Below are 72,089 nucleotides of genomic sequence, written 5' to 3'. Positions count from 1 at the left end.
TGGTATTCTCGGAGTGATAATCTAAAGTGTGGTCTTTGGTGAATTTGGTAGAGGTCGGAGGAACAGGCTAATCGTGTAGACGATAAGCAAGTGGGGGACAATGCTATCGTATAGGAGGGATGCTTATCGTTTAGATAAAGCTACACGATCGTGTAGGTTTTAATAGGTGATAATCTAGTAATAGGTAAACGATTGTTTAGAAAACACGGCACACTAGGCGATCGTTTAGTGAAGCTAAGAGATCATTTAGAGAAAGGTGTGCGATCGTTTAAACGCGGGTGTGCGATCGTTTAAGCGATGAAGCTCTATCGTATAGGCTCTCAGCTAAGCGATCAAGATATTTTCACACCTATTGCGATTTTTTTCACAACTGTTGCAAAATGAAACAAATTTCCATTTTATTCTTGGGTTACAATAACCGAATATGGATTCTCCCACTATCGCACGATTGAGGAAATATTTCAGGCCAATTATCACATAATTAACCAATTTAATAAATAAATAAATATAATCATATTATATTCTTGCCCTATAGTTTGATATCATATATCTACTATAGGAATTTCTCCTCTTCTTGATATAGATCATATTTATATCTAATTTCCTCCAAATAATGTATCTCATACATTTAGTCAATTATATCATATATAATCGAACTCCCTCTGGTCAATTTGAACATTTCAAACTGACCCATAAACTGATTCTCGACTTTATCCAAACTACCTAGGGGACCTTATGAAATTGTGGCTCGAAGCTCCAACGGTACTTGAATAGCTAACTAAACTCTTTAGCCACGAGATCCACCATCCGTGAACTGCCAGACATTCCATTAAATACCAACAGTTGAACTCTTCTTACCATAGATATATTTCTGTGTCCATCGGATATAACCAATCATGAGTACGATGTCCTTTCACAGATGCTCATAAGTACAGTTGGGCCAATTTATCGTGTTGACCCTGTAGTTACATCTCACTCCTTAAGTACCACTGATTCCTCTAATGAACAATACAACATAGTCCAACTATGTGTGAACGCCTTAAGTGAGCTATCTGTCTACTTGTCCCTGCCTTGGGGAAGGAGTGAATTCCATCTTGTATAGTTGAGTTTCCAACTCCCAAATCAGACAAATCCCCAACATGGTAGGTTTAAATCGACGACCTAGCCACTCACACCCATACAAATAAAAGGACCACCCTCAATGGCAGGAGTTTCCAACTCACTCAGGATTGAGGTCATGATACCTATGGTCATCCTAGTGAAATGAAGTCTCTGTCATGAACGGTGTTATATAATGAGACGTTAACACTTTGTGGTCAGGTCTTATACAAACTCTTTGTATAGGATGCCCCCACTCGCATGTCCCCTACACGAATGATCAGGATCAGACCATTTGTGATAAGTCACAACACTTATGACCATTCCACAAAATGGGCCGCATCCGTAGCATTACCAGGATAAGGTTTCCCTCCTATATCCATATACTACAGACAATTTTTGTTCTCACTTAAGACATGATCCACTTGTATGTCACCACATACATGCTTAAGTTACATACAGATAACAAGAGATTTTATGTTTATTGGTTTATGGTAAACAAAATAAAACATACAACAAAGCAAAAAATAGATGTGAAATAAATATCATATATTATACAACACAAGCCTTCGTACAAACTATTTACAAATTACAGGACATGAGACTTTAGACATCAACCCCAACAATATAGATCATGCAATTTGTCTTGTCTTGAGATGAAGGGGCTTCCTCTTCTCAACCGAGGTTCATTTTTTTTACAGCCAGAAAAGAGGAATATTTGGAGTTTTTTTTTATTCTACTTCTGAATTTTCTGTTTGATACTTTGTTAAATCTGTTTGTGTTTTTTATTTGTCGCTACTTGGTGTATGGTTTGGTTTATTCTAGAAGTTCTTGATGCTTAAGCTTGTTTCGTGTTGTTACCAGTGATGTTATACTTTTTGTCAAGCCTTTATTTCAGACATTCTGTATTTGGTTCTGCTTATGGATTTGTTGTTTGATACTTTGTTAAATTTTTTTGTGTGTTCGAGTTGGTGCTGCTTGGTTTACGGTTTGGTTTGTTCTAGAAGTTCTTGATGTTTGGGTTTGTTTTGTGTTGTTACCAGGGATGTTATTCTTTTTGTCAAGCCTTTATTTCAGACATCTTTATTTTGTTGACGAATGGTTATTTTCTTTTGGTCTGCCTATAAAAAAATATAATTCAAAGGGGCAGTTTGTTGGAGCTTTGTTTAGTGGGCTTTATATTTTTCTAATTCAATGATTTCTGCAGATGTCTCAAATAAAATCTTTGTTTGTGACAACAAAGTATTTTCCTGTAGAATATTTTCCTTATTTGGAAATATCTTACTGTAATTTTTTGTCCAAAACTTTCCTTTATTAAAGTGTGGTCTTCCTATTCTAAATGGGGATTTGTTTCCTTTCTTTATTGAAGTGTATTCCATATTGTGTAGCTGAGTTCTCAGCTCCCAAATCAGACGAATCCCCAAAATGGTAGGTTTGAATCGGCGACCTGACCACTCGCCCCATACAAATCAAAGGACCGCCCTCAATGGCAGGAGTTCCCAACTCACTTAGGATTGAAGTCATGTTACCTATGATCATCCTAGTGAAGTGAAGTCTCTGTCATGAACGAGACGTTAACATCTCGTGGTCAGATCTTATGTAAACTCTTTGTATAGGATGCCCCCGCTCCCATGTCACCAACACGAATGATTAGGATCAGACCATCTGTGACAAGTCACAACACTTGTGATCATTCCACAAAGCGGGCCGCGTCCATAGCATTACCAAGATAAGGTCTCCTTCCTATATCCATATAATACATACCATTTTGGTTATCACTCAAGACATGATCCACTTGCATGTGACCACATACAGGCTTGAGTCACATACAGATAACTAGGGATTTTATGTTTATTGGTCTGTGGTAAAGCAAATAAAACAAGTAACTGAGCAAAAATACAATATGTGAAGTAAATATCATATATTAACAACACAAGCGTTCGTACAAACTATTTACAAACTACAGGACACGAGACTTTATAGCATCAACCCCAACACCTCCAAGATGTGAGACTCCCTCCATGTGTACTTAGGCTCCCTTTAAGTGAGATTAGTGTTAGACACTTCGACTTTCGATAGTGTGTGAGACTCCTCTCACTGAGATATCTTCCCCTTAGTCAACGAACTCCCTTCACTGATGAATCTTAGAAACCCCCTAAGATGGAGAACTCTTTCTCCGAAGCTGAGTTTTAGGCTCCTTCTAAGACTGAGAATCCCTTCTCATATCTTGGAGGTGTTGGGGTTGATGTTATAAAGTCTCGTGTCTTGTAGTTTGTAAACAGTTTGTACAAACGCTTGTGTTGTTAATTTATGATATTTACTTCACATCTTGTATTTTTGCTCAGTTACTTATTTTATTTTCTTTACCACAAACCAATAAACATAAAATCCCTGGTTATCTGTATGTGACTCAAGCCTGTATGTGGTCACATGCAAGTGGATCATGTCTTGAGTGATAACTAAAATGGTCTATATTATATGGATATAGGAAGGAGACCTTATCCTGGTAACGCTATGGATGCGGCTCGCTTTGTGGAATGATCACAAGTGTTGTGACTTGTCACAGATGGTCTGATCCTAATCATTCGTGTTGGGGACATGGGAGCGGAGGCGTCCTATACAAAGAGTTTACATAAAACTTGACCACGAGATGTTAACGTCTCGTTCATGGCAGAGACTTCACTTCACTAGGATGACCATAGATAACATGACCTCAATCCTAAGTGAGTTGGGAACTCCTGCCATTGAGGGTGGTCCTTTGATTTGTATGGGGCGAGTGGTCAGGTCGCCAATTCAAACCTATCATTTTGGGGATTCGTCTGATTTGGGAGCTGAGAACTCAGCTACACAATATGGAATCTGTCTCTTATACACATCTAGATGTGTATAAGAGACAGTGATAAACTAGAGTGAGTTGGGAACTCCTGCCATTGAGGGCGGTCCTTTGATTTGTATGGGTGCGAGTGGCCAGGCCGCCAACTCAAACCTACCATTTTGGGGATTCGTCTGATTTGGGAGCTGAGAACTCAGCTACACAATATGGAATACACTCCTTCCCCGAGGCAGGGGTAAATAGATAGATAGCTCCCTTAAGGGCTAATTCCGGGGCTTGAACGATATGGTGCCACACACCTTCTCTTAGCCTGAGAGGTGTTCATACATAGTTGGACTATGTTGTATTGTTCATTAGAGAAATCAGTGGTACTTAAGGAGTGAGATGTAACTAGAGGGGCAAAACAGAAATTTGGCCCAGCTGTACTTACGAGCATTTATGCAAGGTCATCGTACTCATGATTGGTTATATCCGATGGACAAAATATATCTGTGGTAATAAGAGTTCAGTTGTTAGTCTTTAGTGGAATGTCTAACAGTTAACGGATGGTGGATCTCGTGGCTCAAGAGTTTAGTCAGCTATAGCTACAGGTCCATTAGGTCCCCTGGATAGCTTGGATAAAGTCGAGAATCAGTGTTTGGGTTAATTTGAAATGTTCAAATTAACAAGAGGAAGTTCGATTATATATGATATAATTGGAATGGTTAATTATATATGACATAATTGGCTAAATGTATGAGATACATTATTTTGGAGGAAATTAGATATAAATTTGATTTATATCAAGATAGTAGATATGTGATATCAAACTATAGGATAAAAATATAATATGATTATATTTGTTAATTAATTAGTTGGTTAATTATATGATAATTAATCCAAAAGTCACGTTCGGGCGGGGATTAGTGGGGTTGAGTCAGTTATAGTAACCGATGAATTAAAATAAAATAAAAAATTAATCCCCGTCGATCGCCCAAAGAATTTTTTGAAGTACACGTTGGAAAATTGTAAACGATCGCTTACATAAAACGAGAGACTATACGATAGTTCCTCTCCACCTAAACGATCGTCCACCTCGTACCTAAACGATCGCACACTATCGCCTACACGATCGCATACCTTCTCTAAATGATCGTATAGAATGCCGATTTTGCTAAACGATCACATACCATTTCCTAAACGATCGTTCAGTAAATCCTACACGATCATTTAGCTTCTCCTAAACGATAAGCAGTCTGCTATACGATAGCATCTTTTTCCCTCCCACTTGCTTATCGACTACACGATTCGTGTTTCCTCCTTCCTCTACCAAATTCACTAAAGACCACTCTTCGGGTTTTCACTCCAAGAATACCTAGGGCTCTTTAGTGGTGCTGTCGTCCCCACGGTGTTCGTGTTTGTGTGGTTGTTCGTGTTGCTGTTGTCGACACTGCTGCTGGATGTTCATACATCGCGTGGAGGTTTTCCGCATTTGTGAGTGCCGAAGATTGAAGATTATCTTCAACTGGTATGGTACTCTTTCCCTTATTATATCTTTGTTCATAGCATGCCAATAATTAGAGTTTGTTTGCATAACTGTATGTTTTGAATGTATAGTTTGTATTTCGGTCACGGTGAGATCGGAGTGATCCGAATATGCTCATGGAACTCTTTGGTAAGAAATCCTTCAATTGGTATCAGAGCCAAGTTCTGATACTCCGATTTCATCTGTTGCAACGAAATGAGATTTACATTCATGGTGGGTGCATTTCTACACTTATTTAATGGTTAAATTTGCTGTGGATTTGCGGATTATGGATGTTTTCGGTATGATTAGCCTCGTTTTGATTTAAATCCTTTTACATTTGTAATTATTTGTAAAGGCCCCTATGTTTTTGGGCATTAATAATCGTTATCGAGTCTCTATCCAAAGTTTGTTTGAAGTTTTGAGTCGTTCGTCGAAGTTCGTGGCAAGCGTTGCGGTTCTTCGAAGAATGAGGCGATCTAGGGTTGATCGCTGATAACTTATAGAAATACAAGTTATTTATGTTGCCATACCTAAATATTTGGCCAAAAGAGAAGGAATATGCGTCGATTGTATGAAAAGTAGCTCAGAAATACAATAATTATGAATTATCGTAATTACACCCACTAACATCGTCAAGATGGTAGAAAAGGATATTTTTACTCTGTTTTGTAGGAAACCAAGTCATCGCTTGTGATCAAGGCTCAACGAGAAACTAAACAATAAATCTTTGTTATCTTGCGCCCGTCAAACCACAATGAAGAGATGATTAACGCAATGACGGCGTAATGCGACAGTCGATCCAGAGCTGAATTTCAATTGCATGCAATAATAAAAACAACACCACATGCGAGCAACCGATCGAAAGATGCAGCTGAGCAACGCAAACGCGGAGGATTATGATACGTGTATAACTAACCATTGTGCAGATTTGTCGGTCTGATTGCATAACAGAAATAATATTTATTCCTCCAACTTCTAAATTTCCATAACAAGAAGTGGGGTCCACAAGCCAAGAGTCAAAGCTTTTCATCTATAAATACCCCCATAGAATTCAGAGAAGATATACTTGATACGAGTATACTTGATAGGGGTATAATTGATACGAGAGCGAATTAATGCTAGATTATTGAGAGAAAGGCTGAGCTGAGTACTGATCAGAAGAAATCTGGGAAGAGAAGAGACAAGGCCGAAAGGTGAGTCTCAGTGCGAATCTGCCAGATCCCTACTGTGAAGCTCAATGCTTAGATCCCTACTACTGGTTGAGCAAGCTGAGAGGGAAGCTCATCCATCCGTTCACCCCATCCACGCCGGCAAGCAAATCTCCATCCAGATCGGCGCTAAGACGTTGGCGCTTATTTGTATTTGTTTCTAACTCTATTTCATCAAGTGTATTTCATCTTCTTAATCTCTTCATTCACAAATCATGCATCAGACGCTAAATAGTTTTATTGAATGTCTCGATCATTTCCATTCCCACTTCTCTGTCTATTTTCGTTCCTCCATTAATCGTTTATCCATGAAGTTTTCTTAATACCTTGGTAATTAATACGGATTAAACGAGTAACTTAATCTGTGCTAAAGAGATAAATGCATTTCGCTAAGGCATGCTAGACGGTATCTTCATCTATGAGAGCAGAAGTGAAAATGTCATTCTGATCTGTTGAAAGAAGGTTAGAAGAATGCGTTAACTAAAGTGACTAGTACTTCTAGAGATGGAAGCAACCTTGCGTTCATACGTTCATCCCTGTTTCAACACAGAGATGTGGGAACATGGCCGATCACCAAAAGGTGTACGCCAAGGGAAAAGTGGAACAGTACTTATATCTTTAACGCAATTAAGGAACTTGCACTGTTTATATTAGTTAGCTTTTCTGTTTCTGCTTCGCACATAAGACTTGTCACCGCATTACACGATCTTTACATAATCTTCACAGCTAGCCTTGACCTCAGTATCTTGTATCATGAAATCTGTATCTTGTATCATCTTAGCTTAGATTTACTTTATCGCAATCTACTTTAACGCAATTTATGTTATTATCGCATTTTTACCGCTTACTTTACTTTATCGCATGTTTAATTACTTGTACACAAAACTCTTATATACATTGAAAAAACCCCTGGTCGCATATATCACAATCATAACGCAATAACCTAAAACAGTCCATGTGTTCGACCTCGAATCACATCAAGAAACTTGCCGTGAAATTATACTTGGTTTCAACAAAAGAAAACCTATGACAACGCACAGCAAACTAAAAGAACATTCGTCAATAACGCACATCTAGAAGTAGTATCACATATCATCGCATAAAATCTATGTCATCAAGTTGATGGCATGGACTTGCATCACACCACAAAGACTGCGTTACAAGTTTATGAGGCCGTTGTCGGGGATTGGTTAACGATTTATTGTTTGAGCATGGTTGTGGTATTTTGTAGAACAGATCTCTTTGTATTGGTTGTTCAACGTGAAGAGCAGTCTGATGGCTTAGGAGTGCTGGAGTGATCCAGAAATTCTAAGTGGACCCAGAGACCAAGTGTATTATTCGTGCAAGAGTTCATCAGGGCCAAATTAAGTGGTGAAGAAGCATGGCTAATAATAACGAGGCTCCCGCAAGGAATCAAAGGGAAAATGGGCCAGCGCAAGGCTCCATATTTCTTATTGTTGATCATGACATCCCAATGAGAGACTATACGGTGCCGGATTTCTGTAACTTCTCACCAGGAATCACAAGACAAACGGTTGAGGAAAATGTAAGCATTGAAATAAAACCAATTATGTTCTAGATGATTCAGAATATGGGTCAATTTAGAGGATTACAAGGAGAAGACCCATATGCACATTTGACGAATTTTGTAGAAATGTGCAGCGCATTCTCTATGCATGATGTGACTCAAGAAAGACTTAGGTTATATCTTTTCTCGTACACACTGTGGGATGAAGCAAATCGGTTGGCTCAGTCATTAAAGCCGAATGAAATTAAGCATGGGAATAGTTGGTTGATAGGTTCATGAACAGATTTTTCCCTCCAGCCGTCAACGCAAGGAGACCGAAGGATGTGCTGAATTTTGAGCAAAAGGGTTATGAAACCTTGAGCACCGCATGGGTGCGATTCCGACAGCTAGTGAAGAGTTGTCCGCATATCGGGATTCCCGATAGTATTCTGATGGAAACCTTTTATAATGGCTCAGACCAATCAACGCAGGGAGTTGTCGATGCCTCCGCAAAAGAAGTCGTATATTCTGTCTACGGTGAATCGGTTGGCAACATCTAAAATCCTGGTTGGTGGGATCACCCAACTTCAAGTTGGGACGAGAATCAAAACCAGGGGGGCCATAATTTCTATCAGAATAGTTATCAAGGGGATAGAGGCAACCCTTCGGCCTTCATTACTCCAGACTATAACCCAGGTAATTCTCAAGGTATACCACCCTGTGACCAACCGTTCTTATATGATACCTCTTGCAGCACCTTGTCTAGACATCGTTAAAATAGTACATTGAAAAGAGCGAGGCAATGAGACAAGCGCAAGCTGACTCCCTTAAGGAATAAAAGAGCAAATAGATCAGCTTATGAGGGAATTAAAAAAGAAAGCGTCTGGTACACGGCATAGCAACTCAGGAGCATCGGGGCAGTGAGGTAAAGAACAATGTCACGCAGTGACATTGAGAAGTGGCAAAATAACAGCCCCTATGCCATCAATACCACATGCGACAACAACACCAGTAGAATGCCATCAATACCAGATGATGATCAATCAATTAGTAGTGGAAAAATCACCAGTTTAGAAGCAAGTTCACCTACAAAAGATGAAGCTTCTCAAGGCTTGAATTCTCAATCAACGCAATCTCCAGATAATGAAACACAGCAAGAACAGAACCTCAACAAACAGCCAACACAATAAGAACTAAGGCGGGATCCTCCACCTTTCCCATCCAGGCTAAAAAAGAAAGACAATAGTAAGCAATTTCAGAGGTTCTTGGACATTCTTTGACAGCTGCACATTAACAGTCCCTTAATTGAAGCACTAGAGCAGATGTCGAGTTATGTAAAATTTCTCAAGGATATCCTTGCCAATAAAAGAAAGATCGGGGAAAATGAATCAATTTCACTAACAAATAAGTGCAACGTACTGTTTCAAAACAATATCCCCACTAAAATGAAGGAGCCTGGGAGTTTTACATTACCCTGCAGGATCGGAGGGAAGATGGTCGGGAACGCGCTGTGCGATGTATAGGCAAGCATAAATCTAATGCCCTTGTCGATTTTAAGAAGCTGGATATTGGCAACGCAAGACCAACCATTATCACATTACAATTGGCCGATAGAACAATAAAGCATCCTGCGGGCAAGATAGAGGATGTACTCATGCAAGTGGGCAAGTTTATCTTTCTGGCAGATTTTGTCATATTGGATTACGAAGCAGACAGAGAAGTCCCTATCATCTTGGGTCGCCCATTTCCCGCAACAGGGGGAGCACTGATCGATGTGCAAAAAGGGGAATTGACCATCAGAGTCGACAATCAGGAAGTAAAATTCAACGTGTTCAATGTGTTGAAGTTCCTAGGTGACATGGATAATTGCCAATATATTGAGGAACTGCGGGAAGAGCATTGGCACGAACCCCTGAAGGAGCTGAAGGAAGAAGATCTTAGAATCAACGCATTAAATTTTGAATCAAATTTTGAACTGCTCAAGATATCTGAATCAAATTTTGGAGATGTACTACGTCGCAATTCATACTGAATCAAATTTTGAACTACTCAAGATATCTGAATGGACATCACAACGCATTACGCCATTTTTGGAAGAACCACCTATGCTAGAGTTAAAGTCGTTACCCGTGCACCTTAAGTATGCTTACTTAGGAAGTAACAACACATTACTGGTTATCATTTCTGCATCGCTGAGTAAGGAGAAAGAAGAGGTGCTCATACAGATTCGAGGAATCAGTCCCTCGTATTGTATGCACAAGATTCGTTTGGAAGAAGGAAAGAAAGGATCGGTAGAAAGGCAACGCCGCTTCAACCCGGCTATGAGGGAGGTCGTAAAAAAGGAAATAGTGAAGTAACTGGACGCATGAGTCATCTACCCAATATCTAATAGCAACTGGGTGAGCCCAGTGCAGTGTGTTCCAAAGAATGGGGGGATGATAGTTGTCACTAATGAAAAGAACGAATTAATTCCCACAAGAACAACTACGGGGTAGAGAATTTGCATGGATTATCGCAAGTTAAACTTGGCCACTAAAAAGGACCACTTTCCCCTCCCGTTCATTGATCAGATGCTAGACAGACTTGCGGGGAATGAATTTTTCTGTTTTCTTGACGGCTATTCAGGGTACAACCAAATTGCGATTGCGCCGAAAGATCAAGATAAGAAAACATTCATGTGCCCATTTGGTACGTTTGCATTCCGACGCATGTCATTTGGACTCTGTAATACACTAGGCACTTTCCAACGATGCATGATAGCAATATTCTCAGATTACTTGGAGGATTCAGTCGAGGTATTCATGGATGATTTTTCAGTTTTCGGCAATAATTACGACTCCTATTTATCTAACCTGGAAAAGGTCTTGAGGAGATACGTGGCACCAAATCATGTTTTGAACTGGGAAAAATGCCACTTTATGGTGGAAGAAGGAATAGTTCTAGGTCACAAAATCTCTAAAGCAGGATTGGATAGTTGTCGATAATTGATTGTGCACAATTTTCCAAGTTACACCTCACCGTCCAAATAGAACGTGAAAACACTTAGGAGCTTTTTGGGACACGCTGGGTTTTATAAAAGATTTATTCGTAACTTCTCCCAGATCGCAAGGCCCCTAAGTGCGCTCCTTGAAGCTGATCGAGAATATAATTTTGGCGATGCGTGCATCAAAGCATTAAACACATCAAAAGATGTACTCGTCACCGCACCCATTCTAGTGGCACCGGCTTGGACGCAACCATTTGCGTTGATGAACGACACTAGCGGGTATGTTGTGGGCGTAGTATTAATCCAGTACAAGGACAAGGTCTTGCATCCTATTTGTTATGCGAGTAAAACATTGAATGATGCGCAGGAGAACTATACAACCACCAAGAAGGAAATGCTCGTAATGGTATTTGCACTGGAAAAATTCCAAAAATATTTAATCGGAATAAACGTTGTGGTGTATACGGATCACTCTGCGATCAAGTATTTGATGAAAAAGAAGGATGCAAAACCAACGCTTATACGGTGGGTGTTGCTACTGTAAGAGTTTGATCTAGAGATCAAAGACCGAAAGGGCACCGAGAACCAAGTAACGGATCATTTGTCAAGATTGAAGAATTGAGAGGTTCAAGGTAAAAGAATAGATATTGAAGAAAGATTCCCCGATGAGCTGCTGATGTCAATAGCCATTAATGTTCCCTGATATGCGGACATCGTGAATTTCATTGTTTGTGGTCAAATACCAGATGACTATACTTATCAGCAGAAGAAGAAGCTAAGACATGATGTGAAATTTTATTTCTGGGATGACCCATTCCTATACCGACTCGGTCCTGATCATATATTATGTCGATGCGTTCCTAAGCACGAAGTCAAGCACATTCTGGAGATGTGTCATGAGTCCCCTTACGGAGGACACTTTGGGGGGCAACGGACTGCCGCAAAGGTTCTACAGTGTGGCTATTTCTAGCCAACACTTTTTAAGGATGCCCAAGCCCACGTTGTGCAATGCGACAGATGTCAGAGAACGAGGAATATGTCAAAGAGAAATGAAATGCCATTGACATCAATCTTAGAAGTGGAATTATTTGATGTTTGGGGAATTGACTTCATGGGCCCATTTCCACCATCAGAAGGTCATCACTATATCCTGGTTGCGGTTGATTATGTATCAAAATGGGTTGAGGCTATCGCATGTGTCAAGAATGATGTGGCCACAGTGGCAAAGTTTCTTAAGAAAAATATTTTTTGCTCGATATGGGACGCCACGGGCTTTATCATTGATGAGGCTCTCACTTTATCAACCGCATAATTGTCAACCTGTCGACTAAATTTAACATCAGCCATCAAGTTGCAACTGCTTATCACCCGCAGACTAATGGGCAGGCAGAGATTTCTAACCGAGAGATCAAAACTATCTTGGAGAAGGTAGTCAATACTTCCAGGAAGGATTGGTCACCCAAGCTTGATGAAGCACTGTGGGAATATAGGACCGCCTATAAAACACCAATTGGCATGTCCTCGTATGCCCTGGTCTTTAGAAAAGCTTGTCATCTGCCACTCGAGTTGGAGCATAAGATGATGTGGGCATGCAAGAAGCTGAAGTTTGATTTAGTAAGTACGGGGAAAGTCCAGAAGTTGCAACTGAATCAGTTGGTCGAATGGCAAAGGGACGCCTATGAAAATGCCAAGATGTATAAGGAGAAAACCAAAAAGTGGCATGATGACCGCATAAATGATCGAACATTCACCGAAGGTCAATAGGTATTACTATTTAATGCTCGATTGCGGTTGTTCCCAAGAAAGTTGAAATATCGTCGGTTTGGACCGTTCAAAATCAAGACTATCTTTCCTCATGGCGTAGTGGAACTAACAACTTTAGATGGGAACAACGTGTTTAATATCAATGGTCAACGAATTAAACCATACTACGGAGGCGACTTCGAGCGAGAATGGATACCATTGACTTGGGCAAGCAAGATTAAACCACTTGCGAGGGAAGCGATTGCGGTAATTTTGAGAACTTCTTTCAAGCAGCATTCCTATTTATGTTTACGTGCTTTCTATACAGTTTTCTTTTACTGCTTTCTAAATCTCGCTATTTACTGCTTTTTAGGAGTAGCATTTAATGCTTTCTGTAATTATCTTCAATTTAATTTTTCATGTCATGTTTAAATTCCTTTAATTTGTATACATTAGTAGCGTTGTTCTTTAATTATTGTGAATGATTGGATGAAACATTAGACACCGCAAAGTCTTTTCGACTTGCATTTTTTATGACTTAAAAAGAAGAAAAATTGGTATATAACACGATGATGGGTGCATTGTGTGTTAAAAAAAGACACCTTGCGTCCATTACACCCAAATGCATTGCGTTGAGGGGTGTGATGCGAACGTATGTGTTATTTGCCTGTCCTTAGTGAAAAGGCACTATGTTGAGGTAGTGATGCGCTAGTAGAAATACCGTGTGCCCGATCCTCCAAAAATGCGTTGAATTAAGGGGTGTGTTGCGGGAGTGCATGCGTGTTACCCGTCCTCAGCAAAAAAATGTATTTGCGTTATTAGAAGCACAAAGTTAATTTTTAGCATGCACCCATCTAAATCAAATTCAAAAAGATAACAGCTCCATTCTTTGATTCTTTGTATAGGCAACAATTTTTTATTCTGTTAATTTTTAATTATTTGTATACTTTGTTAATATTCAATACAAGCGAAGTAAATATTCTCTTCTTTTTGCCTGTGCCTTTTTCTTTATTATCCTTTGTTAATATTTGCGATGTTCTGATCTTTTACTTTTGTGTTATTCATTACGCTGTCATGATGTAATATATGTTTATACTTCGAAACATTTCCTATACTTTGTAAATTCTGACCAACACTTAGTTAATTCTTAGTTTAGCAGTACTTTACCTTTCATCTTTCAAACTTTTGCTCAAACTTTCTTTTTGAAATGTTTATTCTAAGTGTTTATCTAGTCTATCCAAACAACGCAATGAGAACCTTGCTCGTCTTTAAATTTGGGGTGGGGAAGGTCTAAGAAATTGAGACCAAGAATATGCGATCTTCAAGAAAATGCGTTCATTTCCAATATATATATATATATATATAGTATGCCAAACTCCAATGTCAGCACAAGGGGAAAACTTCAAAAATCTTCCCAACCTGATAAAAGTTTAGTTGTGAAAGGAGTTGCTCGTAGTTGGATGTTTGTATGCACCCGTAGGAGCAAGCCAAAATGAAGATGGGTTTCCAAGAACAACGCAATATGAAAGAAAATAAAATAGTGTGAGAGACAACTCCTCTGAATATCATGAGTTAAAGTTGAAATTGGCACACAACCGTAGTTGGATGTTCTCATGACACCCATGGGAACAAACCAAAACGAAGAGTGTAACCATGACCAACAGTCTCTAATAAATGACCCAAAGTTTGACCACCGCATATAGATATATCAAGTTGTTTTGACAAAGAAGAGATAAACATTCTATTTTAAAAACTAGAAAAGCATCTTTGAGTAGAATTTTGTTATATAGAAGAATAAAGTAGGGCTTTATTAAGAATTAGCAAGGATAGAAGGAAATTGCATTGTTAAGAAATGTGCCTAAGTGTAACATTTGGGGCAGCCAATCGACGCAAAAATATAGGAGAGGAATTTAGCTTTATTGCCTTAGCAGAAGATATGCTTGAGGACAAGCATATATCTAAATTTTGGGGTGTGATAACTTGTAGAAATACAAGTTATTTATGTTGTCTTATCTAGATACTACGGCCAAAAGAGAAGGAATATACATCGATTGTATGAAAGTAGCTCAAAAATACAATAATTACACATTATCGCAATTACACCCACTAACATCGTCAAGATGGTTGAGAGGATATTTTTACTCTGTTTTGCAGGAAACCAAGTCACCACTTGCAATCAAGGCTCAACGAGAAACTGAACAACGCATCTCTGTTACCTTGTGCTCGTCAAACCACAATGAAGAGACGATTAACGCAATGACGGCGCAATGCGATAGTCGATCCACAGCTTAATTTCAACCGCATGCGGTAATAAAAACAACACCGCATGCGAGCAACCGATCGAAAGATGCAGCTGAGCAACGCAAACGCGGAGGATTGTAACACGTGTACAACTAACCGTTTTGTAGATTTGTCGGTCTGATTGCATAATAGAAGGAATATTTATTCCTCCATCTTTGGAATTTCCATAACAGGAAGTAGGGTCCACAAACCAAGAGTCAAAGCTTTTCACCTATAAATACCCCCATAGAATTCAGAGAAGATATACTTGATACGGGTATACTTGATACGAGTATAATTGATACAAGGGCTAATTAATGCTTGATTATTGAGAGAAAGGTTGAGCTGAGTACAGATCGGAAGAAATCCGGGAAGAAAAGAGACAAGGCCGATAGGTGAGTCTTAGTACGAATCTGCCAGATCCCTGCAGTGAAGCTCTGTGCTTAGATCCCTGCTACCGGTTGAGCAAGCCTGAGAGGGAAGCTCATCCATCCGTTCACTCCATCCACGCCGGCAAGCAAATCTCCATCCAGATCAGCGCTAAGATGTTGANGTTCACTCCATCCACGCCGGCAAGCAAATCTCCATCCAGATCAGCGCTAAGATGTTGACGCTTATTTGTATTTGTTTCTAACTCTATTTCATCAAATGTATTTCTTCTTTTTAATCTCTTCATTCACAAATTATGTATCAGACGCTAAATAGTTTTATTGAAGGTTTCGATCATTGTTGATCGCATCGTAAAGATGAAGGAGTATGTGATTTCTGTTGAATGCATCGGTTAAAGTGTATAAATTGAAGTAACTAATGTGCTCATGATATGGGAAACTCAAAAAAGACATAGACAGATCATACTTCAATATACTATTATCCTATTTCCACTATAAGTCATTCAACATGTATATTCAAGTCTCATCATGGACAATCAAACATCAATAGCACACAAAAGAGAGCTAACCAAATCTCCTCAATCCTCAATCAAAAATTTTAAAATTTTCTCCAAAATTTCTAAAATCTTAACATGCATAGTAGGATAAAATCAAATCAACATGCATAGCAAGATAAACAAACAAACACAAATGTACGAAGGTCACCCCTACCCCAAACTTAGAAATTTGTATTGTCTTCAATGGAAAAAAAGAATAAAGCATAGAAAAACAAACCTGAAAGCATGTGGGAGTCCACCAAGAAGGCTAGTGGAAAGAGTACCTTTTGTGTTGAACATATAACCTAAAAAATATGATTGTTGCTAAACGATCGTTTATGCTCATACAACGTTGCTAAAAGGTTGACTAAAGAGTTTACTCTATCGTGTAGGCGATCATATGGAGTTGGTACACGATCAAGGAGATGCGTTTCTTCACCTGGATGGTTCAAGACCTGGTTCGCTTGTTTGAACCAGTTGATTCCTTGCTATTTGTAATATTTAGCTTTGTTTTTGAGGATTTGAGGCTAATTATCCAAGTTCATCAACTTTTGCTTAATGTACATGGGATGTATGTTGGTATATATACCATAATGTATGACATATAGATTTAAAACCCACCTTAGCTTATGCATTCTATTCATGCATCATATATTATAAGTGTTATAGTATGGTTATTGGCATGAAGAAATTACAAGAAAGCATTTGCATGCATCATGAAATATAAAAGTTATATTTATGCATGCATTAAGCATATTCATGCATCATCTTTATATTATAAGAGTTATAGTATAAGGTTGTATGGAAGCATGTATGCTTGGTTCACTGCTTTGTTGTATAAGTGTTATATAAAAGTAGCAATGAATGAACAATGCATGGAGCATGACACTTAAGATTTTTATAAGAGTTATGAATAGAATCATGTTTGTCCTCAAGCATGCGTTATACTCAAGAAACTCTTAACTCACCCTCCAGCTTTCCCTTGCGATGACCAGCCTCTCAGAATATAATTACTCATACCACTGACCATACCTGCAACGCTCTCCTTAACTTTGGCTGCTTCTTCAAAAGATATTTTCTAAGTTTAAATCTGGCAAGCCTTTGCTCAAAAACTTTTTATTCATTCACCATAACTTTACATTTAGATTTTGAGAATGCGTTCGTTCAAAACACTTCAAAAAAAAATTGTGATTACTTATTCGAATGCGGCGTTGAACCTGGTTATGCTCTTCATTTTGGTTTAACCCCACGTGTGTCATGCGGGCATCCAACTTTGGTTGCGTTCCATATTCAACTCAACTCTTGTCTTGCTTGATTTGGCTTGTGCCAGACAGAGGAGTTGTGCTTATGCGTTGATCTTGGTGACTTATCTTCGTTTTAGCTTGCTCCCACGTGTGTCATGCGGACATCCAACTACGAGTAAGTGCCTTTCACAATTTAAATCTTATTGACAGGGGTTTCCCCATTGTGTTGACATTGGAGTTGTTATTCTAAAAAAAAAAAAAAAATTGGAATGATTGCAATTTAATGAACGCAATTCTCCGAGATCGCTGCCACCCCCAAACCTAAAGATTGGCAGTGCTCTCACCACAAAGCTAAAAACAAACTCAACAGGAATGCAGTAATAAATGTTTGAGCAAAGGTTTGCACATAATAAAACTAAAGAGTGTCAAAATTTGAAGAAGCTATTAAAAGTAAGGAAAACCTTACGATGCTTAGTTAGCGGATGCAGTGAATTATACGTACCATCATAGATGTATCGCAAAGAAACGCAATCAGACAAAGAGAATTTCAAAAGCATAATGCATAAAAGATAACAAGAAAAGAAACTTAAGCAGAATAACGCATGCGACCATGCATTGGAATTCATGTGATCGAAGCCATGCGTTGAAGGATGGAGGGACTTCTTCCATTGCAACTGCGCACCGAGGAGAATTATTTTTTGCACCTACAAGGAGCAAACGCACCACAACCAAGGAAGCAGCCACATATCCAAAATAACAATAAAAATAAAAAATAAATTAAACTAAGAAAGCAAGGTAAAGATAGAGTAGAAAACATCCCTGGAGAAATTGAAGTGTTGTCACTGCAAGGAGTCTCCCATGCAAGAGATTTCTCTCAACTGCTTAGGTCAAGAAGCTCGCCCTGACCATTGGAACTTCCGGCAATTGTTGGGTGCATGTTAGCCACCATGTGCTTAGAATTACCTTCAGCTCATGCAACTGATTGCCTTTCTATCTTGAGGTCAATACTGGCTTTCGGCGCATCGCCTACACTTCAATATTGGTTGCAACTTGGTCGCACAAGCTGCAATACTCCCAAGATAAAAAGGTTTCCTGCAAAAACACAAAACTCAATAAACAATTAGTTGTCAAGTCCCCGACAACGGCACCAAAAACCTTGTGACGNTCCCAAGATAAAAAGGTTTCCTGCAAAAACACAAAACTCAATAAACAATTAGTTGTCAAGTCCCCGACAACGGCACCAAAAACCTTGTGACGAAAATTAGTGAACGCAATATGCGATGCATGTCTTAAGCTATACATTAATTCTCATGTGTCAGTGGTCATGCGTTGGAATGAAACTATGCGTTTACGAATGTATGCAATGACCATGTGTTCCCATCACAAGTTTTCTTGTGCTCACGCCAAGTATAACGCGAACGCAAGTTTCCCGGGTGATCCGAGGTCGAACTCAGGGACTTGTAGTTAAACGTATGCAGTAATGTGTTTGCGACGGATAAATAAAAGAATGATGGGGGGTTTTAAGCTACAAACTACTCCTACTCCTAACTAACAGACAAAGCATTGGAAGTATGAATGAGAGATAAAGACATGGCAACTATTGACACGTAGTAAATGCATGAAAAATAGATAAAATTTGAGGATGTCTTCATCGCAACCCTAAGCTTGACCGCAAGGGCAACCTCAGCCAACACAAGTTATTCGATCATGTTACACACACTTGAGCCTATTTCTAGGATGCATGTGATGTATATGCGACGCGTCGAGAGCCCTTATTTCTAAGTCTCTATTCCTGCTCATGTGCTTCCACATATAAACAAGATGACCGCATACCACCGTATCCTACTTCTTGGATGTATGTAATATCCTCTCTATAGGGTGCATACGTTGTGTAATAGCAAATGGAGCTTATTCCTAAGTTCCCCATTCTTGCTTATGCGTTCCAATGCACTCTCTCGAGTCTTAGATTTGGTTTTTAGACTACTCTCCCAATTATGCCTAAATGATGAATGATGTGCTCACAAGACAAGGTAACCGCATAAACTTGGCTGATGTTAGATTATTCCCATCTCTAGTGAATACTTGCATACATTGCTTAATGCGACCAACCACTTACCCTCTTGGGCAGTTAGTTGTTGTTGACTTTACTCATAGGCAAGCGTTGCGTCCGCCTATAGACAGGCATTGCTACAGCTTCACACTAAGCAAATAAGGTTTTCTCACACAACACTCACTCAACACACGCCTCCCGGTGGTTGGCTACATGCTTCATATTCCTATGCCACATGATTAAGTATGCGATACTCTAACAATCTCACTAAGTGATGCAATGAATGTTAAAAATGCTAAGTAAAGGAAGATAGAGATGGAGTCGAAGGAAACATAGAAATGCATTGATCATAAAATGTATTAATTTCTTAAGCCAAAATGTAATACAATAGAATATAAGAAAAGAAGAGAAATGGAAAAGGCTAGCTGGAAGCAATATCTTGCTTCCAGCAGATGTGTGTCAAGGCAGCTGGTGATGCCATGAAAGGGTGGTGGAGCTGACTCTCTCGAGATCTAACTCCAGCGAAGGCTCCGGCCGTCACTCGGAATGGATGAAGGAGATGAAGAACTCTCAAGCTTTTTTCTAACGCTTTGGTCTGGATCACAAGGATCCACTCGAAGGTAGAAACTTGGATAAAATGAAATTCTGCTCATCATCTTCTATTTATAGAGGTTGATCGCCGACAACATTAATGGACCTGCTCTGATTCTAACATTCGCGGTGCGTTGGCCCTTTTCTGAATCTCTACTGCTAACGACGTGGTAGGTGAAATGTCAACATCATCTTTTGGTTTTCCCGAGATATACGTTAATTTTTCCATTCCACCAACCTTGCATTCATCCCACTATTATGGTTATCATCGGGTAGCTGCAATCTTGCAATGATCGCATTCGCTTAATTACCGCAACTTCTACACAATGACAGCAATATTTTGACGATCGCAACTCCTATGCGATGGACGCATGCAGTTGATTACCGCAACACCCATGCGTTGAACGTAGGCATTCGCCTTTGCGATGGAGAATTTCTCCGCATGCGGTCATCTATGCAATAACCCAAGTTCTGCATCTGTGTCTGCTTCCTGCGTTAGCTACAAAGATAGACAATTGAATGCATAAAAACGCATAATAGTGGGTTAGCCGAGATTCTTAATGTTGTACGATTTTCTCATGAATTCTTAACATAATTGCCGCATATTCTACTTAACAGCCTTCATAATTCTAAATAAAAGGCCTAAGATGATGTGCATTTCTGCCCGTCATCAACATTAATGCTTGGTTCATTGCTTTGTTGTATAAGTGTTATATAAAAGTAACAATGAATGAACAATGCATGGAGCATGACACTTAAGCTTTTTATAAGAGTTATGAATGCCTTGTATGTGTAGTTTCGCATTGTGGTTGGTTTTAGTTATTTCCTGTGAAGGAAATTTTTATCAAAAGTACCTATGAGTGGAAGCAAGATCGTTCCAAATTCATTGTGACAGAAAAACAAGCATTCACAAAAAAACATAAAAGTTATGCAATTAAAAAAAATTACGGCATGCTTTCAATACATTAGATACAAGGAAACGAGAGGTACACCTTTGAAGAACTCTTCCTCTGTTTATCTCTCGCTCTTATCAAGAACAGCACCCCTTACTGCCGCTGTGATCGTCTACCCAAATCTCTCGCTCTCATTTAGCAAACGAACCGTCTTGTACACGAACAAGCAACAACTCGGATACCACCACTTAGTGACCTTGGTATTCTCGGAGTGAGAATCTAGAAGATGTGGGCTCTATTGGATTTGGTAGAGAGGAGGAAGAAACTACAATCGTATTCAATGACCAAGCAAGTGGGAGAGTTTAGAGTCTATCATATAGACGGGTGTTTGATCGTTTGGTAAAGGGACGCGATCATTTAGGTAAGTAGGTATGATCGCTTAGACGACCTTTAGTGAATCTCACTCTCGCGTGCGATCGCTTAGTAAAAGCTACACGATTGTTTAGGTAGATACGCGTGTACACAATCATTTACGAAACACACTTGAGCTGTCGTGTAGGCTCTCGTTAGCTAAACGATAGACAGTGTACAATTTGTGAAGCGATTATCCGATTTTGTAGCAAAACGAAAACTATTTTCATTTTATCCTTTAGTTATGAAAACTGAATGCAACCTTCCACTTTCACGCACAGTTATGGAGAAAACCACCAATAATTATCTCATAATTGTTTAATTATAAATAAATATAATAACAAACTTATCATATTATATTTATAACCTATAGTTTTAATATCACGTCATATGCAACATTTAAACCATAGTCTTTTTCTCCTCTACAAGATATAAATCATATTTATGTCATTTTCCTCCAATTAATGAATCTCATACATCCTGTCAACTATATCATATATAATTGACCAGTTTAATCATATCATATATAATCAAACACCCTCTTGTCAATTTTAACACTTCAAATTGACCCAAAAACTGATTCTCAACTTGAATCCATTGAGCTACCAAGGGGAATTTATGGACTTGTAGCTTGAAGCTCCAACGGTACATGAATAACTGACTAAACTCTTTAGCCACGAGATCCACCATCCATTAACTATCGAGCACCCCACTAAAGATCGACAGCTGCACTCTTCTGACCACAGATATACTTCTGTGTTCATCGGATATAACTAGTCAACATGATGATAACCCTTCACAGATGCTCGTAAGTACAGCTAGGCCAACATACCATTTTGCCCCTGTGGTTACATCTAACTTCTTAAGTACCATTGATCCCTCTAATGAACAATACATCATAGTCCTAATATGAGTGGACACCTCTCGGGCCATGAGAAGGTGTGTGGCGCCACATCATTCAAGCCCCGGAATCATCCTTTAAGGGAGTAATCTATCTACTTACCCCTGCTTCGGGGAAGAAGTGAATTCCATCTTGTGTAGCTGAGTTCCCAGCTCCCAAATCAGACGTACCTCCAAAGTGGTAAGTTTGAGTCTGCAATCTGGCCACTCGCCCCATGAAAATCAAAGGACAGCCCTCAAAGGCAGGGGTTTCCATCTCACCCAGGATTAAGATCATGTTACTTACGGTCATCCTAGTGAAGTGAAGTCTCTGTCATGAAGGGCGTTATATAACGAGACTAAACACTTCGTGGTCCGGTCTTATATAAACTTCTTTATATAGGACGCCCCCGCTTGCATGTCTCCACATGAATGATTAGGATCAGACCATCTGTAGCACGTCACAACAATTGTAACTACATCCGTAATGTCACTAGGATAAGGTTTCCCTCCTATATCCATATACTACAGACCATTTTAGTTATCACTTAAGGCACGATCCACCTGTATGTCTCCACATACATGCTTAAGTTACAATGACAACCAGCGATCTTAGTTTATTGGTTTGTGGTAAAGCAAGTAAAACATCTCATGTTTCATAGACAACAGTGAAGAAAAATATCTCATATTATTACATCACAAGCGTTTGTTCAATACAATGTTTACAAACTACAGGACCCAACGAGAGTTTAGGGCATCAACCCCAACATCCTATTATAAGCGTTATAATGGAAACTAGAACTAAAATCAATAAGAAAAAGTTGCATGCGAACTTAGGTGAACTCATGTTTTAAAAAGGTTTTAAAATTGGATTGAGATATACCTAAGATCCTGGTTCTAATGCGATTAGAAACCTAAGTTTAATATTTTGAATCAGTTTAATAGGATTAAATTGATTTCTATAAAAGTTTAAATTTTTATTAAATCTATCTATAAGGGATCTTTTGTCTAAGGAAGGTTCTGTCTAGGCTAGATATTTAAGCTAACGAAAATGGAACACCCCTACCTTGGAACCTACTTGGAAAGGTGAATTTGATAGATTTTCTGCAAGCATGCAACAGTTGGTCAAAGACTTCGTTAAAGAGTTTAATGAATGATGATCAAAAGTTGTTCAACTTTTCCAAGTAAGAGTTACTTTTAGGCAAACCTAAAAAATCACTTAGTTAAAATTGTTAGCCATGTTTTTCCTAAGTAAACTAAACCCTAGGTTATAAAATACTCAATGGGAGGAAGAGATATATATGATATGTCAATGATTCCACTCATATTTCTCCCTGAATGTTCACGCCGTGAGATTCATGCTTGGCCACGTGGTGCCCTGGGAGCATCCCCCTTCGGATGGTGTTTGCATGAGTCAATATCAAGGTGGACGGAGAGCGTATTTATAGTAAGTAGGTGAAGGATGTATGTCAACATGTCTGCAGTCACCTTCATTGGTTTACACCGTGAGATCTTCTTGCACTACCTCGTGGCGCTTTGGGAGTGTCCCACTTCAGATGGCTTTTGTATGGTTGTTCAATATCAAGGTGAACTCCAGAAATGGATAGGGTCGCTTTAGTTTTTTCCCCAATCGGATTTTTTCCTTCAGATTGGTTGCTTGGCTCGAAACTCTAGGATCTAAAATGAAGGGTCATACTTACGGGAAATTGTTAAGCAAGTTAATAATTTCTTGACCAAATCAATGATGGCTAGTTGTTATAGAAACATAGTTGTTCTGGTATTAATGACTAGTTGAGAATGTCTCAGTTCAGATGAGGGATAAATTGACTACCCTTCGGTGGCTTTTGTCCTAAACCTTTGAAGCGTCATTGCGAAACTAGATGTCACACAGGGTTCATTTCAGTTTTGCTAAACCATATTGGATGTTTTTTTTCAAAGAGTGTTTACTAAAATCTAATGTAGATCAATTTGTTTGTTTTTCAGCAACATGAATGTTTTTCTGTTAGTTGCCTCTAACCGATTACATACATTGGAAAGAGTCCATTAAAACATATTTCGTGGCAAACGACCTCGAGTTTGTCATGGTTGAGGAGTGTCCTCAAGTCCCGACCCTTGATGCATCATGAAATGTTCGTAATGCATATGAGGTGTGGATGAAGGCTAACTCATTGGCCCAACTTCACATTTTGGCTAGCATACCTAATGCATTGGCTAAAAGGGTTGAGAACATGGTCATTGCACATAAGATCGTGGACTTGCTGCAACAATTGTTTGAACATCAGTTATCACTTTTTTAGCACAAAGGGATGGATGACAAAGAAACCAGTAGTGTCAGTTCCCAAAATAACCTTCAGTCTTTCTTGAATGTCAAGGGACTAAAAGAGAAACCAAAATGGTCTACAGTATATGGATATAATAGAGAAACCTTATCCTGGTAACGCTATGGATGTGGCCCACTTTGTAGAATCGTTACAAGTGTTGTGACTTGCTACAGATGGTCTGATCCTGATCATTCATGTGCGGACATGGAGCGGGAGCGTCCTATACAAAGGAGTTGTATAAGAGCGGACTATGAAGTGTTATAGTCTCATTAAATAACGACATTCATGACAGAGACTTCACTTCACTAAGATGACCATAGGTAACATGACCTCAATCCTGAATGAGTTGGGAACTCTTACCTTTGAGGGCAGCACATTGATTTGCATGGGTGTGAGTGGCCAGATCGCTGACTCAAACCTACCACTTTGGCGATTCGTCTGATTTGGGAGCTGGGAACTGATAACGGTAGAAATGCACATTATTACAGCACAAATAAGTAAAACAATGAGAGAATGTGATGGTAAAAGTATACAATATCATGTCCAACAGCGCTAAACTGAAGAAATTGACCACCGCATAAAAGTAGCTAATTTACTTATTTTGTGCAGGAAAAATGTGTTGCTGCAAGTAAAATTGCGATCCAAGGAATTAGGCGTCCGCGTGCTTGAAAGATTACGATCGCATGCGATCGTGAGAAGTTGCTCAAAAAGGTGGCTACATAAAGACTGCACATCAAGGTGACAGCAAAATAAATCATGATGGGACGGAAAGCCGATGATGGTCGAATCCAGATTTAGTTGACAAGTTGTTAAAGCCGCACTGTAGCAAGTACATTCAACTTTCGGTGACCATTAATCGACACATCAGAGCAGAAGATTTAATGACCGCCCATCATTACAATCATTAGAGAGAAAGGCTGCTTCACCTTAAGCTCTATAAATACCGAAGGCCATCATTATAACAAGTTAGATCGCCATATTGCCATATAGAATAGAGAATAAGTTAGAGAGTCGTTAGTCTGTTCATATTCATACGTATACTTAGAAGACGGAGACGAGCTAAGAGATCATTCCTGGACAGATCGAGAGATTGTCAGGAAGCGCTACAAAAGGAGAGAGGGCTAACATTTGCAAAAGCAAGAATATCATCTCGACAAAGTTGGAGTGAAAAAGACAGTGTAAAAGGCCACGGGAAGCAAGACATTGCTACTGGGCTTCTTATCTCTATATTTCATTGCTATTCTGTATTCTGCATTTATTTATAGAAAATGGAAATCTCATTTCAACTTATGTTCAATCTCTCCATACTTCACATGAGTAACTAAATTTTCGAATGGGTTGAGAAGTACTTAGCTAGCATGACCTAAGATTTACATTTTATGCTATCATCTTGTCTTAAGTATTCGTCATTAACCCTTTAGAGATACTTGAGAGAGTAGTCTAAATATAGAATCTAGACTTGAGAGTGTCAGATTAGAATCTAGGCTTGAGAGAGTCAGATTAGAACCGTATAAGAAAGAGATAGAAACTTAAACATAAGTTTTATTGCTATTAACACATCACATGCACCCTAGAAATAGGATATGATAGTATGTGGTCACCTTGTGTATGTGTGCATCATTCATCATCACATAGACAATAATAGAGACTTAGACATAAGTCCTATCAACATCTTCGTATACATCGCATGCGTCCTAGAAATAGGAATTATGGCATTTGCATTGAGAGATGACATGTTGTTGTTTGTGTGTAGCATAATCGCCTAACTTGTACGCAATCTTAGAAAGTGTTAGCTAAACCCCTTCTCAATCCGTTCATCACATACTCATTGTAATTCTCGATTTCATCAACTCTTTATTCGAACTCCATTGCATAAGAAATATTCTTAAACAAAACACCATCCAACTTATTTGCTTTCACCACCGCAAGAGAATCAAATTAACGTCGCATATTTACTTAGTAGTCCCCGTGTTCGACCCTGGACTTACCAGAAAACCTAGTGAGTCTTATACTTGGGTCTTATTAGGAAAACTTGCATGTGCAACACATAACACATCACCGCAACTCACACCATAATCGCATCTCACATTAACAACGCATCTGAAACTAAACTACACAAGATGAAATTTACTCCTTCCCCGATGCAGGGGTAAGTAGATAGATTGCTCCTTTAAGTGCTAAGTTCAGGCTTGAATGATGTGGCGCCACACACCTTCTCATTGTCTGAGAGGTGTCCACACATAGTAGGACTATGTTGTATTGTTCATTAGAAGGATCAGTGCTATTTAAGGAGTTAGATGTAACTATAGGGGAAAAACGATAAATTGACCGAGTTGTACTTATGAGCATCTGTGAAGGGTTATCGTACTGTTGATTGGTTATATCTGATGAACACATAAATATATCTATGGTAAGAAGAGTACAGTTGTCGGTCTTTCGTATAATGCCTGGCAGTTAACGGATGATGGATCTCGTGACTAAAGAGTTTAGTCAGCTATTCATGTACCGTTGGAGCTTTGAGCCATAGGTCCATAAGGTCCCCTTGGTAGCTTGATAGATTCAAGTTGAGAATCAGTTTTTAGGTCAGTTTGAATGTTCAAATTGACAAGAGGGAGTTCGATTATATATGATATGATTGAACTGGTTAATTATATATGATATGATTGACATTATGTATGAGATACATTATTTAGAGGAAAATGGATATAAATATGATTTATAACTAGTGAAGGAGAAAAGACTATGGTTCATATGTTGCATTTGATGTGATATTTAACCATAGGTTAGTGAATATAATATGATTATATTTATTATTTATTTTTGGACAATTATAGGATAATTGTGCCGGCATTTTCTCCGTAACCATGTGATAGTGGGAGGTTGCATTCAGTTTTCGTAACTGAAGAATAAAAATGAAATTTGTTTTCATTTTGCAAAGAGATCCGACATTCGCTCACATTTGGTGTATACTGCCTATCGCATAGCAAACCAACAGCCTACATGATAGCTCAACATTTCTAAACGATTGTATACACGCACGCAGTTTACTAAACGATCGCATAGGATTTGCTAAACAATCATCTAGCTTCTTCCTAAACGATCGCGCGCCCGAGCGTTTACTAAACGATCGTTTATACGATCGCGGCCTATTTACTAAACGATCATGTACCTCTCCTAAATGATCAAGCATTATTTATATGATAGACCCGATATTCTCCACCTTGCTTGGTTGCGGTATACAATTTCTCTTCCTCTTTCTCTCTACCAAATCCAAGAGAGTCTACCCTCCTGGATTCTCACACCGAGAATAACGAGGGTTCTAAGTGGTAGTTTCTGCCTTGCTGCCGAGTTCGTGTGGAGTCCGCTCGTGGGTATACGACCGGGTATTTGGTGGACGATTTGTTTGGACAATCTCAGCGAGAGCGAGAGGAGTAATCCTTGGCAAAAACGAGTTTTTCTATGAATAAGGGTTCTTCAACTAGTACTTTTTGTTCTCTTGTTGTTTAAGTTTCAAAGCATGCCAATAATTTATTGTATATTACATAACTAGATTGTTAGATTTTAAATACGTTAATTCTGTCACAATGAGTTTGGAACGATCTTGCTTCCTCAGAGGTTCTCTTTGATAAGAGTTCGTTCAATTAGCATCAGAGCCAGGTTCTAATATTCCAAATTCATTGATGTAAAGAATAGCATTTACTTTCTCGGTGGTTTAAAGCATGTCTACTCTCTATTTAATCATTAAATAGTTATGTGGATGTGGATTAATGGAGTTTCTAGGATGAAGCCTTTGGTTGTTTAAATTTTTTTACATTTGAAGTTAATTGTAACGGCCCCTACGTTTTTGGGCATATTAACTTGCTACCGAGTCTGTAATTTCAAAGTTGTTTGAGTCTGTGAGTCGTTCGTGAAGAAGCTTCAAGGCAAGGGTTATTGTTCTTCGAGGATGAAGACGACCAAGTGTTGGTCGGGTCATGTAAATGATGGGGTAGACGATCGTAGAGTTTCAGATACTCGGGAGCAAGTTGATGCGCATGCACTAGACGATCGTGTAGCTCAGCAAGCTTCATCGCTTAGTTCTTGACTACACGATCACAGAGTAAATCATTTACTTAATCGCTTGTTAAGTGCTCGTCTAGACGATCGGACTTCGCAGCTACATTTTCGTCTAAACGATCATTTAGCACTCACGTGTTTTTATTCTTGTGCGCTAAACGATCGGGTACCTCATGCTTCATCATATAGTTATTGGTACTCGATCGTAGCTAAACATCGTATACTCAGCCATGTTTACTAAATGATGGGAGCTTTGACCGAGCGGTTCAAGACCCGATTCGCCTGTGAACCAATTTACTCGATGGAAAATGTAATAGATAGAATTTTTCTTTCCAATTTTGAGGTGGTTCATCCTGGTCCATTAATCTTTGTGAATGTACATAGGATGTATGTTTATTTATATGTCATATGGCATGCCATATAGAAGAAATCCCACCTTGATTATGCACTGGTCTTGCATCATCTCTTTATTATAAGTGTTATGATTTAGAGAAGCATGATTTAAATTACGTAAGAGCATGATCATGTATCATATAATATAAGAGTTATATTTATGCATGCATAAAGCATAGACATGCATCATCTTTATATTATAAGTGTTATAGTATAGGGGTGTATGGAGCATGTGTGCTTGGTTTGTTACTTGTATATAAAAGTTATGTATAGTACTGAACGGACATTGCATGAAGCATGACACATAGGTTAAATTTATCAGTGTTATAAATACATAGTTGTGTGGCAATGTGGTTTTAGTTGTTTCTTTTATAAAGGTTATAAGGAAATTAGAACTAAAATTTGTAAGGAAGACATGTATGCCAACTTGGGTTTTAATCATTGTTTTAAAAGTGTTTTAAAATTTAGTGGAGATAGACCTAACATCACGGTTCTAATGAGATTAGCAACCTTAGGCTTTAATCTTTTAATCAGTTTAATAGGATTAAATTGACTAATAAAAGGTTAAAGTGTAGCAAGTCTATCCATAAGGGACCTTTTGTCTAAGGCGGGTTCTGTCTAGGCTGGCGTATTCAAAGTGACGTAAACAGAACACCCCTACCTAGGAACCTACTTGGAAAGGGGAATTAGATAGATTTGATGCATGCATGCAAATTTGAGGACAGTCTATTAAAGAGTTTAATGTGACTATTTGAACTTGTTTAATTTCAAAGAAAATAGTTGTTTTTAGGCAAATTAAACTGACCTAGATTAAAATCAATAGTCGGATGGTCTAAGTTAATGAACCCCTAGGTAAAACATTCAGTGGGAGGTACTTGAGGTATCTGATACTTCATTTAAACCTCTCACATTTCTCCCTTTATTATCCACACCGTGAGATTTATCCTCGGCCTCGTGGCACCCTAGGAGTATCCCTCTAAAGAATGGTGTTTGGGTAAGTCAATATCAAGGTAGATGGAGAAAATGTTCATAGTAAGTGGGAGCGGGACGTGCGACAGCATATCCCACGGTCTCTCTCGTTAGGTTAGATAAAGTTTCTGTGCATCGCCTTAAGGCACCTTGGGAATGTCCCCCCCCCCCCCCCCATTAGGATGGTAATTTTGCACGTTTCTTTGTTTGATCTTCTATATAGGATAAGGATACTTAGTCTCTTGTCCTAATCTGCTTTTTCCCTACAGTGGGCGCATTAGGGCGGGACTCAGGGGCCCAAAACCAGGGGTTACACTTACGCGGAATTGTTAAGGGTTAACAGTTCTAGACCGAACAAATGGTGACTATTAGCTGCAGTTCCAAGAGCTGGTTATGCCTAATGGTTGAGAGTGTCTCATCCTAGTGAAGAGGCATCTGACACCCCACTGGTGACTTTTTTTCCTGCTTCGTTGGGGCGTCATTGTGAAATAGAAGTCTTTTCACTTAGGGTACTTGGTAACTACTTTGCTAAAACTAAAATGGGTGTTAAAATGTGATTTAAGCATAGACTTATAAAAGTTTGTTCTGTTTTCAGCAACGGTTTTAAAATGGCTACAGCCACAATTGCTCTACTAAGCGCCGATAAGCTAACTGGCGAGAATTACGCTAGTTGGAAACACATGATCATGACTATACTTATCATCGAGGATCTCATGTTCGTCCTTACGGAGGAACGTCCTCCTATTTCACCTCCTAACGCCGCTCAAAACTTTCGGGAGGCATATGAGCATTAGACATGAGCGAATGAGAAGACCTGAGCCTATATCTTGGCTAGTCTTAACGATGTATTGGCCAAAAATCATGAGCCCATGGTCTCAGTGCGTGAGATCATGGAGTCCCTACAGGTGATGTTCGGATAACTGTCTGGACAGCTCAAGCATAAGGCTCTTAAACACATCTTCAACTCCAAAATGGAGGAAGGCACCTTTTTTGTGAACACATGCTTAACATGATGGTCCAATTCAATATGGCGGAGATGAATGGCTTTAGGATCGACGAGGGCAGCCAAGTTAGCATTATCCTGCATTCGTAGCTGGAAAACTTTCTACACTTTGTTAACAATGTGATTCTGAACAAAGTGGACTATACCCTTACAACTCTCCTCAACGAATTGCAGACATATCAATCCTTACTGAAAAGTAAGGAGAAGAGAGGAGGTGAGGAAAATGTGGCCTCGTCTTCAAAGACGTTCCATTGAGGTTCGACCTCAGGAATGAAGTCTACACCTTCTACTTCTAACAGTGGGAAGTGGAAGAAGAAGAAGTGTGGTAAGGGGAAGGCGAAGGTGCCTGCTAACCCAACACCTGTCGACCAGCAAAATAGGCATCCAGCTCCGGTTGACAAAGGAAAGTGTTTCCACTGCACAACCAGGATGGACAGTGGAAGAAGAATTGTCCTCGTTGGCTTAAGGAGAAGAAGGTGGCCAAGGCTAAATCAAAACAAGGTTAATATGATTTACTAGTTTTGGAAACTTACTTAGTGGAGAATGATGATTCTGCCTAGATTATTGATTTAGGCGTCACTAATCATGTTTGTTCTTCTTTCAGGGGATTAGATCCTGGCGGCAGCTAAATGCTGGTGAGATGACTATGCGAGTAGGCACTGGGCACGTCGTCTCAATTGTGGCAGTGGGAGGAATCTAGTTCAATTTACAGAAGAAATTTCTTATTTTACAAGATGTATTTGCAGTTCTTGAGTTGAAAAGGAACTTAACTTCTGTAAGTTCCTTGTTGTAGTGTAAATATACTCTTGAATTTAATGTGAATAAAGTGTTTATTCATAAAGATAAAGTTGAGATCTATACAGCGAAACTGGAAAATAACTTGTATGTGCTAAGGCCATTAGCATTAAGTTCCCTTCATAACATAGAGATGTTTAAAACTGCTATAACTCAAAATAAACATCAACGAGTTTCTCCAAAAGAAAATGTCCAACTTTGGCACATTCGATTAGGGCACATTAATCTCAATAGGATTGAGAGGTTGATGAAGAATGGACTTCTAAGTGAGTTAGATGAAAATTCTTTACCAGTGTGCAAAGGTAAAGAATGACTAAAAGATCTTTTACTAGAAAAGGTTATCGAGCCAAAGAGCCTCTAGAGTTAGTGCATTCTGACCTTTGTGGTCCTATGAATGTGCGAGCCAGGGGAGGCTATGAGTATTTCATTACTTTTACTGATGATTACTCTAGGTATGGGTATGTTTATTTGATGCAACGGAAGTCTGAATCCTTTGAAAAGATCAGAGAGTTCAAGGCTGAAGCTGAAAATGCATTGGATAAACAAATTAAGACACTTCAATCGGATCGAGGTGGATAGTTTTTGGATTTGGGGTTTTAGGACTATTTGATAGAACATGGAATCGTTTCCCAACTCACATTGTCGGGTACACCTCAGCAGAATAGTATAGCGGAGGGAAGAAACAAAACCTTGTTCGACATGGTTCGGTCGATGATGAGTTACGCTCCCTTATTGAACTCGTTTTAGGATTTTGCAGTGGAGACTGTAGTGTATATACTCAACTGTGTTCCTTCCAAGAGTGTTGCGAGAACACCTCTGGAGTTTTGGAACGGGCGTAAAGCTAGTTTACGTCACTTCTGCATATGAGGTTGCCCAGCACATGTGCTTGAGGCTAATATAAAGAAATTGGAACCACGATCGAGGTTATGCCTCTTTGTAGGCTGCCTTAAAGGTAGACGAGGGGATTAATTTTATGATCCATCAGAAAATATAGTGTTTGTTTCTACGAATGCTACCTTCCTAGAGGAGGATGATATTAGGGAGCATAGTCCACGTAGTAAGATTGTGTTACGTGAGCTTTTCAACAAAACTACTGAAACTTCAACAAGAGTTGTTGAAGGGCCTACTTCATCAGCAAGATTTGTTGATGATAGTTCATCTAGTAGGTCGATTCCACCTCAAGAGTTGAGGGAACCTTTACGTAGTGGGAGGGTTGCGAACCCACCTATTTACTACTTGGGTTGCGAACCAACTCCAATACCACCTTCATGCGACCAACTTCAAGCTCCAACAACACCTCCAACTACAAACTCCAGTTAAAGCATCTTTGATAATCAACTTCGACAACCACCTCCGACTATTATAATATTGATGATTGTTAAAGTATGTTGTAAGGTTGTTGATTATATAAAAAATATTGTTTTGTCTACATTAAGTGCAATATTTATACGTAAAAAAATTGAAAAATTATTTTTATTTAATTGAAATCACATATCAAATGAGTGTTAAGAATATTTAGACAAAAATTAAATATGTAATTGAAAAGTGTGTAACATATAAAAAAAAAACATAAAATGAAAAATTTTTTCCTGTAATATTTTCCAGCAAGAATTAGTGAAAGTTAGAGATTTTTTCTCTGATGATCCTCTAAATTTAAAGGAATTGAAAATGAAATTGTTGAAGAAATGTAGTGACATTCTATTAGCGGCTAAGATGATGAGAGAGCTTTAATTAAAAACAATCATTATATAATAAAAGTATAGAGCGACAACAAGAAGAAAAGGAAAAGAAGAAGATGATAATGACATTCATGGAGAAAAATTAGGAATCAAAAGTTTTGATTTCTTTTTGTTCAATATTTTATTTAACCATATTTCTATCAGAAATGTAAAGGGTTAATTGTTGTTCATTGCCAAAAGAAAGAAAGAAAGAAAAGTTTTAACAATTAAAAGAAAAGATTGTAACATATTTTATTCAAACAAAGATGGATAAAATTACTAAATAAAAAAGGTACAAAACAAAAATAATAAAAGCATATTATTTAGAGTTTAAAAAGTTGCACCAGATATCCCAAAAATATGAACTCAACTTTGTACCCCAAACACAGACATATGAGCTTAAGCCAAATAACTCTGCACCCCAAACACAAACATATGAACTCCACAGATATATGAACTCTATGGACATGTTAATGATACACTGTAGTATAACAATTATACTATAGTATGATGCATGGACATATAATATAACTTTTATACACTTCCAAACCATATAATATAACTTTTATACTATAGTATGAAGCATGGACATGTTAATCATATACGCAATCATATAATATAACAACTATATTCAATATGATGCATGAGCATGCTTATGATATCATGCAACTATATAATATAACAATTATATTAAATATAATACATGATAATTGTAATCCTATGGTGGGATATTAAAAACTGTATGCCATACATTATGCAACGTACAAAATTAATTATACATCATATGTAAAATTAAATAAACAGCAAAATTTGACAAAAAAAATTGGACCTTCTAAAAATTAATTGAAGTAATATAACATTTATTAATTAAATTAATTAAAAACAAATAAATTTCATAAAATTCAAAAAAAAAAAGGTAAAAAATGGTTGTTGCACCATGTCTACCTCGAATCCACGACCTCCAAACCGTTGGGGCACATGTGACCATCTCGGAGTGTTACAACATTGGTCTGGAAATCGCTCCAATGTTGTTACACTCAGTTAGAATGTTGCAACACTGGTCTGAAAAATGTTCCAGCGTAGTAACGCTCAACTGAGCAGTTGCAACACTAGCCCTTATGTGCTATAACATAAAGGCACGTTGCAACGATCTCCCATTACACGTTAGCACATAATGCAATTTCTACTTCAAACTAGTCCCTTTTTGTTCTAAATTGCACCGATCTTCTCAGCAACACTTGCATCACGATAAACACGGATTTACATACTCAATAGCATGAATTAAATGTCCAAAACAATAGCCCTTACAACTTTAAATAATTTAAAGCAGTAAATCTAAAGTGTCAATTTTTTAAAACATCCCATTTACAAACCAACATTCACAATGTAGTGTAATACTCACCATTTCTCTAATTTTCGTTTCCAAGAAAAATTCAGAGACACGACCTGTCTCTGGTACCAATTGAAGGGATGGAATCCCAGTGCGAAGGCATATGAACGTTTTTGTATCAGTGATTGGAACAAAAACAAAGCCAGAAAAAATACAGAACGGTAAACATAATTCTAAGCATGCTTTCTAAAACGTATAGAGATGAAAGGAAGAGTAAACACTTACCCTTGAAGAAATATTTCTTTACATGATCCTCTCCTAATGATCACGAATTCATCCTCCACGTCATGAGACCTTCTTTCACGAGCACAACAAGAACACAGAAACTCTTGGACACCACCACTGAAGTCTTCCTTACTATTCTCAAGGTGAGAATCAAGGAGTTGTTTGGTTTTCTTTTTATTTTGGTAAGGGAATTGGAAAATATTTGCAAGAGTGAGAGGAAGAAGAAATGCAAAGAGAGTTCACAACTTTTTTTTTTAATTCACGTATGTTCATCCACTACCAAAAATCCCTCTGTGATCTTGTATATGAGAGAGATGAGGGGAGTTATTTTCATAACTCTCTTCATCATATTACCTTTAGTTATATTAAAATAATATAATTAAATTAAAACATTATATTATATCTTATATAATACAACCTATAGTTTATATTATATCATATATAATATAATCAAACTTTACATTCTCTCATATAACCTATAGTTTTAATATGAATTATATTCATATTAGTTTTAACCTATAGTTTTTATATGAATCACATCCCTATAACTAATATTTGAATTATATTCAAATGTTTTCTCTCTCATTAAATTTAATATTATAATGTATCCATATACATTATATTAATTGCATCTCAGTCAATTAATTCTCTTTAATTAATTTGAACAATTCAAAATTCAATCCAAAATTAACTGATTCTCATGGAACCCTTATTGAGCTAGCAAGAGGACCTTATGGACCTACAAATTAGAAACTTCAATGATACAAGATTAATCAATTAGACTCTTTAATTAAATTAATAAACATTCATTAATTGTCAGTCACTCCACTTAAGACCAATAGCTACACTCTCTGCATTGTAGATATATTTTTGTGCCCATTGGATATAACCAATCAATAGTAAGTTGACCTTTCACAAATTGTCCGTAACTACAGTTGGGTCAAATTACCGTTTTACCCCTGTAGTTATATCTAACTCCTTAAGTATCACTAATCCCTCTAATGAACAATTAATTATAGTCCAACTATAAACTAGACCCCTTTCTAGCTAGTGAAAGGATGAGGGGTCTCATTATTCAAGGTCTAGAATCATCCCTTAAGGGAGCAATTTATCTACTTACTCTAATAAGGGGAAAGAGTGAATTTTGTCTTGTGTAGCTGCGTTCTCAGATCCCTACTCGGATGAAGCCCCAAAATGGTAGGCATATTGAGTCGGCGAATATGGCCATTCTCACCCATAAAAATCAAAGGACCGCCATCATAGGCAAGAGTTCACAGCTCTCTCAAGATTAAGGTCAAGTCACCTATGATCATCCTAGTGAAATGGAAGTCTCTTCAAGTAACGGTGTTATAAAGAGAGACTAATCATCTCATGGTCTGGTCTTATACGCTCTTTGTATAGGATACCCACACTCACACATCTCCACATGAATGATCAAGATCAGATAATTTGTTACACTTTACAACAATTGTAACAATTACAAAGTGGATCGTATCCGTAGTGTCACCAGGATAAGGTACCCAACCTTATCCATCTACTACAGACCATTCAGGTAAATTCAAAGTAAACATGATCCACTTGAATGTCACCACATACATGTTTAAGCTACATTAAATAACCTAGGATCTTAGTTTATTGGATTTGATTTAATGAAAATTAAATTTCAAATAATATAGAAAAATTCTTATAAATAGAAAAATCTCAAAAATATTTATACTTTATAGAAAAAAGTTCCAAAAGTGCTTTGTACTTTTGGAACTTTTTGGAACTTTTTGTTATAAAGTGTAAATATTTTAAAATATTTTTTTATATTTAAAAAGGTCCCAATAAAATAACACTTTATTTTATTAAATAAATAATTCATGTATAAATAATTTACAAACTACGAAACCATGAGATTTAGGGCATCAACCTCAACAAATAGCTCCTCTTCGATCTTCATTCTCACGTAGAAGAAAAACACATTTTTCTCTATAAGAGTTACGGAATAACTCTAAAAAAACTCTCTCGAGGAAACTCTTATAAAAAGAAAAATCTCTTCCCTTTCCCAAAACATGAGGTTCCCACAATCTTATTCCTTGTCGGATAATTGCAAAGAAGCCCGATTGGTTGTGTTCTCTGTACATGTTTTGTGGTTTCGTGGAAAAGTTTATTGTATATTGAGTGTGGAGGGAGATCTAGTTTGTGGTTGTTCGTGACTTGGAGAGGAATCAACGTGAAGAAGAGCATTCAAGGGTAAGTTCCTCTTGATCTCTTCTCCATTTCTAAGAAGCATGCTTATATTGATGTTTATCTCTGTTATTTTTTTCTTTGTATTTCATGTTTTTCAAATTGATTGTCAAATGCATGGTGTTCGCACGCTTCGGCAAGGAATTCAATTCCTTCAGTATTTAATTGAGAAATATTATCAAAAGTCCCAATGCCATTTCATGAATTGTTCATGAATCATGTGATTGATGAATCATAGTTGAAGAGATAGCTTATATTTATCTCTTATTGACATAATGTCAATCTTGAAAGATAAATGATAAGACAACAACATATAGGATATTGAAGTCGAGATAAGCTTGATTTAGATAATTACCTAAATGATCTCAAGATTAAATATTATAATCCAAGAAAATAAACCATGTGACTAAAGCTATATGAGGAAATTGTTTCTAAATTAGTTTGGGAAGTCACACGTTGAGGAATTTTGGAAATACCTAAAGGAAAGAAAAATAAGAATGAAAGTAAGTATGATTTACTGGATTTTTTGTGGAGAATTAAGATTTGCACCTAGATAATTGAATAATGATTCACTATAAAATTTTTCTTCATTACAATAGATTGTAATTCTTGAAAAATACTTAATAATGTAGAATAGTTTCTACATGATTGACACTAGACGGTCTATCTCAGTTAGTGTAGTGGGAGACATGAGATGTCATGATTGATACTTATGCTGAACATAGTGGTTTCATCACCATAAGATAAAATTCAATCTCTCAAACTTTGTTACTATTCATAAGATATGAATACTTTATGTAATAAAGCATATTTTCAAAAGTTGTTTGAAAACATTCAACCTTAAATAAGTACAATTAGTATGTGTTAAAATGTTTGACAAATATAAACAATATATTGAGAAATTCAAGATTAATGAATCTAGAATAGAAAGACAAATTATTTTCTCTTATAAGGTACTTGTCTTTAGCAATTAAAATTGAGTGTCATCAATTCTAATACAATGACTAGTACATGTAATTCTCTAAGAGGTAGAGTTAGATTACTTTACCTGTTTGAAGATCTTGCCTTTCATGCAAGATAGTCATTAGACCTTATTAGATAAGACAAAAGACCAAAGAACATGTTTGGCTTACACATTCTGACCCAGGTGGTCTGGTGAATGTAAAAGTCAAACAAACATCGTAAATATGTTGGCAATTGAATTGATGAATATCTAGTGTGTAGTATCTTTATCTAATGCAACTAAAGTCTTTTCTTTGAAGAGTTCAAAGAAGTCAGATTAAAGTTAATCAATTGACAATTCTATCAAGATATTATGATCAGATCATAAAACTATATAAATTTCAATACTATACCTAATTGATAGGAAATGAGATTATATCTCAACTTTTAACATTAGATACAAATTGGATGAAATTAAGGAGAAAAGATGACCTTGTTAGGACTTGGTCATGTTAATGATGAGTATTTTATTAGACATGGTCACATCATTAATAAGTTATACATCATTAACATACTCTAGTGAGGATGTGCAATGAAGATTGCATTGTAAACATTATTCCCTCCAAAATTGTCTTGGAGACAACTTTTGGATATAGAAATGTGGTAAAACTAGTTTACAACATTTCCAGATATGGGTACGTTGAGATGTACATGCTGAAATAAACCCAAGAGGAATATATATATGGGTTGCTCTTGAAGAAAAACCTTTTTTTTTTTTTTTTTTGCAATCTTGAATAAAATAATGTTTGTATGAAAAATATTAATTTTTATAAGGAATGTCGAATAAAGGACTTCAAACATTTACTAAAGTTAAAAGAGGGTTGATATTTTGGTAAAAACAAAAAATTCAAAAAAAATAAATTTAAATTGGTAAATAGACATCTTATGATTTTTAAACAAGTTAAGATGCCTATTATTTATATCATATTTACATTTGTGACATTTTGTTGATTATTTTCTATGTTCTATAAATTTTTCTACGATATAATGGAAATATCGATTCACCTCTCATATCGATATCGAACTCATTGAAACGTAGAAATATCGATGAAAATATCGACATGTCGACAGAAATTTAAACTATGTCATGAGTTCAAATTTTCCATTGTTATTTTAAAATATAAAATAAAAAATAAGGGTTTACGATAAAGAGTTTAGGTGGCAGCGAGATTTATCGTCTGTTTACCGGTCATGCTGATGTCATCAGACACGGAGAAGCCAGATCTTTGCTTGCGTCATCTAAAAGAGAATCTACACAAGTTGGTACACTATACACTGAAGTGGAGAAAGATTAACTATACACTTTCAAATAAGTTTGATTAGATTATATAATAATACTGATCAAAGAAAAGATTGTATAATAATAATAATTGTTAAAGTTAATTAACGTTTATTTCCATTATTCTTTTTTAATCTTTTTTGTATCTAGTTTTTCTTTTTTAATATTTTTCCTTTTCAATGTCTTTCATTTCTTGGGTTTATTGGTATTATTTGTTATTTCTCTGTATACCAAGTTAATATATTATCAGAGTCTTATAACCTATTAAACTCTAGTCGTCCCAGCCCTGTCCGATCTCTTCCATTACTAAGAGAGTCTAATACATTTAGGTTTTAAATTATCTTTGCATCTGTCACTCATTCTGTTTCATTTTCATCCGCATTTGTGGGTCTTTGTTTTTGTTTTTAGATCTTTCAGGGTTTTTGTTCCGCTTTCAAATTAGTAGTTCTCGAGTTATGTTCTAGATCTCTCTACAAGAATCTTTGTTTTCAGCAAAGAAGTTCTCTATGTTCTACTTCTTTTTGGGTTCTATCTTCAGCTTAGAAATTCTTTGTGTTTTAGTTCTCCATGGTTATCTGTTTCTAACCTAGATTTGTCGTGATTTGATTTGAGAGTTTCTTCAGTTTCTGTCATGAGCATCAGTCGGTCAATTCACAAACTTGAGTTGGTTGTTACTCTACCACCTTGAATTTAAGGAAGGGTGTTAAAGTTAATTAGCGTTTATTCCAATTATTATTTTTCTTGTATTTTTTTTCCTTATCTGGTATTTCCTTTTTAGTTTCTTTTCTTTGTTAGGTGTGTTGGTATCTATTTGTTTGTTATTCCTATGTATTCTAATTAAGCTAATTATTCAATAACAAGATATACAAAATTAACAATAATAATAATAATAATAATAATAAGAGAGTTAAATCGATTACGGGAAGTTATTAATTTTGGACTCAATTTACAAATTAACAATTGCCACTATATTAAAATTTAGGTTATTTAACTTCATACTTAGAAGATTTTGTTTTGTTTCTAAATGTTTAATTTTAGTTCTTATACTTTTATATAAATCACAATCCTAAAATTGTATATTGTTGATTTTTAAAAAGAAAAAAATAATCTTTATTTACATTCTTTTTATAAATTCTAAAAATATATGTACATAAATATGATTTTGTATGATTAAATTTAAGATTTATTAAAAAAACATTCATTAGATTTAATATTTATTGGAAGTGCATGACTAAAAAAATTTAAAAAAAATGGGAGTACATGAAATAAAAAACAAATATATACGAACAAGAATAGTATTTTAAAGGACAATTCTGGATAGTGTCAAATATCTTCAGTATGACTATTTAATCCTATAAGATCAGACTAGTAAAATTGGGCCATATAATAATTGGACCTAAGATAACAAAAGGTAATTGGACCTACGATAACAAAAGGTTTTTGAGAAATTTTCGAGTGCCCTTAGACAATATTGCCGATTTCTATTATACCCCATCTACCGGATAACGTTAAATTTGAACATGCACTTCTTATTCTAGGCATATATCAACATCAATGATTGTAACACTTAACAAAGTACATAAATGATTGACTAATAAATTAAAAATTTATGAATATGATTGTAAAAAAGTTTCAAAAGTAATTGATTGAAAATAAAAATTTTGGAGTATAATTGTAATAAATCTCACTTTATACTTTTTTTTCTTTGGAAAAATTTATAAGTTTATTATTGAAATTAATATTTTTTTTGAAAAATATATACGGGTCTTTATTTGATCTCATTTTTTATTTGTTTCCTATTGTTCATAATGTTACATACTACTCTAAGTTATGAGTTTGGTTTTCATTTTGTCGCTAGATTTCAAAGTATTACAATTTTACCATTGACTTTAGAGTTTTGTTCCTTAATTTTCAAAATTTATAATTACCTTTGTTTCTTAACTAAATATTCATAGTTAATGTCTATTTATTAATTTTTGAAATTTTAAAATTTTAATTAAATTGGTTTCCAATAATATTTATCACTATTAAACTAAATTAAATATTTTTGCCTCATATTTATTTTAAAATTAATTAACTGAAGTTAACCCAAAAAACCATGAGTGAGTATTAATAAAAATGGAGGGTTAAAAAGAGTGAAATATTAAAACTACTAAATAAAAGCTATACTCAAAATTCAAACATATAATTTTTTTAAAAAAAATTATAGACAATGAAATTTTAACTCAAAATTTCCGTAGATGCTAAAACATTTGAGACCAAAATGATATTTGCTTTTTTTTAAAAAAAAAAAAAAAAAGAAGTATTTGAAAATCAATCAAAATAGCTTTTGGAACACTCTTAAAGAAAAAAAAATTCGTACACACACTAGATAAGACCAAGAAATTGAACACTGAACCATGGGTTCGGGTTCAGTGAGTAAGCTGTGGCGTCACGTTTCAAGGTTGTGCTTAGGGTTTTGTTGTGAGTTTTATTTTCAGAGTTATACCCCAGATGGCAATATTTTCGTCCATAGTGTGTGATGCCCCACATTTAATTCTTTGATTAATTAATGAATCCTAAAAAATCAAAAAGAAAAAAAAGAAAAAAAAAAGAAATATTGCAATTTAAATGACACGTGGATATATCAAGCTGGTGGAAAATGATTGTATTTGTCTCCACGTGGAATTCAATTTTGATTTAATTCCATAAAAAGCCCTAATTTCCACATCTACTGTATCCAATTCAACTGTCGTTTACCAAAAAGAAAAAAGGGGGGGGGGGGGGAAAAAGAAAAAAGGGGGGGAAAAAAAAAGAAAAAGAAAAGAAAATGTCTCACTTCGGCTGTCGCTCTCATAACACTAACGTCATCAGTGATTCAGCTCCTCGTACGCCGCAACACTTTCACCGCCCATGGTCGTCGCCGTCCAATCATCACGGACCCCTCACAATTATGCCCAAAACTCCCAAATCATTTCAAAATTTTTATCTTTTAATCTTTTCAATTTCTTTGTTTAGCCTATTATCTTCAATAATTCATTTAAATTTCAAGTTGAGAAAATGTCACCAAATTATTGTTTTAATAACCTATTTAGATGGGTACACGTCACTTAAAATAACTATAAATTATTAACTGATAAATCAATAATGAATTGAATTATGTGGACATTAAGTGAAATGTTTATTTTCTTTTCAAATAAAAAAAGTGAAATGTTTATTTATTATTTTAATTTGTATAAAATTATTTTAGAAATGGACATTTTGTTTTTTTTAAATTAAGATATCAAACATTTTAAATTTGGATCAAAATTAAAAAGGTAATGATGACGATTTTGTATATTTATTATTATTATTATTTAAAAAAAAAAAAAAAAAAAGATTAAGTACAACTTCCATATAGTCCTTTTTAGATATAATAAAAAGAAAGATTGTTTTATAAAAGAAAACTACTAATGACAGAATTTTGTTGGATGCAGTTTGAGATGGTTGGTTCAGCCTAATTTTTTTTTTTCTTTTAATAATGTAGGTTTGTAAGTTTGAATTTTCGATGACTCCGATGGTCGGGAGTAGCTTATTGTGTGGCTTTTTCCGACTACCTGTTGACTTCAATCAGCTGGCGCTTGGTCAGACTGGACGTGGACAGGGATGGCTCTGAAGGGATCCTCCCCACTTTACTTCCATTAACGGCCGATATCTTCCAAATTAAATTCTCACAAACCAATTAAAGTAAACAATCTTCAAAAAGTCAAATTTTACAGCCTCAATATATGATTGGGATAAATCTTTTTTATGTTTAGTTTTTTTTTTAATATTTCAAAAGGTTTTTAACCATTAAATTTTGGATTTTATTTTAATTTAATCATTAAATTCTAAAATTTACTAGTTTACAATTTTGATGTTAGTGTCCATTGATTAATTTAAAATAATTATGAAATCACATTTTAAAATTAATTTTAGTGAACCTTAATTAATTATAATTCTTTTAGTTCTTCTAAATAAATTAATAGATATTAAATACAAAAGATTGAAACTAAGTATTTAGTAAAAAATCGAGACTAAAAGTGAATCTTTAAACGCTCTAAGACCAAATTGAAATAAAATTCAAACTTCGACAATAAATTTATAGCATTTTGAAACATATGGACTAAATTGAAATCAAACTAAAAATTTGAAAACTAAAAGTGTAATATTTTAAAATCTAGAAACCAAATGAAAACTAACCCGGAACTTAAAGAATCGAAATGTTACTTTTTTTTTCTTTTTTTTTTAATACCATTTCATCATCAACCAAAATCTTCATAGATTAATTAGAATCCATTAACGTTGGACTCAAATTCAAAGAGCTTATTTTGGAATTTATTTTATATATTAAATATTAATTATTGACCGTTTGCAAAACTGCGATAGAAATGTAGATCTTTCCCTTGAACAGATAATCTCACTCTTGAGGTATGTAATCGTTACCCTACACACAGCAAACTATTTCTTTGATATCTAATGGTGACTTGGGCATCATAGTGTATCGAGCATCGCATCGTATCCACGTAAGTAGTTTGACGTGTGGGTATCAAGTAGAGGACTCGACTTGTCCAACCGATCTATTCTCCATCTTTATCCCCGCTCCTCATTTCATTCTCCATTCTTAGGAAATTCTCCACGGGGATCGGAGTAGGGATTCTCGTGGAGAATTTGCGAGGATCGGGTTCCCCACGGGAATTTTGGTTAGTTTTACATGACAATTTGAATTAAAAGATAAATTACTCAAATTTTGGCCTAAAAAGGCTAATTAATTTTTTTAGTAGAAAGTAATAAATATAAATCAAATTATTCACATATATAATCTAAATTTAAATATTCAATTTAAACATATTCATTATCTTTCCCAATAAATAATAAAATTTGAAATTTAAATATAATATTTCTATAATAATAATAATAATAATAATAACATAACATTAGATAACTATACTAAATAAATATATAGAAGCTAATCAAGGCGGAGATGGGGAACACAACGGCGGTGGCGGGGATGGGGAATGCATTCTCCGTCCCCGTTTAGCTCAGAAATTTTTCCCCCCATTCCCCACCTAATCAGAAAATTTCCGCCTCGTTCGAGGCGGGGCCCACGGAGTCCCATTCCCGTGAGAAAATTGGACATCTCTATCCGTGATTGACAAGTTAGATACACATACATCAACCTATAGTATTAATATATGACAAAAAAAGCACATCAAATTTAAATTAGGGGTTGTAGAAAGGAACATTGTGACACAAAGAATTAGTAATTAAGAGAGAGTACGCTTTGATATCCTTCATCTACAACATGTATGAGTAATTTATGGTTTTATTATCATCGAATAGGAGAAGTATGACAAAAATTAATAACAATACCCTTCTTAACCAAGGGAGAAAAGTGCCAATGAGCATTACTGATTCAAATTCACACATTGAATTATTACACGTGTGAATAGTTTTTTTTTCCTCTTTTTTTGTTGTCCTTCTCTTTTTATCTTGTTCTCTCACGGGTCTGTTTATTCAATAAGATGATCAAGCTCATAAATCTCGGAGAAAAATGGTCCTAGAATTTCGATCTAATTTTTATTTGATCTCTAAAGTTAAAAATGTTACACATTTAATTTTTTAAGTTTTAAGTTTAGTTTCAACTTAGTTCCTAAATTTTCAATTTTACATTATTAACTTGAATTTTTTCTTAAATACTCACTTTCAGTCATTTTATTAATGTCTATTAATTAATTAAAAATAATTATAAAGTAAAAACTTAAATTTAAATTTGATATCAACAGTGAAATTTAATTAGTTATAATTATTTTAAATATTTTAAATTAATTAATATAAAGATGAAAAGTAAATATTTAATAAAAAATCGATGGTTATAAAGTCTAAATATCGAAACATAGTAACCAAATTTAAAAAAACTCAAATCTCAATGATATAATTGTAATATTTTGAAACATAGAGAAACTAAATTGAAATAAAAAATTAAAATTTACGGACCAAACGTGTAATATTTTCAAATCCAGAAACTAGATTCGATGTGTAGGACCAAAAAGTACTTTTCCCTAAATCTTTATTATTTCTGTTTTTAGTTATTTTCTTCCAAGTCCTACATGACAATGGTTTGTTAGTCTAGTTATGATTCTGTTGTAAAGATAAAATTGGTTATTCTAGAGTTACTTGTATAATTGCATTCTCTCCTCTATATTTATTTGATTTATAATTGGGATCACGAAGTTAGAGCTGGGACCAAATAAAGATATGACAATTTTAAATATTTTGCGTTTTCTTTTCTTTATCTTATTTCATTTTTCTTATTTGTATTGTCACTGTTTTCTAAAATCTCCCCACTCAATGAGAGATGAAGCTCATAAATCTGTATTATTATATTTCTTTGTTTTTATATATTCTCTTTCATAATTTTATTGCGTTGTTACATTTTCTTATTCCAGAGTTTCTTTCATTCTCTTTTCTTTTGTATATATTTTTTCCGATCTTCCTAATTGGTTGAATGGAGATAAAGAGACGAACGAAAGTGTTATAAAATCCGCAATTAAAGATAGATAAAAATAAATATAAACAGTAGAGAATCAACACAAAGATTTACGTAGTTCCTAATAGTATGTTAGTTACGTCTATGAGTAGAGGGAGAGAGTATTTTATTATTATAAAGAAAATTTCAAATTATATAGATTCAGAGAGGCGCCTATTTCAAAGTGTCATGTAATAGATTCAAGGCATTTCAATAGAAAGATAAACCAAATGGAATGTTAAGAATCGACAACCAAAGATAAACAGAAAAAATGTGAAGCAAAAACAAAAGAGAATAGTTCACTAACAATGTGTTAGCTATATTCACAGGCATAGGGAGAGCAATTTATTATTAGAGAGAATTATTTAAAATACAAAGTAAAAATGTCTTTAGAGTTAGAAAGTTTATATAGCGCATTTATCTAAATCCTAAATCGTATATAATATAAATATGTCAAATATAAATTTAGGAAGATCTTGTATTTGAACATTAAACATATAGAATGATGTAGACCCAAAATTTAATACCGAAAAAGTACTTTTATCTCAACAAATGAATGATTGAACAATTTTACCAAATGAATGAAGAAAATATGGATCTTCCGTAATATAATTGCTTTATTTGACCTTTGAAAAACAATTTAAGATAATGGACCCTAAATTGATATCAAGATATGAGTCAAATTTTGAACTGTATGGAGGCGAAAAATCTTTTAATTTATGTTGTCGGAAGGCCGGTACACACTCCCTCCTCTGGCCGACTTCCGATCAGTCACCTTTCAAAATTGGTCCTTCATCATCGCCTCCATCCATCAACCTCTTTATTACCACTAAAACCAAAAACTTCTTACTACTTAAAATGGAAACACTTTCTCGCAGACATCTATCGCATTTGAAATTCCGAATCAAGGTCGGCTCCTTCAAACTTCAAACGCATAAGCACTTCCATCACTACTTCACCTTGTACTTTTTCATAAAATAAAATATAATAATAATTAAATGAAGGTCTAAATTCCATTTTAGCCCTCTAATAACTTAAAAAAAAAAAAAAAATCATTTTCATGCTAATTACAATTATTTTCTTTTTTTAACAAATTGATTATGTAGCTTTTGAGCGTGACTTTAAGCCAAATATTGGTTTAGGGACAATTCTTGGATGAGCGAGTAGATATATTTGATAAAAAATTTAATTTGTTCCATTTTCGTTTTAATATTTCCATGGAAATTTTAGTTAATTAGTGAGGAACAAACTCATTTATCTTAACATTTTTTTTTTCAAAAGTATTGTAACTAAAGTATGAGGTGAGAAATCGAACCTCTGACCTCAAAATCGATAGTAGAAGCACTATATCAGTTGAGTCATGCTCATGTTAGCAATATCTTTCGTATCTCTTTAATTGCTCTTTGGTCTACTGATCAATATATACTTTGTCAATGATATAGATCTTCTACTTTTATATAACTCTCTTTTCCCTTGTGTTTCTTGTATATAGTTTAATAAAGTATCATCTTTCCCAAAAAAAAAAGAAAATTGAAAGTTCCAAGAAATTGAAAAACAAAATGGAAAATTTTGGCTAAATTTGAACATAATTGTTGAGTAACTAAGACATATTTGATAGACAATTTTGAAAACAATGGATTGAGTACAATAATGTTGTATTTATAATCTTAGATATGTGTTTAGTAGTATATTCAGAAGTTTGATTCTCACTTAAATAGTCATTTAAAATTGGTTTGATAATATATATCAATCAATAATATTACGAATTATATTTATCCACTTTGAATTTTGTTAAAAAAACATGTATAACTATTACTTTATAATTGATTACATTATCCCTAATGAATTGAGTTATAATATGAATGGAAAATTTGATCACATACTCCAAAAACACTATTAAAAAAACACACTTTAGAATTCAAATTGTCCAACACATAGGCTTATACATAAGACATGTACTCTTTTTTCGTTACATCCTTTTTAGGAAAAAAAAAACCCTAATCAGGACATTATAATTTATATCCATCTCTAGAAATGATTATTATTATTGCAAAAAGAAATACTGAGTCGAAATTATGATGATGATTATTATTAGGCAACGTGCCCTAAAGGAGGAGGAAACCAGCAGCTGAACCGCGTTTGAGTAAACTGATAGCCTCCGGAAGCTGCCACGTGTAATTTTCTTTTTTGAACGTCCACTCTCAAGTTTGAACACGTAAAAAAAAGGGAAAAAGGGCAAAAGAAAATATTGGTCCACTCACCCAAGTCCTTCCCATATATATATGAATCTGCCCCCACTCCAATCCAGGTCAAACAACTACACATCCATTATTCCACTCTCACAATGAACAATAACGATCCCAACCTCTCCCAAACATCCGACGCCGGTGACACCAAGTACAGAGGAGTACGGCGGCGCAAATGGGGTAAATGGGTTGCCGAAATCCGTCTCCCCAATAGCCGAGACCGTATTTGGCTCGGTTCTTACGACTCACCCGAGAAGGCGGCTCGAGCGTTTGACGCTGCTCTTTTCTGCCTCCGTGGACCTCACGCCAAGTTTAACTTCCCTGACCAACCACTGCCCGACATTGTCAACGCTCATTCCCTTACTGCCCATCAGATTCAAGAGTTGGCTGCTAAGTTTGCTAATGAATATCATCAAAACGACGTCGTACCTCCTGATCCACCTACTGAGGAGGACAAATGTAGAAATTCACCTTCCTCTTCCAATACTAATATGGATTGGTCTTTCCTTGATGCCATTCATAACGAAGACCCAGCTCCTGATTCTTCTTCCTCTTCCAATTTCTTTCCTTTTTACAATGACCATTTTGATAATATCTTAACCAATGATTTTTATCAATCCACCAACAGCAACGACTTTTACGACGCCGTTTCGGGTGATGATGACACTTTCTCCAATCAACCCTTTCTTTGGAATTTTTAAATCCATTTTAAAAAAAAAATCATCATCATCATCATTATATTATCAATTAATTATTTAGCAAAAGGGATACCTATTTATATTTTTTTGGGGGGAGCTAAGAAAATCAAATTAAAACCACCCTTATTAATCTATTCTCCGCAAGTTCTACGTAAAAGAACCTTTATTTTTGAAGTTTAGGGTTCTTTTATTTCCGGGGAAAGGAAGAGAAATAAAGATTCTTTTTTTTTTTCCTCATCTTTTTTGAGTCAAGAATTTGAGTATGTTTTTTATGGCTTTGATACTGTGTATTGTTGCAATAAGTATATGTTATAATATATATATATATATTTAGACAGAAGATATATAGTGTGTGTTATATTCTTCTGTCTCTTTTAGCAAGTTGGTACGTCTCTCTTATCTTCAGTTTGTGGTTGGTATTTTTAAAACGTGGGGATTTTCATGTTCACAAAAGGTGAAGTTTGTGGGTGATAATAATGAAAAAAGAGGGGGAGAAGGGGACAGATGTTCCCCAAAAATAGTGACATAGTTGAAAACCAAAGCACCATCTCCATCTGAGAGAGAAATATCCTTCCAAAACCTGGAAAACCCCCCATTTTGTTGTCCATTGACATTAAAATTGCTGCATTTCCGGTGTAGAAAGTGAGATACAACGACGAGTATAACTTTAATGTATTTTTACAACGATATGATATGGTTCATTTTTAATCCGATTGAATAGATGTATAACGAAAACACTTTTCTATATTTATTATTATTATTATTACAAAATGATAATAATACCTAGTGGAATGAAACTTTATCCAATAATTGTTAGACAACCATATTCTACAAGAAGTTGGAACTACACATTGGTCAAACAAAATATATATATCATTTTGATACTTTAAAACTTTGGGATTTATTCCACTTGAACCCCAAAATTTCTTAGTGGATGTGTTAATTAAAATCTTAAACTTACCTAAATGAATCCATTTTACTTCTTCGCTAGATTTTTTTTTAAAAAAAAATCTTTAATACACGTATCATTTTTACATGCGTATAAGACTCTTTAAATGTATGAATGAATTTACGTGCAAACTACAAACACTAGAAAGAGCTTAAAATCAAATGGATAGTAACATCTTTTTAATCAACATGAGTATGATTGTTCATATTCTCGCCTTTTCCATTTTTCAACTTATTTAGGAAGAATTATTCTACTTTTCTATTCTTTTGACTTATTATGGAAGAATTGCCGTAGTATGGTATTTAGTGATGAAGTAATTTTTGCTAAATCTATTTCATCCAAAAAAAAAAACAATAGTCACTAAAAGTTTTTGTGCCATTGTGTTAATAAACGTTGCAATGGCAACGAAACTCTAAGAAAAATATCGCGACTAAATCTCATTTTGTCACAAAGGCTTGCAACCAAAGCTCACTTCATCGCAATGCAGGCTTGTAGCTAAAGTCCATTTCATCACAAATTTTCAAATCGAGCGCCTAAATGTCCTACCCAATTAATTGGGCGTCAAAATTAGTTTTCATCACTTATTGCTATGACTTATATGTAGCAAGCTTAATACAATGATGTGATTGTTCATCACATGTCGACTGCAACAATTTCATTCATCCGCACAACGACTTATTATTTGTTTGTTGTATAGGTAGAGATGAAATGTGTATTTTCTCGCAAAAAATATGATGATATTGATAATCTCTGTATTCGTCACTAAAAGTCATATTTCTTATAGTGATAGATACACACGTATATATACACACATATACACGTATATATACACACATATACATGTATATATACACACATACATGTATACGCATGCAGGCACACACATACACATGTATACATGTATATACAAACATGCACACGTATATACATGTATATATACACACATACATGTAAACACATGCATGCACACCCACATACATATGTATACATGTATATATAAATACACACTCATATATATGTGTATATACACATATATGTACATATATGCACATGCATGCGCCCTTACATACATGGAGTCACACACACTTGCTACTAAAACGCTGTGTTTGATACTGTTGAAACAAATTGCACACATACTATTAAAGCTTTGGCAATTAAGTGCATAGATGTGAATTTAAGGGGCCGTTTGGTTCAAGGTTTTATAGATGTTTGAGAATAAAGTATATGAGAATAGGATGTATGAAAAAATAAGATGTGTGATACTGTGTTTGGTTATGTATGAGAATGCGAAAGGAATGTGGGAATGTATTATATTTTATGCAATTAAAAAGTATAAAATTAATTTTTGTTTATTATTTTATTTTTATTACATTAAATTATTAAATTAATTTTAAACCATTAAAATTTAATTAAATTTACCCACTCACCCTCTAGTTTAATATATTTATTATCAATTAAATTTTTTATATAGCACATTTATATTATCATTTTTTATTAAAAAACTATTGATAATTAATTTAAATATCTATTTTATTTCTTTCTTTTTATGTAGTTTTGTTAATTGAAGAGTTAACTAACTAATTGTTTAATGTCAATTATAAGCCTTATGTATATACAAAAGAAGTTGATATGAATTAATTGATTTTAAATAATCAAATAATTTTTTAATTTAAAAAAATAACTATAATTATAGATTAAAGCTAGATTGTTTAATTGAAAAAAAATTAACTTATTTTGTTATTAGTTAGTTAATTCATATTTTTTTAAGGCTAATCAATAATTTTAATAAATAATTTATGATATCAACATATATTACCAATAAAAAGAGATTTAATGAAATATATTTATGGTTAATCATATTTTTAAAAAAAGATTATGATTTTTCATATTAATTCATAATAACATAATAAATTATTATATTAACATTATTATTAATAAAATTAATTATATATGTCAATTATAGATTTAATTTAAAAATATTTATAGAAATTAAATAAATTAAACAATATAAAGAAAGAAATAAAACAAATAAAATAAAAAAGTAAAAGAGAGATTGGGCGGTTATGAAAAAACTTCATGGGTGAGAATATAAAATACCTTGGAATAAGATATTTTCATTCCCAACGTTAAAAACTTGTAATAAGCATGCTGATAAAATATTATTTCCCATTCTCACCTCTTATTCCTATGAACCAAATGGTCTCTAAGGAATATTCGAATTTTAAAGAAACTCGTGTACATAGTATACAAATTTCCGACTTCCAAGTTGGTAATGAAACTCAGGTACACGAATTCCCTTAAAAAAAAGAGAAAAAAAGAACTTTCATTCTTAAGTTAATACACTTTTTTAGGTTAACATTAGTACTAAGAAACCTTTAGCGTTTTGGAGATTTGAATATAAGTTTTAAAGTTTTATTTTCTGTATTTAGAATTTAAATTTTAGAAGTTCCCCCTATACTTGAGGTTTGAATTTTATTGTACATCACACAATTTTTGCAAAGCTAAGAAAGAAATTAGGAGAGACGAAGATTTAGGGCTGAATCAAATTTGAAAGATTTCTTTTGAATGAAAATCTAGGAGGGAATCTTAGACTCTTAGTAAAAGGAGTTGACTGTTATTTTCATGGACCAAATTTTGGTGAGTGTGTTATGAATTTGTGATGAATTAAATTTAAAAGTTATGGTTTTGTTTTTCAAAGTGATACAAAATTTTATATTATGAGGTTAGGACCACAAACCCATGTAGTATATGCACCCGTTAGATGTACATCCTGTAAATTTTATACACGGTACCTGTTCATACGCGGTTCTCAATTTAGTTTTAATCATGTATCATGTGCACAATTCATTTATAAATTCATGGTTATCTCCACGATTTACCTACCTTATTTTTAGAATAGTTTTCAGTTCGTCATATTTTTTTCATTATTTATTTAAATAACATTATTTGTTTTTAAAAATAACTATTGGGCACCTAGGTTTCAATTTTTTAAACTTGTACTTTCTTGTTTAAACCAATGCCCATTTCGATATAGGGCATTAACTTTTAGTTAATTAAATTAAAATTATTATGTTGTAAAACATTAAAATTAATTTTAATATTTATGAAAAATTAGTGAAAACTAATTATAATTAATGAGTAGACATTAACTATTAGAAGCAAAAATCATGAAAAGTCAAACTTAAAAAGTGTAGATCTTGAAGTTTAAAGATCGAATGAAAATCAAACTCAAAACTTAAAGTTAAAAGATTAAAAATGTAACATTGTCCACGAATAAAAGCATAACCTATCGAGAACTAGGGATAAAATGGAACTATAATACCCCACAAAACCTTTCTCTTTTTTTGGGGCGGGGGCTTTGGTGGGTAGAGTTTCTTATTCTAACACATTTCAAAGGGTACATTATTACAGTCTTAGTATATGACTTATTCTAACAAAATGGGGGCTAGCTTCTGAAAGTTGACTAAAGACCAATGAGGTGTTTGGGGAAGTAAGTCGTTAAAAACGTGGGGAATAGTATAATATATACAATTACATCATATGATATATGAATATAAAATAATCCAATTGGTTGTAATTATAAAAGAAATTGGATATGAATAATCATAATGAAGATGGAGAATGAATTGAAATTGGAAATGAGGTCCAGGTTGGGCGGATAGGCAATTAATACAACATCGCCTTCTATAGAATTAAACGCCTGATACTGCCTAGCGCCGCCGTACTGCTATGCGCTGGCCAAGCCAATGAATAGCACCGCCCACGTTGTCCCGCTTTTACAAACCCTAGCAACCTTTTTTTTCCTTCTAAAAGTTTAAAACAATTTGTTTTCAATAAAGCTTAATTAGTCCTCTTTTATTAATCATTTTATTTTTTTATTTTTATTTTTAAAAGTTTAAGTCTATAGACACAACACTATCATCTCTATTTTTTTTTTAATCTTTCATCAAAGGTTTAAAAAATTAGATTATTGTACCTAACAAATATGCAAGTTATGGTAAAAAATATGGATGAAATAAGCTTAATTTTTTTTAAAAAAAACTAAAAACTTAATGACTACCAAACGAGACCTTAGATATTCGTGTTAGTTTAATAAGCTGATTGTGTCTTGGTTTTAAGTTTTTTTTTAAAACAATGATTAGCAATTAATTCCATGCTCCTTCTTTTTTACCTATAAAAATAAAATAATAATAACAACAACAAAATTACTTTTTTAAAAAATTATATGTCAATTTTTCATTCAGTTCTCTGTACTACATACGTACATTCTTAAATTTTAAAAAATATGTGCATTTAGCCCCACATGTTTTAAATTGCTCATTTTAGTCTTTAAGATTTTTTTAATAAATTTAAAAAAGGTCTCTCTTCCATTAAATTCAAATTAAAAAAATGATGATGGATGACATCGTAAAATGATTTGGAACACATCAAAGTTATGAAACAAATTGAAAATGAAAGTATAGGGACTAAGGTTGGCATTGTGTTAGGTGTGTCAAAAACCATTTGAAAAAATTCTTAACAGTTTTTTTGCGTTTGGTAAAACAAATTTATTAAAATTCATTTTTAAGAACACATTAATTTTATGTTGGTTTTAAAAATAATATCATTTTAAAAACACATTAATTTTATGTTGGCTTTAAAAATAATATCGTTCTAGCTTTTAGATATTTATAAAATCAGGTAGAATTTTTAGTTAAGATTTATTTTTCAATTTTATACTTTAAAAAGAAGATTTATTTTATATATTTATCTATTTCTCACCTAATCAAATTTAATTTCAATTTTTCATTAGTTAAATGCATATATTTTTTTTAAAATCCCATATTAATTTTTTAAAAATAAAACTATTTTCCTTAATATTTAAAAATTAACCTACAACAAATAAAATTTATCATATTACACAATTATTTAAAATTTTAAATTATAAAAAAAAATTTAAAAAAAAGTTGATTATAAGTCTATTTTAGTTATTATATCTAAAATAAGATTTTTTTATATTTATTTACCAAACACTGTAACATACTTTTCGAAATTTACCAAACACTATTTTACTTATTTTAACCGTTGATTTTTCTAAAAGCATAGTTGTCAGCAATTATTTTAAAAGCTACTACAATTCAAAACCAAAATTTATGGATTAAATTATTATTTTCAGAGCAAGAGGTGTTCTTTTTAACAATTTGATTAAAATTATATTAGACAAATTTTAAAAAATCGACAAGAGGAATAACAGATTTTAACGTTTAATTTGAAAAATAGCAAAAACATTTTCAAATTGAATTAAACATTAACTACTAAACGTCATAAATACTCTCAAAATCAACCAACTACATATTATTGAATCACATTATGTACGATCTTGAATGAGCTTCAACACATGGCAAAATAAGTTAAAAATTAAAGAGAAAAACAACCTACCCATCGCAAGCAGTTGTACCTCCCCTTTCCAAAGTTTGTATTCTTGAAACAATAAATCTTCCATTCTCTAGCTACCCATTGAAGCCATTTGAGTGTGAAGGATAAAGAGATGTGTTGAGGAGAGGAGGAGAAGGATGAAGGAGATGAGACTACCCATATTCAGTGTCCATCATCAACTCAACTTTGTGTGGAGCTATTCTTCATTGGATAGTACGTGGATCTTCCAAGTTTTCTACTTCTTCATCTTCCATCAATAACAATATCCCAAATCAAATCACCTTCTTTCGCCTTGTATTCTTTGTGTGAATCTATTCTAAAGTGACACCCCTTCCCTAATTTTAAGGATATAAGATTAAGACTCATTCATAATTACCGTCTTACTATGGAAATTGAAATTTTAATTAAATGCACTAAATGAGGAACGAAATAGACTTTAAAAACACATAAAAGAAAAAAGTGAGAGAGAAGATGAATAAGCAAGGGAAGGATTTATCTTACCTATGTTATATATTCTAAACTTTAAATATTTTTTTCTTAAAAAAAAAAAAAAAAACTGAATAATTAGTGTCTCCTATAATATTCTTTGGATGAATTGGGTAGTGACAATGTATGGTAAAAGAGAAGAAAATAAGAAAACGAGAATCAGTGAATGGTAATCCAAGATTACACCGTATTTATTGAATCCTTGATTTAAGGTTGTCAACATAAAAGGATTATAATACAAATACATGTTATACACAACCTAGTTGGGATGTGGAATATACAAGCGTGAAGTGAAGAGTAATTACACGGTAACTAAAACAATAAATAAAATGCCTATCTAAATTATAATAAAGATTATAACTATAAGATACCTCGAGAGGAAACACAACTTATTCTTGATTAGAAAAAACAAAACTTCAAATAAGCAAGATAAATATAAAAAGTAAAATAATAATAATAATAATAAAAGCTATTTGAAAGAAAAGATTGGAAGATAATGAGATTTTAAAAATCCGATTTATATTTTAAGATTAAAAAAATTAGAGTCCAAAAGTCTCCATAGGGCGGCTCGAGATCATATGAGGCCTTAGGCAAAACTTTGATAGAAGGGCCTTCATATATAAAATATTCTTTAAATTTTATTTTTTCTTATTTTTTGAGATGCAAAATTATATATTAAATTTTGATAATCTAACTTTATTAATATTTACCTTTTCAATGGGCAATATGGTCAATCTATTTAATCTTTCTTGCAACATAGTCGATCTTAAATAAGATTTAGTTAATTTTAATTTTGAAAAGCTTCTTTAAGCAACCGTGTTACTAGTATTGTTAATAATATTATATGAGCAATATATGCATTTGGAAAAACATTTGTCTTTTCTGTATAATTTAATATTTTATTAGGACAATCAACTTCATTTTGCAAAACTTCTCTTAATATTTTTAATTCAAAAAATAAATCTAAACCATTAATGTCAGAAAAATGTATCATGGTTTAATGTATTTTCAAGATTAATACATTATCTTTTCAAATTATCATTATCTAATGACTTTAAACATTTCATATCAAATAAGAAGTTAGAGATATTTTCGTATACTTGAAATTGTTCAAATCTATTTTTAAGTGAAATTGCTTGATATATAATATAATAAAAGTAATCAATTATAAAAGAATCTTCAGGTGATCGTGTTTCTTCAATGTCAACATTCTCATCAAATTATTTTTTTCTTTGAATCATTCTTTTTTCACGAAATATTGGTCATATTTCCATATCATTTGCAATTTCTTTAACTGAAATCATAGCATCTATGAAACCATTTTCTCTATATTTTTTTGAAAATGAAACTAAGTCTTTCAAGTTATCTAAAGCAACATCAATATGCATATCTTTATGTTGTAGGACTCACTAAATTTACAGGAAATAAGATATCAGTATATAATCACGCCTTACATAAGAATTCAAAATTTTCAAATTCATAAGTAGCTAAACAATTAACTTCACTTTTCACTTTAGGATGTTCACTATAGTTTCTCTTAGTTTTAGTAAAACATCCCTTAGTTGAGTTGCTTGAAATCTTATTGATTTAACACTTTCAATTTGATTTTTCCATCGTGTTTGTGACAATGGTTTGATAGTCAAATTGGTTGTGTGATCTAGTAAAAGTTTCCACCATTTTGTAAAATAGTCAATTTTCTATCATGTTTGTCGCCATTAGATAATTTTTTAGTATAATGAATATTAGAAAAATGTCTAGAATTCTCATCTTTTGGAAAAGTTAAATAACTTTCTTAAATGGAACCTTTTTCTACCAATAAGTCAATTAATTTAGAATCAATATTTTTCCATCTTCGTGGATCATATATATTATATTCAACATGCATCATACATGTCTCATTATCATTACTAATATCATCATTGTTTTCTCTTTTTTCACTTTCCTTCCCGCTCTCTAGTTTTTCTTTTTCATTCACGTTTATTTGATTACATGCTTCATTTTCAACCATACAATTACATACAATTTTTGTTTCATATTTTGATTTGTCTATACTTATCATTTCTTCTATTATTTCATTAGTTTTATTACTTTTACTTCCAATAACATATTTATCGAGAGCACATTTTGAGATTTAATCAATTTATCTAGTCTTCTTTTCTTCTTGAGCTTTTCATATCCAAACTCATATTTTTTAGTATACATATTGATATTTTGAGGAGACGTTTGGGGCAAAGAGTGGGTTATTATAGTCTGTGGGTTATAATAAACTGTGTGTTGTTATAGTTTGTGTTTGTGGTGGAGACTAAGTTTGGTTTATAATAGTCTATGTTTGGGGTGTATTTTAGTCTGTGTTATAATAGTCTTGGAGTGCATGTTATTACAGTCTTAATTATAACAGACTGAAATTTGAATGTAAGTAATTTTAGACCGTGTGTAATTTTTTTCTACTATTATTTTTTATGATACAAATAATTATGTATATAAAATATCATATTTTGAAAATATAATTTAAACTATATGTTCCACCAATTTATACAAAATTAATTGGATTTTAATTTATGTTAAAAGCTAACCATTTCACTCTTATTCATCTCCCTTATTGATAAGATTGTGCAAAAGGCAACATGCCATGATGGTTCGACATTGGATTTGCACTGGGTAATATGATTTTCCTCGTAAGATTGCCCATCTACCCTTTAACAACCCGAACGCTCTCTCAATGACATTTTGTGTAGAAGAATGCTTCATGTTAAAGAATTCTCGTGGAGTTGTAGGTGCATTACCTCCTCCATGCTACTCTGAAAGATGATATCTTTCGCCTCTATTTGACGCTAAAAAATCCTCTGTATTTAGGTACCTGACATCACATAGATAACAATATCTTGTTGAACGTCCAACCGTTTCAAACCTTACCCTAGTAATAAACCATTTCAAACCTTCTTCCCAATTTCACAAATGAGGTTGTTCTCATTCGATTTTAACGTAAAGTTTGGTGGAAAATTTATATATTTTGATCTTTCTTTTAAAGGGTTTTCTCTTTACAACTATAAAATGATATTGAAACCTCAAGCTACAATAACACAAGTAATACAAATGCAGAAATGGTAATGTGTTTTAACTATTATTCTTGTTTTGTTCCTTCCATGTAGTTTTGTTTCTAACTTTGAAGCTATTTGTATTTGAGAATTAATTGTGTTTAAGTTTGAAGTATGATCTTACTAGCAATTAGATAATAGATAAAAATTTTGAATCAAAGTATAAAAAAAAATTGCATTTTTCCTTTAAATAATGTAAATTAAGCCTAAAATTATACAACTATCGTGAGGATAAACATAATTGAAAATATGCTATTTTTGAAGTGACGTAAGTATGAATAAAAAAAAAGAAAAAAATACATATGTGTGTCCATGGGTAAATCTGTCATTGCAAATACATTTTCTAGCTTATCATAGAAACAAGTCTATAAAAATATATTCTCGCATATTAACAAACCTGAAACCATGCTATCGAGTATGTTAGACGTCCACCCTGACAAGAGCACACAAAAGTAAAGATGATCAACTATACAAACATGACTAATTTTTTTTTTATATAACCATCCTTCAAAAGAATTACATAAAGCAAAAGCGAGAAATAAAGTTTAACCTTAGCAAGAGAAAGTAGACAAACAAGATGGATGTGGTTGTTTTCTAACAAGTCCAACCTTAAAACAATGTATGAGAGAAAGGGAAAGCATCAATATTATACAAAACTAAAAACAAATAGGAAAGTAGTGGTGAAGACACATGATAAGAAAATAATGGAGGACGAGGGAAATGACATACCAATTGCATTTAGGAAATAGATGGAATGGGGTTTCCCGTAAAGTTAAATGAAAGTGATACCCATATATAAAGAACATAACTGATGTCAAATAAAGTTGAAAGGGACCATTTGAGAACAAGCAAATAAAGTCAATGATTTTGGAATAAAACCTACCCAATAAAGAGTACTTACCAACTATTGTCAACCACTATACAATAAAATCCTAAAAACAAGGGATATGACAATCCAACCAGCCAAATAAGCAGTACCAAAGTACTACTATCAATCAATGTACAATAATAATTAAAAAAAAGGTCTAAAAACAAGGGATTCACCAACTAATGTGAATGAATCTATTTTTCTAAAAAACCAATGAATGGGAATGAGGTCCAACCTCAGAGATATGAAATTCATTCATTGAAATTCAAATTTCATAATATAACATGAATAATGGTAAATCAGAAAATGATAATGTAGATACCGAGATCAATAATATGAAATCAGAAACCAAAGATGTCATTTCATTCAAGGTAATGTGCAATGAAGCAAATGAATTAGAAATCAGGGACCAACAATGGAGATACAAAGACAAACAATGTGCAATAGAAACCCAAAGATGCACAAAAGTTCATGTAATGTGAAATGAAGCCATGAAGATCAATAATATGAAATCAGAAACCAAAGATGTCATTTCATTCAAGGCAATGTGCAATGAAGCAAATGAATTAGAAATCAGGGACCAACAATGGAGATACAAAGACAAACAATGTGCAATAGAAACTCAAAGATGCACAAAAGTTCATGTAATGTGAAATGAAGCCATGAACTGAAAATCGGAGAACTACAATAGACATACATAGACCAAGAAGTCAACGATTTTGAAATAAACCTACCCAATAGAGGGTACCTAACAACTAATGTCAATCACTGTATAATAAACCATCCTAAAAACAGGGGATGTGACAATTTAATCAACCAAATAAACAACACCAAAGTACTAATATCAATCAATGTACAAGGAAAAAATTAGGCCTAAAAAAACACGGGATTGACCAACCAATGTGAATGAATCTATTTAAAAAAACCAATGAATGAGAATAAGATCCATCCTCAGAGATATGAAATTCATTTATTTAAATTCGAATTTCAAAATATATCATGAATAATGATAAATCAAAAAACAACAATGTAGATACAAAAATCAGTAATATAAAATTGGAAACCAAAAGATGTCATTTCATTCAAGGCAACGTGCAATGAAGCAAATGAATTGAAAATCAGAGACCAACAATAAAGATACAAAACCAATAATGTGCATTAGAAACCGAAAGATGCACAAAAGTTCATGGTAATGTGAAATGAAGCACATGAACTGGAAATCAGAGACCTACAATTGACAGACATATAGCAATAATGTGCATTAGAAATCAAGAGATGCACAAAACTTCATGGTAATGTGAAGTGAAGCACATGAACTGAAAATCAGAAACCAACCATCGTTCATACAAAGACCAATAATATTGAATTATAAATTAAAAGATGCACAAAACTTCGAAGAATGTAAAATGAAAAATAGAAACCAAGAGTGAACATGTAAGAACAAATATATTGCAACCAAATCCAAAACTTAGAAGAAGGTTTAGTCTAATGCTTATAAAAAAAAAGAAAAAAGAAAAAAGAAAAAAACATGATCCTCATCATCGGCTGGAAAAGGGAGAGAAACAAACCTTTTACCTCCTCTCCTTACCAAACTCAAAACGAGAACCTCCATATCCCACCATGCAAAATCAAACGAAGCAGTAAATGGGATCTTTCATTTGGAGTGACAAGAGGGAAAAAGAAGGAAAATATTTGGAACAACAAGGAGAAAGAGGAAGTTAGAAAACGGGTTTAGATATAGAGACAAACATATATTTAGAGTACCAAACAAATGTAGATATATAGATATGTGAAAGATTATACGAAATAAAGTTAGGGTTTCATCAAACTGACTTAAAATCAGACTCTTGAGGAGAAAAGGAGAAGATGAAACCTTAAAAAATATGAAGTCCTCTGAAATAACCTACCGAAAGAGAGAGACAAAAGAAAGAGACTGAGAATCGATAGAGACGAGAGAGATAAAAGGAATGACAAGCCTAATCTAAGATGTAGAATCAACAAAGATGGAAGAGACAAGAAATCTCCGAGAGAAATCAACAGAATGAATAAAATGAGGAATGGAATTAATGAATGAGAGATCTAGAAGAGAATGACGAGAGAGAATGAGAGAAATCAAGGAGTGGGGAGAGGAAACCATTGTAGCAAACTTGGGGTAGGAAACAATATTTACTGTTTGCTAATAAGGGACATAATATTTGGAGCCTCAACTAAAAATAGTTGGAGCCCAGCTCAATCCCTAACTCCAATATTGGCCCACATAGCATCTAAGTAAGCAAATATATAAAAAAAATTTAGATGTTATGGTATTGAACGATCAATAATATGATTTTTTTTTAATTTTTAAAAAGTAAAAGTATTTGAATGAAAAAACCTGAAACTTTAAAGCAACTAGATTAAGTTGAGGAAATGATTCTGCTCTACCAATTGATGATCAAACTTGGATGAAATATGAGAGTTGAGTGAGATTTAGAGAGACAGAATTCAACTTAAAATGAATTTAACCTACGATATATAATATATTTATGAGGGAACGGGAAGGATTTTAGTTTTGAAAAAAAACAAATAAAAAAAAGAAATACGAAAGGTTTTCAATCTCCGAGCATAAGCTTATGTAAGTTTTGAGGGAGTTGTATTATGAATGGTTGAGATATTTAAGGAAATTTGAAAGGAATTAGGAATAAAAAGATAAAAGGTTAATAAATTTGAAATGTCAGCCAATCAAAATCGAGAGAGTTTATGAATCCATTTATTATTAATTTTTTGAGTAGTTTGTATTTCAACATTATAAGAAAAATTTTATGAAAGGTAATACATATACTTTCATATTTTAAATTTAATTTCATTAAAAATAAAATAAAATAAATATCATATATATATATATATGTTCCTAAAATGGTGTCTAACACGATCGCGTCACTCTACTGTAGCTTAAGTCATCTTGGTTTCATGTGCAAGGAAGACATGTTGAGGGCATTTTAGAATTAAAAGAAAAAGTCTCACGAGCAAGGAAGTCACGTGGCTTGATTTCTTATGATTCCTGTGTGACTTGATTTCTTATGATTCCTGTTTCTCTCTCTCTCCTTTTTCTTTCCCTGCTAAATTTCAAATGAAACTTTAATCAACGCTACCGGATCTAATTTCTCAATCTAAAAACATAAAATCTATCCAAATTTATCACAAGTTTGGGTCTAAGACGGGAGGATGTTGAGTGCAAGTTACAACAATGGGCTCAAATTGGGCCAATATCTGTTCAAGCTTTCGTCGGCCCTTTAGATGAATCCAATGGCGGATCCTCCGGTGAAGACTGATCTGCAAGTCGACGCCGGCGACATCATCAGCCAAAAGAATTCTTTAATCCAAAATTTGATTACCTTCCTTCTCAGCTCTACTGTACCTACGTATATGCACATGTGCTCTCCTCTCTGCTTCAGATCCCATCCGTCCTAGGTCATCTGCTCTGGCGGCGTGATTATTTAGTATGGATGTTTAACTTACCTGTTGCATTGCTTAAACCTTAATCACTCTTCACATTGCTTAAATTTTGGTAAAATCAGCTACTCTCACTTTGTTTGCAGCAAGCGAACAGTTGAGTATGGGGAGCGAGGAGAAATGGTGCGTGGTTACCGGAGGAAGAGGCTTCGCCGCACGACATCTCGTTGAAATGCTGATCAAATACAACATGTTTTCCGTTCGAATCGTTGACTTAGGTTCCTCCATTGAATTGGAAGCAAGCGAGGAGCAAGGGATTCTGGGAGAGGCATTGCGTTCCGGTCGTGCTCAGTACGTTTCAGCCGATCTTCGGGACAAAGCTCAAGTGCTCAAAGGTTGTGAATCTTTTACAACCTTCCTGGCAGCGTTATTTATCTCTCTTCTATTTGTGAAAAGTGATTGTAATGTCAATTTGAATGTTGCAGCGTTTGAAGGAGCGGAGGTTGTTTTCCACATGGCTGCTCCGAATTCATCCATTAACAATTACAAACTTCATTATTCGGTCAATGTTGAAGGTACGAAACCCCTTTGGTTTAGCAACTCTGCTTGTGATTTGCTGTCTAGTATTATTGTTTTCTTTGCTTTCCAGGAGCCAAGAATGTAATTGACGCTTGTGTCGAGCAAAATGTAAAGCGACTAATATATACTAGTTCAGCCAGTGTAGTATTTGATGGGATAAATGGACTTACTAATGCGGATGAGTCAATGCCCTACGCATCGAAGGTACTAACTCCATCGACCGTTCAAGAGATTTCTGCTCATCTCATCAATTATTGGACTTCGTTGATTTTCGTCGCTTGTTGGAAATTTGCATTTACTGTCGTGCTTGGATATTGTTTGTCAACTGTTTCAGCACAATGATTTCTACTCTGCTACTAAAGCCGAGGGGGAAGCTTTGGTTCTCAAGGCAAATGGCTCAAGTGGACTTCTAACATGCAGCCTAAGGCCCAGTGGCATCTTTGGCCCTGGTGATAGGTTACTGGTTCCATCCCTAGTCGCCAATGCAAGGGCAGGGAAATCCAAGGTAAGCATGTTCCTTATTTTTGTTAGTTTTTTCCTAGTAAGAATCCACTCTTTGGGACAAATTGTAGGATATACAAAGCATACAAAGGATAAAGCCCCAACAGAAAAAGAAGTCTGACCCTAACCACAGAAAAGAATCCAATCCAAAATAACAACAACAGGCTCATAATTACAAAAAGACCTTGTGACGCCACAAAGAGGCATGGAACCTATTCGCCTCCCAAACTTAATAACTGATCTCTATTTTTTAGATCCATTTCAATCCTTCTCACGTTGTCAACAATTTTCTGAAGTATAATTTGGGACTCGGAGTGTAATAGCTACTAGTGTAGTCAGCCTCTTGTTTAGATACCAAAGTCCTATCCTTCTTTTTTATTAGACTTTCAGCTTACCTTTAATCATAATCAAGAAGTTGGAAGAGGACAAGCAATCAAAATCCAAGATCTCCTTGTCTCACTGAAGCCTTTAACAGAATGATATCTCGAAATGACCAATCTACTTTGTCGCATATGGCATACCTTTAATTTCAAGTTCAAGCACTAGCCTTTCCATGGGCCTTTTGCAGTCATCAACTAGCTAGTTAGCAATCAAAATGGAAGCAGCAATATATCTAACTCCTCTTGAGGCCAATTAAACGAGCAGAAATAATAGGCCTTAACTAAAGGATGTAAGTCTGTAATTGCTTTTGCTATAGAAAAGACTATTATGTCATTTTGGTTTCTATCCTTCTGCTTCGAACTAAGATTGATTGATATGAGATAAGATGGATGTCGGTCTCTATTATCCTAGAATATACAACTTCAATTTGAAAAGGCTTAGAACATCTTGATAAAATCAACCTGGATAACATTTGAAGTCCATTTGAAGAATTTCAAGATGAATCCATTTGGCCTAGGAGCTTTGTTGTATCATAATTTTTTTTGGCACTCCGTACAGGCATCTCTGCCTGCCTTCTAAGCCCTTCTCAAATCAGATCTTGTATAAATTACCCCAGGACAATTTAAGAACTATCCTCAAACTTGAAAACTTTTGATACAAGTTGATGGTCTCCCTTCCACATCCAAATAACTGGTTACAACAAATCTCTTGGTTAATGAAAATCTTCTTTTGCTTGTTAACCTGAAGGTGGAAACCGAATGCAGAATTTTCAACCCTGCTTTAAGTGTGTGTCTTATTATTGCATCTTTGCCTCCACATAATGCCCACCTTGGGGAAAGGCAGCTTCGTTCTGAAAGCCGGGGTACGCTCCTTGTTCTGGAGTTTAATGGGGGAGAGAAATCATAGAATTTTAAACGGAATCGAGAGAGAGCCTTTTGACATTTAATCTCTTGTTAGATTTAATGTCTCTCTTTGAGCATCGGTGCAAATTCCTTTTGCATTTATTCACTCGGTCAAATTTTGCTCTATTGGAGACCCTTTCTTCAAGGTGCTCTATCCTATTAAAAAAAAAAAAAAAACACTCTTCATCCGGCCACCTAACTGCTCAATAGAAAGACCAACCTCCATCATGCCATCCCATAAATGAAGATTTGAGAAAAAGGAACCCTTTTGCGCTGCAAGATTACCACATATTACGCATGGATTAATTGAAATTCTCATTTGCCATTTAAGACTAATTTGTAATAGCATTTGATCTAATGCTCTCTTTGAGATACTATATATATATTGTTTTTTCTTTAACAAGAAACAACATTTTATTGATAAATGAAAAGGAAGATAAACCGTTCAAGGATTAAGTTCCAAAGGGAGCAAAGAAAAAAATTAAAAAACAGGCCTACATATTATGTATGAAAAGTCGTTACAGTTTTCTTTCTAATGCCCTATCCAAATACATTTCATTAAAAAAAAAAAAAAAAATTATGACCTTCCTTGTAAATTTATAATTGTCAAATGTTTTAAAATTTACAGTTCATTATTGGTGATGGCAATAACGCCTATGATTTTACTTATGTTGAAAACGTGGCACATGCCCACGTATGTGCTGAACGAGCTCTAGCTTCAGGAGGAATAATTTCAGAAAAAGCTGCAGGGCAGGTACCATTTCAGATTTTTTAAAAAATTGGGTTAACGTGTCAGGGTATGGAAGGATTTATTATTATTATTATTATTTTTGTTTTTGGATAAGGAAATATTTCGTTGATAAATGAAATTAGGGGAAAACCCCAATTACAAGAGAGATTGTCAGTTGATAACTAAGAACGATAATAATGTTTGAATTTATTTATGTTAAGTTATTTTTGTCTTCTCTTTCTAATGAATAATCAAAATGTAGTTTTCATATTGTAAGCTAAGCATGACATATCTAATTTTCCCTATTGGACTAAAGAATTTGTAGAAGTTGCGTTCTTTTTTAAAAATATTATGTAATGGATCATCAAACAAAAATCATAGTTTCCTTGCATTTATTCCTTGGGTATGAGCCATTGGAATATTAACAGTATGCTTATCTCTGTCTTTGAAACTCTGATTAAAATAGTTTTCATTGTGCATATATCACCGGTCTAGCAGCAAATTAATATCTTCAGCATATGTATTCTGTATTTGTTTGCGAGCATGGGAGAAATTGAGATGTTAATTTATTTACTGCAGATCTTTTAATAAGGAAGTGATTAATGGACTAAACTCAGGAATCTCATGGATGCTGAGGCTTAGATTAGGATTGTTGTAGCTTTTAAAGTAATCACTCAAATTTGTTTTTAGAAAGTTAGCTGTTCGGTAAATTTCAAACTTAAATGTGAAGAAGTAAAATAAAATAGAAACTACTAAAAGTTGGTTAGAATGTATAAGATTTTTAAGGGGTTCAATCTCAAACAAGGAACTGTTAATCTGATTTTGAAGTCAATGTAATTGAAAAAAATGATGTTCTTTAAATAATTATTCATTTCATCAAACACTAGAAACGATTAAACTTCTCCTAGTCACTTTAAGGCATACAAATTAATCTCAAAAAACGGTTAAAATTCCCCCTAATCATTTTTTTTTTTTCTTTTCTCTTTTTATGCAAAACAATTTTGTTGAGGTGTGAAATTCACAAAAAGGATATACAATCCATGGTATTGCAATAGGCATTTCCAGTTGTTTAGAAGGGAAGCAGAAGCTTATGAGTCTGAAGCAAAAAGATCAGAACTTTTACACTAGGAAATAGTACCCCTACTCACTTTTAGACCTACAAAATCAATTTTAAATGGAGCCTTCGTCTAAACTTGAATGGGCTTTTGCAGGCGTATTTCATAACCAACATGGAGCCCATCAAATTTTGGGAGTTTGTCTCACTTATTCTGGATGGTCTTGGCTATGAAAGGTATTCTTTATTGTAATTTATGCTGTAGTCACTCTGAGCATGTGGTATTCCAGCCATCTTTATCCCCCTTTTGGTAAAGGGAAGATATGTAATATTGACATCTTTCATTCTTTGAGTTGCAGGCCAAGAATAAAAATCCCTGCCTGCATAGTGATGCCGATTGCACATATGGTGAACTGGACTTATAAGCTTTTAGGTCCTTATGGAATGCCTGTCCCACAGTTTACACCTTCCCGTATAAGACTCCTCTCTTGTTGTAGAACTTTTGATTCCTCAAAAGCCAAGGATCGACTTTTCTACACCCCCATTGTTTCACTTCAGGTTCTTCATGTTTCATTAGTTGCATATACTTTTTGCTTGTGCATGTTAACTCCATTTCTTAACTCTTTAAGATACTCTTGGAATGCCTTCCGTCGATGATGTTTCTGTCGGAACTAAAGAAAACCATGTGCATTTTGCTCTATTGAAGATCGAAATATGGAAATTCCATAATCTGAAGAACTAAGTCTATTTTTTGTACATTCACATTTCTTTTATTGATTATTAAGAAAAGGGGAAGAGCAATGGCCTTTCCAAGTTAAACTTCAAGTGGAAGTGTGAATATATTTCCTCCCATTGGATCAGTTCCACGGGGTTGTATGATGTTTCTGGACATTTTATTATGTCAATTTTAAGTTTCTTTTCCAAATACGAATGTTTTTGCTGCAGTCCACTGTCTAATTCTTGTAATTAAGGTCCTCTTGAAGTAACTTAGGGTGGGGTGACTTTTTGCGTATGATGTTTCTGGACATTTTATTATGTCAATTTTAATTTTCTTGTCCAAAGACAAATGTTCTTGCTGCAGTCCATTGTCTAATTCTTGTAATTAAGGCCCTCTTGAAGTAACTTAAGATGGGGCGACTTTTTGTGGATTTCTGAAGAGAGGATTAATAGTGTTTCTCGTACCTTTACTTTTCTTCATAGCGAAAAGCTTTTGTGTGCATGTTATTTTTTTCTCTATCTTTATTGTTTATTATTTCTGTTATTGTTAGCCTAATGATAGCAAGACACGTAGCTATCTTTCTCCTTGAATATCAATAAAGTGATCACTGTTCTCTGGGTGGAGCACTATTCCTATTTTTCTGTGCCTCTCTCTTTTTATACCAGTCGTAAAGTGATCACTGTTCTCTGAGTGGAGCATTATTCCTATTTTTCTGCTTTCACGTGTCTCACTGGGTTTTGATTTCGAAGGTTTTTTGTAATTATTCGATTGACATGATCTTGTTTAGTTGGAATCCTTTCTTGTAGTAGGATTCCCCTTTTTTGTGGGCTAATATTTTTGTATGCCCGTGTATTCTTTCATTTTTTTCTCATTAAAAGTTGTTCTTATAAAAAAAATATACCAATCGTACATTTTGAAATAATATCTGATATGTTCTCGATAACATTGACTACCATCACTATCATAAAATTTGAATATGGGGTGTAATAGACTTTGCCTCGAGCTGGTTATTTAGAAATTCACTACATTTAAACATGTTTACATAGCCAAGCGATGCTGTATATTCATGATTTAAGCTTAAAATGCCACGGTTATTCTTCACACAGGAAGGGTCTACAGAGGACATGATTTAGAATGCCCATGATTACACCAACACTGTCAGTTAATTTGAATATGAAGTGTTACTGCAGTATTCTTAGCTTGTTAGCTGCTCACTCCACAACTCACTATATTTAAACATGTTTACGTGGTTATGTGATGTGTGAGTGTCCATATCAATGCTTGCAAGGCAATATTTATACTTCAAACGAGTCTGTACGAAGTATATGAGTGTCCATGCTTATTATCATTGCCAATTAATATGAGTGTTGAGTGTAACTATACGTCTCTTAGCTTGCTATCTGATTTAAGCATGTTAGCATAGCCATGTGATGCTCTGTACGTCCATGATTGATGCTTAAAATGTAGTACTTCTTCACAGGAGGGTATACAAAGGACAATAGAAGCCTACTCCCATTTAAAGGCTGAGCATGAACATAAAAAGGAAGGGCCATCCAAAGCCTCAGCATACCTCAGGGGAGGAACGGGTGTGTGCTTCTTCTTCTTTTTTAATATATAAATATTAAATTTATTTACGTTTTATGGAGAAGAATTTTGAAGGTTTATTTCATTTCCTCTATACTAGTTTCAAAATACTGTTTTGCCACCATTTATTGCAAAAATTACAGTGGATAAATAAGCAATTCATTGTCTTTTTATCCTCTTTACATAAATTACGGGTTCGAGGAGAAATAAGTAGATTATGATTTTCTTTTTGAATTCGATCTTGTGTATTTAAGCTCTTATAAACCTTGGACAAAGTGACCTGAAAAAGGACTTATCTTTTCATTGGTAATGTTATCACTTATTATGTTGTAGGCAAGTTGTCAATTTTTTTTTTTTTTTTTTGGCCATATATGGACATCATTTTTGTATGCCCTTGAATTCTTTCATTTATCTCAATGAAAGTTGTTATAAGAAAAGAAAGAAAAAAAAGAACCATATATGGACATTAATGAACGAGAATGAATTTCCACGTTTCTCATTTCGAAGATTTACTTGGAAGTTGGAATTTATAAATCGTTTCACTGGTGGGCCCACGTAGGGAAAGGGAAGAATCAGAAGACTAAACAATTTTATTTGTAGGGTCAAATAAAATGAAATAAATAAATTTAGAAGATTTAATGTTTAAATTAATTTTTTTTAATCGATCCAACTTTATGCTTTGAATTCAAGTTTACCATTTCAATTTTAATAGACTAGATTACAGACATTTTGTTCCATATCGATATTTTTATTAAAATATATCAATATATGATAGGTTAAATTACAAATTTAGTTTTTAACTTTCAAATATTTGTCTAATAGGTTTATGAATTTTAAAAAGTGTCTGATAAAGCTCTAAACTTTCATTTTTGTATCTAATTGGTACATGCTATTAACCTCGTCAAACTCTGTTTGTTAAGTGCTTATATGGCATGTTGACTGCACATTGTAAAGATTATATGCCGATCATCTCCTTGTACTCTTTGTGTCTAGACACCCGGAACCAACTGTTTCACAAAATCAACTCCAAAATGACTAAGAAAAATTACAATTCGAGAGGATATGATTTAGGCCTTCCTTTGCCTTCCAACAAAGAAGGCAACTTCCAACCTATCTAACGTGTTCACTTGCTCGTGGATAGCCTCCAAAGAAAGAACTTCACTTTGTTTTGGATTTTTCACTTTTCATAGAGACAGAATAGTTGAACAAATTGCGAAGGAACGAGCTATAGGAAAATCCCCTAGTAGGATTAGAGCACCAAACACGAAAATCCCTCCTGCAAGGTTTAAACTCAAAACTCTCCAATCAATGATAAGAGAGCCATAATATCAATCGTTTTTCTATTGGACATAAAACGGCAGAAACCAAGTGATAAAGTAGGAGAGCTCCAAGAAGGAACAGTGATACCGGCCATGAAATGACTTCACATAGAGGTCAAATGATCTAAATGAGGAAATGTAATGCAGAGGGGTTGATCTTTTACCTATTTATCCTCTTAAAAATACATTTCCTTCCTATCACTAGTGAAACAGTGGACAACGTTAGAAAAAGAAAGAGAGCTCCTTGGATATCTCCTTCCACCCATCATACACTCAGAAAGATGACTAGCATATTTACTCGCTATAATCTTGTGCCAAAGGGTATTAAACAAATCATTGAAACTATTTAGCTAGAAGAGCCTTGTTCTGAGTCCACAAATCCCCTAATTCTAAACCCACAATGTTCACTGGCTTCTCCACCGCCTCCCAACTTACAGGATGAACACGGCTCCCCTCACCAACCCCTCCTTATAAGAAGCCCCTCAGCTTTTCTAAATCTTTGCAAAGAGAACAAAGAGCTCTAAAAAGGGAGAAAAGATATATTGGGAGTACGCTTTACCAAATGGATGAGAATTGATCTTCTTCCTTTAGAGAAAAAACGTTTTTTTTAAGAAGCAAGCCTTTTACGCATCTTATCCACCTCAAGATTTTAGAATGAAAGGATTTTCAAATTATGCTCAAGAGGGAGATACAGATACAAAGTAGAAACACACCTAATCTCACAATCCACCATAGGAAATCTTTTCAAGATCACAGTTCAACTCCAAAATTTGGCATGCCCTCTGTCGATCTTAATCTCTGCATAGACTTGAAGAACACTAAAATGTGATTGAGAATGAGAAAGACTCCTCTTTTCCCAAATAAAAAAAGATCGTGTCATCGGTGTGAATTGGTGATGTGTTAGGGATACCTTGTATGTTCCAATCTTAAAACTCTCAACGATGTTACCCTCAACTCCTTTGAATACAAGCCTTCTTAGAATATTCACCACAGTTTGAGGCGTTCTTGATACTCGAATCCTTCCTCTAGGCCTTCCATTAATGAGAATGGAGTACTTACCCGTTCTAGTACAAC

The 72,089-nt window shown here is 34.3% G+C and overlaps 2 protein-coding genes across 4 annotated transcripts in view; both read left to right on the top strand.

Moving 5' to 3' along the window:
• Nucleotides 1–48,386: 48,386 nt before the first annotated feature.
• LOC120076686 (ethylene-responsive transcription factor ERF017-like) lies at nt 48,387–49,268 on the top strand. The gene has a single exon (XM_039030583.1). It carries the CDS (start codon nt 48,406–48,408, stop codon nt 49,006–49,008), a length of 603 nt encoding a protein of 200 aa, XP_038886511.1. The 5' UTR covers nt 48,387–48,405; the 3' UTR covers nt 49,009–49,268.
• A 13,598-nt stretch (nt 49,269–62,866) lies between these two features.
• Nucleotides 62,867–72,089, top strand: part of LOC120075097 (3beta-hydroxysteroid-dehydrogenase/decarboxylase-like) — an 18,814-nt gene continuing 9,591 nt past the window's right edge. For 2 of the 3 annotated variants that reach the window (XM_039028264.1, XM_039028265.1), the window contains exons 1-9: nt 62,867–63,294; nt 63,394–63,642; nt 63,733–63,822; nt 63,897–64,030; nt 64,161–64,331; nt 66,239–66,364; nt 67,552–67,631; nt 67,754–67,952; nt 69,593–69,698. In XM_039028264.1, coding sequence (XP_038884192.1) covers nt 63,411–63,642; nt 63,733–63,822; nt 63,897–64,030; nt 64,161–64,331; nt 66,239–66,364; nt 67,552–67,631; nt 67,754–67,952; nt 69,593–69,698 — 1,138 coding nt within the window. In that variant the 5' untranslated portion in view covers nt 62,867–63,294; nt 63,394–63,410. Of the gene's footprint in view, nt 63,295–63,372; nt 63,643–63,732; nt 63,823–63,896; nt 64,031–64,160; nt 64,332–66,238; nt 66,365–67,551; nt 67,632–67,753; nt 67,953–69,592; nt 69,699–72,089 lie in introns of all 3 variants that reach the window. The other variant, XM_039028267.1, reaches the window with a different exon arrangement.

This window comes from Benincasa hispida, chromosome 4, assembly GCF_009727055.1.
Source record: "Benincasa hispida cultivar B227 chromosome 4, ASM972705v1, whole genome shotgun sequence".
Classification (NCBI taxonomy): Eukaryota; Viridiplantae; Streptophyta; class Magnoliopsida; order Cucurbitales; family Cucurbitaceae; genus Benincasa; species Benincasa hispida.
This window is presented reverse-complemented; position numbering and strand designations above follow the sequence as displayed.

Bases quoted from the DNA above. Each gene is read 5' to 3' on its own strand.
- LOC120076686 (XM_039030583.1), top strand. From the start codon at position 48,406: ATGAACAATAACGATCCCAACCTCTCCCAAACATCCGACGCCGGTGAC.